Raw genomic sequence first — 59,208 nt, 5'->3', positions numbered from 1 at the left:
TGGAGTCACAGGTGGATAGGGTGGTGAAGAAGGCATTCAGCATGCTTGGTTTCATTGGTCAGAACATTGAATGCAGGAGTTGGGATGTCTTGTTGAAGTTGTACAGGGCATTGGTGAGGCCACACTTGGAGTACTGTGTACAGTTCTGGTCACCCTATTATAGAAAGGATATTATTAAACTAGAAAGAGTGCAGAAAAGATTTACTAGGATGCTACCGGGACTTGATGGTTTGACTTACAGGGAGAGGTTAGACAGACTGGGACTTTATTCCCTGGAGAGTAGGAGGTTAAGGGGTGATCTTATAGAAGTCTATAAAATAATGAGGGGCATAGATAAGGTCGATAGTCAAAATCTTTTCCCAAAGGTAGGGGAGTCTATAACGAGGGGGCACAGATTTAAGGTGAGAGGGGAGAGATACAAAAGGATCCAGAGGGGCAATTTTTTCACTCAAAGGGTGGTGAGTGTCTGGAACGAGCTGCCAGAGGCAGTAGTAGAGGCGGGTACAATTTTGTCTTTTAAAAAGCATTTGGACAGTTACATGGGGAAGATGGGTATCGAGGGATATGGGCCAAGTGCAGGCAATTGGGACTAGCTTAGTGGTATAAACTGGGCGACATGGACATGTTGGGCCGAAGGGCCTGTTTCCATGTTGTAACTTCTATGATTCTATAATTCAATTATTTCTCTATTGATGTCTTTAAAAGATAATAGATATTAGTGCGTGCATCGATATGCATATACATAAGAGGGAATACTCATGGTAGTTAGATTCCAATAGACACAAACATTATTCGGTGGTGTTATAGTTAAGACTTTTGCCCAAGGCTTTTAAATTATTTTTACAGTGAAAAGGCGATGAGCAAGGGCTCTCACATTGCCTGATTTCTGACTTAATGCCTTGACCTTTTAAATAGCATCTACAATGTTCCGATCAATCAGTTTGGCCTGATCCAGTAGATGATCCATCTCCAGGTCTTCATTCAGAAATTGTCTAAGGAAAGATAGCACAATTTTAACTCTAGCCAATTCAAAACTGTATGAAATAAAATACAGAAGTTTATTTTGTCCCAGGTGGATCCCTATTAGTAGTAGCAAAAGCCCAGGTCTGGTCAAGCATACATACTCTGTGATAGTAATTCTCTTTATGGAAATGACATGCACTGTGAGTGTGGTGCATTATATCTCCTCGTCCTTCTTAACCTTTCTGTAGCCTTTGACACGGTCGACCACACCATACTCCTCCAACGCTTCTTCTCCGGACTGCCATCATTTGGTTCCACTCGTACCTATTCAATCATGGCCAGAGCATCTCCAACAATGGCTTCTTTTCCTGCCCCTGCACCGTTACCTCTGGAGTCCCACAAGTATTTAACCTTGGCCCCCTCCTCGTCATCTACATGCTACCCCTTAGCGACATCATCTGAAGACATGTTAGGTCAGGTTCTGCATGCATACTGTTGACCTCCACCTCTCCACCACCTCCTTTGACCCCTCCAATGCCTTTGTGTTGTCAACCTGCTTGTTCGACGTCCAGTTCTGGATGAGCCGCAATTTCCTCCAGTTAAACTGGAGGAAATTGCGGCTCATTGGGAAGACCACAGCCATCTTCTTTGGCCCCCGTCACAACTCCGTATCCTCACCAGCAATTCCATCCCCTTCCCCAGCTACTGTCTCAGACAATTTGCAACCTCAACTTCCTATTTGACCCCAAGCTAAGCTTCTGACCTCATGCCCTCTCCAACATAAAGACCACCTACTTCCACCGCTGTAACATCGCCTGTCTCCACTCCTGCCTCAGCCCCTCTGCTGCTGAAATCCTTATACATGCCTATATTTCCTCCATACATGACTATTCCAGTGCTCTCTTGGCCAGCCTCCTGTCCTCCAGACTCCATAAACTTGAGCTCATCCAAAACTCTTCTGCCTGTATCCTAACTTGCACTAAGTCCTGCTCACCCATCACCCCCTGTGCTCGCTGACCTGCATTGACTCCCTGTGTTTAAATTCCTTCATGGCCTTGCCCCTTCCTATCTCTGTAACCTTCTCCAGTCCTACAACCCTCTGAGAATTCTGCATTCCTCAATTCCGGCTTCTTGTGCATCCCGCACTCCCAACATTGGCGGCCCTGCCTTCAGCCGTCAAGTTCCTAAGATTTGGAATTCCTTCTCTAAACCTCTCCGCCTCTCCACCTCCCTCACTTACTTTAAGACCCTCTTTAAAACCACTTCTTTGACCCAGCTTTTAGACACCCCTCCTAATATCTCCTTCTTTGGCTTGGCATCCATTTTTGACTGATTACATTTCTGAGAAGCACCTTGGGATGTTTTATACATTAAAGATGCTACATAAATGCAAGCTGTTGTTGCAGTGTGGCGAGCACTGTATGCAGCCTCGTAAATACATAATCTGCTCTCTTAATGTAAATGTTTTGTTTGTATTGCTAATATTTCACTATAGTCAGAATTTCACACTGGAAAATGCATGTATAAAAATATATAATTTGCCAAGTATGGGATCCACAAACACCTTCAACTTGTAATATTAGACGATTTATTATTGTAGCTTTGTTTAATTTCAGTACAATCTACATAAGTCAATGGGAGCTAAACCAAAGTATACACAGCTCCATTTTGTATGATGCAGTACTAACCTAATTCAGGAATTATTCATAAGGTGCTTTAAAATGCTAGAAAGTTGATATAAAATAAGTATAATCAATTATTTTATGTGAGATGATTTTGGAGCTTAATTAAAATGCACTAATGTTTATGTCACAGAAATACTATTGCATTAATAATGTTATTATCCCTTAGACTGCCAATAGTTCCATGGGATTCCAGACTTCCTGTACTAGGTTTTTTAAAGCATTCTGTTTACACTGCCATGATGAAATATTCACTAATATCACAGAAATAAAGCTAAACATAGCAACATAACAATTGCTAGACGAAGAAAGACCAAGGTCTACCTAGTTTGCCTTCGACCATCCTGGAAGTCACATGATACAATTAGAATGTAGTTGTTGACTAATCGTAGCAATCAATCTCTATCAATTAGCCCACAACTGACCCCAAAATGACACAAGGAAAACCCCAGTGGTGGAGAGCTTTGGGAAGCATAGGCCCAAAGTTACCGTTTTCATCCCAAGCATGCTACACTTACCACATGCCATGTCTCAAATTATTCATATACTGTATCCCAAAATGTTATTTTCTGAAAGAAATCTATCTACTTTGCTTTTGATTGAATCACTATTAACTGCTTCCATCATCTCCCTAGAGAATTAAAGGATTTAATTTGTTCCATTGATTGACCACTCACAAACTGAAATATTGTTTTCGCAGATTAATTTTGCTTTATTTCCAATATATCATATTCTGTTTTTTATACTTTTTTATGTTTACGGATCATACTTAATTGCTTTCTGTTTTCTTTTGCCTCTGAATTCTCCTGTTCTTTCAGGAGGGAAGAACACATGTATTGGCTTCAGAGTGGCTCAACGCTACATTCAAAGGCTGATTTTCCAGCCTATCAGGGTTTGAAAAGATTGGGGACACAACCAGTTCAGTTTTTAACTCTGTTTTGATTAAATAAATTGAAAGTCCTACCACTCAGCAAGTTATGTCATTAGCTGACCTGACAACACAATCACACCCCAGTGGGGTTAGAGGAATAAGGGACACAGCAGGTTAGCACATTGTTCTTTCACCTCTTGGATGTGATTTTGGTTGACATCCAGACTCAGGGAGTGAAATTATCCTTCCTCTCCTCCTCAGATGTTTCAAGAATGCTATTTGAAATCATGCTTGTTATTGCACAGAGGTCTGTGCTGCTGTTTTTCTCCACTTAAGCCTCCTATTCTAATACCAGAATCCCAATTTTTCCGCATATCCTTTAATATTTCTCTTTTTCTATTTAATTCCCTTTTAGAGGAATGGATGGATTCTGCTTCAACAACAGTTTTTAGCAGAGCATTCCATTCGAACCATCCTCTGCATAAAAAAAACCTACCCTTTAATTCTTTTAATAATTATCATTGGCCAGTGGAAACAATCTATCACTAATCATCTTATTATAACCCTTTATAATCTTCAAAACCTCTGTCAGGTCACCCTTTAACCTTCTCAGCTCTTGTGAAATAACCTTCTCAAATCTCTCTTCATAATTTTAACCCTAGTAATATGCTAGTGAATCTACGATACATCTTTTTCATTGCTTTTATATCCTTCCTATAAAGGGGTGCCCAAAACTGTACACAATAGTCCACCTGCAAACTAACAACGGTTTTGTACAAGTTCAATATTACTTCCATATTTTTGTATTCTAAGCATCCAGGCACAAAAACCAAGGATTGCGTTGTCTTTTTTATGGTTTTATCTACTTCTGTTGTCACCTTTAATGAGATGTGTATATGCACACCAAGGTCTCTCTGCTCCTACTCCTATTTAAAATTTTACACATAAAGGTTGATTTCCTTCCCCTAATCTTACTTCCAAAATGTATTATTTCATATTTTTCTAATTTGAACTGCATCTGCCACTGTCTTGCATTTTTTCAAAATCCTTGTCACAGTTTGCTAATTTGGTGTCATCAGCAAATTTTGATATTGTTTCCTCAATTCTTAAATCCAAATTATTTATATGTATCTAATAAATAAGAGCGGTCGCAACAAAGATCTGTCGAACACCATTCACCACATATTTCCTGTCTGAGAAAATTTCTTTTACTCCTACGCTTTGCTTTTCAACTTCCAACCACCTCTATACCCGTGTGACATAATCCCCTAATTCCATGAGCCATTATTTATGTAATAAGGATCTTGTGGTATCTTATCAAATGTTTTTTTGAAAATCCACAGTCACTGCATTTCCTTTATCTATTCTCTATTGTTATTTATTCAAAGAATTCTATAAGTTTGGTCAAACGTAGCTTGCCATTTAGAAATCTATGCTGTCCCTGACTAACTCATGTTTCTTCAGGTACTTAATAATTTCATCCCATAATATTGACCCTAAGGGAGTGGGTTTCTAACTTTACATCCTGCTCCCACGCCGACATTGGGTGACCGCGAACAAAAGTGTTCTTTTCTCCAACATTGGAAAAAAAAACCTTCAAACATCTAATAAAGTGAACAAATGAAAATTACAATATCTATTCTTTTCAACGGCATTAAGCATCTACTTCATGCAGCCTAATAGATATCCCTCAACCCTCGGCGCAGACAAAATGTGGGGATGTTGCTGCGTCTGGACGTATTCAGTCCACCTACGTTGATGTGTTCGTCAGAAGAGTTCTATTGGTTTGTGTGAGCAGTGGGAGGTTGTTCGCCCACAAGACTCAATATATGAAGTAGAAGCAGGTTTCGGACCTCGGTCACAAAGAAAGGCGGAGAGGCGTGGAGTAAACCTGCGGTGAATGTTGCTGTTTTGTGGTTGCTGATCGGATAGGAAACCAACCTGTTAAAAAAAAGAGATTTCCCCTTAACTTTCACCTTCGGTTAGTCGGATCGGCGCTACCCGAAATTCCATCGAGTCGGTTTCATCCTGTAAAGGACCGATGCGTCTTCATAATATGTCGAGTAACTTACTGTTAGTCCCGATACCGGAGTCATACGATAATGTAATGAACAGAGACATCAAGATCGCAGTTTTAGGATCAAGCACTGTTGGGAAAACAGGTAAAGCACGTTTCTGCTTGGGGAAAATCGACACCTTTACAAAAGAGTCGATTGAATCGATAAACAGTTTGCCTTTTGTAGGGATCAGTATTATCAGTCGCGTAAAAAGTAATTGATTTGGGATTTTCTCCCAGGAAGTTGCATTTTACTGTTTTAACTAAACTGTGCAATCTCACGAGATGGACGTAAAGACAAATATTTGTCGCTCCTGACGGTTTTGGTTTACGATTGAAACGATTTGCTTTCGAGTATCAAGCAACCTGGCGGCATCCACAAATTGAATTCCTAGTTTGTGCATTTCTATTTAACCTTAAGTATCTTCTTACGTAGTTTGTGAATTTATATTGATTTTAAATTCACTTATTGCTAGGGCACTATGTCTTTTATGCTGGGGTCGGTGAGCCACAATCCTTTCACTGAAATTTGGGATTAAATCCAGCCCAAATAGATGGGATGGAATTCTCTCTGTTGCCCCAATAAAAGCCTTTTAAATTGTGGGTAAGTGCAGTCTCGGTCCTGGGAGTGCATTGCCAAAACTGCCTCCCTGTGTTGCTGTCCTGCTTTTACATTTGAAGCGTGCCACTCGTCTCCTGAAGGTTGGTTGGATCTATGGAAAAGGTCGTTCTGAGGACGGATCCAGAGATTCACTGCCATAAGAGGATAGGGTGGGTATTTACACTGGGAAGTATCATCGACTGTGCAAAAACCGTGTGTTGGGAGTCGGTGGCACCCAACATCATCTTGGATTTATATAGCGCCTTTAAAGTAGCCAAAACGTAGTTTAACGTCCCGAAGTGCTTCACAGGAGCCTATTCAGACAAAATTTGACACCAAGCCACATAAGGAGCTCTTAAGACAGGTGCCCAAAAGCTTGGTCAAAGAGAAAGAAAAAAATTGCATTTATATAGTGCTTTTCACACCACAGGACATTCCAAAGCTCTCCACAGCCAGTTAAGTACTTTTGAAGTGACGTCACTGTTGTAATGGAGGGAAATGCTGCAGCCAATTTGCACACAGCAAGGTCCCACAAACAGCAATCAGATCAGATTATCTGTTTTTAGTAATGCTGGTTGAGGGATAAATATTGGCCAGAACACCGGGGAGAACTTCCCACAGTAATTTAAAAGTGCCTTTAATGTGGTAAGCACATCCTGATTTGGAAGAAATTGCGCTGAGTCCCGACATGAGGAGATCTAGATGCCTCTGAAACCCTCTTACAAGTGGTTTTCAGAACCAGTGAGTGGGCCTCACTTGGCCCTTTCCTAGCTGGCTTTTGTTCTGTGTTTTTTTTTAATCACTTAATTCGCCCACTGGGCATGAACCAATTTTTTTTTTAAAGTGCAAGCACAATGAATTTGTGTACACAAATGTACAATGTGCACATTCTGTTTTTTTAAAACTAAGGATTGTTCTGGTCTGCATGCAAAGGTCAAGGTAAGTTAAGAGGATGTGGAAACCACTGTGGAAGGGGAACAGGCCAACTATGGGAAGGGAGGAACAAATGGGGAAACTTGTGGCCACTTTACTGCACATATGGATTTTGGGATTTGAGGCCATGCATCCAGTTGGTACACATGCATTTATGAGTTGGTTTAGATTTCAGCCAAATTATAGTCCAACTGGAGTTCAACATTTTAAAATATTTCCAATGGATTTTCATTTTGTCACAACTGGTATGCAAATTCAATCCCCCATTTGCTGTATTAAACAAAATGACCTAAAGGTTGAATAGAGGACTTGTATGGAAAGCGTTTGGACAGTCTATCTATCCAGTTCTTAGTGGATAGAGTCAACAACACAAGACTGCCTGTGATATCAGTATTAATTGGGAGCTTCACTTTCAAAGGCAGCAGGGACACTGTGGGAAATGGAAACATCTGCTGGAGTAGTAGTATAAGGGTGCTTTTCTCAAGCTGTGGTTGAGGTACATGGCAAGAGTAATGTAGAGGGAACTCTTAATGCCAAATTGCACCTTATGTATTTTTAGCGACTTGGCAATGTTCATGCTGTTAGTGGGTATAAATGAAATGGAGGGAAACATTCCCATCTCCAGCAAGGTCATTGCTCACTTTGATGTACTCCCAAATAGATAAAAGACACTTTCAAAAAGTTTGCCAAGAATTTGTAAAAATGCCCAAGAATAATGATCTAAATAGTAGCCAATTTCAATAAATACATCTATTGTGTTTATTCACTGCAAGTAGAAATCTCTTTATTAATGTTCTGGCAAAGTTAAGAAAATCATTGAGCTCTGTATAATGGTGGCAGGAGCAGATTTGACAAAAATGCAAAGTACACCTTGGCCAATGAATGTGTGCACACAAATGTGCACTGTGTATGTATAAGACAAGACAATGCATATGTTTGCTAACTCTTAAATTCTCTTTTAATGTTAGTCACTTGTGGCTTTTTTTTGCCCTGGCTTTAAAATACACATGCAGTTAGCAGAAGCTGAATGTTTGCTATTAGTGTTGTACTGGATTCACCAATTAAGAGACATTTTTTATTAAAAAACTGTACATTTCTTTAGTTTTGCAAAACTGCACATATATTTGTTTTCTGTTTGGTGATATAATTTCTGCAGTCTTGCTACAGAAAATTACCCTGTATTATAATGGATGGTGGCTCATGATTTTTATGTTGTGTTTTTCCCTTCTTGCCAGTTTGCAGACAGGATAGGAACAATGTAGGATGTGCAGGGGAAGAAGAAATCATTGTGGTCCATCTGGCCAATCTCAAAGATAAACATTGCCCATGCTAATGGTCAGGAACAATCAGCAAATACTGAGATTTGATAAGTCCCTTTGATATCCCTGTGACTTCTTTTAATAGCCAGAAGCAATCCTCTTTTCACTGAGAAATACATTGCAGTGTTTTTTATTCTTCAGCTAAAAGTGACATTTCTTTAGACTTCAGAACTGACTATTGACATAGCAGAGCTATGTTCATTTAACAGCAACTTCTTATTTAGACAGAAATCACTTGCAGTGAAGTGTGATGAAATCATTGACAGAGATCAAATGAACTACATCAATGATTTTCAACTTTGAAATGACAAGTCAGGGCTGAACTCTTCACACAACCTGATCTGATCATAATTGCATTTCTACATTAAAGGAGCTATATAAATGCAAGTTAGTTTTATTTATAAACAGCTATGTGTAACTTTTACATTTTAAAAAGTTTCTCCTTTACTACAGTGATTCTGGTATCAATCTGCCTTAAAGAATTTAAGGTGTACTGTAAATAAGATAGTTCTTTCCAGAGCTGGATTCTAACATTCGGGGGCCCTCATCAACCCTGCATAACCATCCCCAAATCATTAAAACACAAACATGTAGAAAAAAGCATAAAGAAAAGGCCCATAGAATGTTTAGCCGCTGCATTAATAATAAACCAACTCATATCACAATATGCTACACTTCACTGATCCAGTGGCTGTATGCAGTTTTTTTGCGTTATGGCAAGTTTTACCAGAGGCCCCATATTTGGCTGGGGCCCTTGGGCATGGTCCCTGTAGACTTGGCCTCTGGTTATTCCTCTTCATCCTAGCAGCTGATTCTTATAAAGTTGTTGATGTTAGTTTTGAGCTGTAGTAGCACTGCCGGCTTTCAATAGTGAAAAGTTCCAGGTGTTCACAGCGGCCAGCCTTCGTGAATCCAACACGTTTCCTTTAGAATTGCCAGCAACTGGAACTGGCAGCGCTTGTGTATCAGTAAATCAATATAGAGTCAGTTTTTTGTTTCTGTTTTAAAGGAGAGAATAGATACAGGGCTGCTGCATTAACCTCTTCATTTGAGATACTTGACTGGACACAAAAGCAGCTGTGTGTCTCTGATGCTTACAATGAACATTGTAATTTCTCAAATGTATATGAAGGAATGACTTCAATTGTAGTTGCAAAGCAATATAAACATTTTATTTTGTTTCCTTCTAGCCTTGATTGTTCGGTTCTTAACAAAGAGGTTTATTGGGGATTATGAATCAAATACAGGTGTGTATTTGTTAAGCCATTCAACCAAAATTGAACAATAAAGCTGAATATTTAAATCACGGAATAAATAATCTATCACAAACTATTGTTTTAATCTCATAGGAAATCTTTATTCAAGACTAGTTCATATTGAAGGAGAACAGCTTTCGCTGCAAGTGCAAGACACACCTTATATCCAGGTATGGTATCAATGGCACTATTACATATTAGAGGGGTGTGGGGTAGGAATTTGAGGGAATTAGAGGAAAGATGTATTAATTGATGTCAATAATGGGTAAGCATTTCCGAGACCATTATTACTGTTTAGTTTTTGCAGTTTATTTGGATAATAACTAGCAAGGACTGATTAGAAGACTAACTTAATCAAAAACTTCAGATTAGATTTGAAGCTTATCTAAACACCAGTATAATAAAATAAAGCCAATTATTTATAACCAGTAATGATAATTTTTCTTTGCCATTAAATTTGCCAGTCTAACAAATTTCCTTGTGGCCTTGTATCTGGAAGCTTTGGACCATGTCCTATTGGCTGTTAGTAACTGTTTTAGCATTTTACAGTTTACTGGTTACCCCTCTTAATTCCCCTCCGAACAGTAACAGTGAGAAGTGTTGACAGATGCTAGGCATTATTTTTCTCATTTCCTAAAAATGGTGACTGTTGCTGATGTATAGTTCCACAGATGCTAGCAGCCCTCTGATACCTTGCCTAAGTAACCATTCTTCAAGAATGGGCCTAGACTGTGAGTGGTGGGACAGCACAGCCAAGCCTGAACCTTTCCCCACACCTAGTTCACACATGGAACTGGCCAAATAGATTGCACTGTTCTTTTCTGGTCCTGTGCATTCCTATGTGGACTTGCCAGGAGTGAATTACAGGATAGGAATCAGAAGTGGGTACTCTGGTCTCTTTCTTTCTACCTTGAACACTGAGGCCAGTTTTAGCATATGCATTGCCTCCATGAATGCAGTTGGCTAACTCAGCACAAGAGTAACTTATTTCTGATTCTATTTTTTTGATCCAATGTAAGTTTGTGAAGTAAATTGGTGAAAGGAGGTGTCCTATGAAAAACACAAAGATGCTTCTATGTTTTGGGCTGTTTTCTGACAAATTTATTTTATTTTTAGGTTCAAGGAGAATGTGCACGTTTTCCTGACCTTGTCTCCAGGTGTATTCACTGGGCAGAGGGCTTCATCTTGGTGTATTCGATAACAGACTACAACAGCTACAAACTGATTCGTCCCCTGTACCAGCATATCCGCAAAATGCACCCTGACACAAAGGTCCCTGTGATCATTGTTGCCAACAAGAGCGATCTGCTACATGCCAGACAAGTCCAGACCAATGATGGAATCCAATTAGCAAATGAACTTGGTACAACATTCTTAGAAATCTCCACCAGAGAGAACTATGAGGACGTGTATGATGTTTTTCAGCATGTTTACAGAGAGGTTAGCAAACTGCACATGAACAATAATGGAGAAAAACGACGAGGATCAATAATTCCTCGACCAAAGTCACCAAACATGCAAGATTTAAAACGACGCTTCAAACAGGCTCTTTCTTCCAAAGTGAAATCGGGTGCCACTTTAGGAAATTGATATCTAAATTATGAAACCCTGTAGATAACAAACAGAATTGCACTGTATATGTTTGACTTTTGTAAATGGTGCCTTTTACCTCCAACAAGATTATAAAAGTATCTTTAAAAGATGGTAGAGTAATATAGATTTGTGCAGTGGTTGTTTATGGGGCTGGGGTTACTTGAGGAAAGGTGAATTACTCCTTAATTCCCAAACCTCATATAATTCCTGCCAGTGACAATCTAGCTATTCATTGCTTGTGAATGACTTATGTTGAAAATGACAAGAATAGCATTTCTGATATCAATAATGGCTCTCTTTAGAAGGTGTAATGGAAAGCTTTCATTGTACAGTTCTGCTTTTTTGAGTCTTGTAGCAAATTGTGAAGAAAGCAGTCATTTCTACTGAAAATGCTGGTATGGGCTTGGGAGAATGGCAGAGTTAGGATTTGGACAAGTCGCAAGAAGATTAAAAGTAGCTAAAGACTGCAGGAGCGTGGAGTGTAATTAGGGCAGATTATACAGGGTTCAGAGACCCCGATAGGTTGCAAGAGGTCACAACAGTCTCTGTGCTGCCATAATGAAGTTGCAGTTAGCCACTGGAATCTTATGATTATTTAAAAGATAATTTGTGGGTTCTGTTGAAAAAATGTGATTTTTGTAAATTCCAGTTTGAAGATTCTGATGAGAAATATTCAAACCATTGCAGTCAATCTGGCATGTGTAATGGATTTGTAAGTACCTTGTATTATACTGATTGCACCACAGCACAATGCTTACTGGAGATAATACTTTTTGCTGTATTTTATACAAAGAGTGATTAGTTATTCTTGTGACCAAATAGAAAATTTGTTCTTTTCTACATTGGTATAAAGTTGTTTGTATTAAGTTCTCTATAGTTATTCTTATACTAATTAATGAGTATATTGGCAGTTCAGTAATTCACAGGAGCTACTGTTTTATTTGTCTGAAGCGGATAAAGTTTCCATTTTAAAAATGATTTAATTACAAAACCAAAGCAATTTACTTATTGAATTGCTGTGCATTTCAAGTATTGGTCAATAGCACTGGTCAGGCTTCAAGTGATATGATCATCCCTTGATGTGCTTGACATTAGGCCATTAGTGTGTGAAGAAGTGTTAATTGGGTGGAGAGACTGCGCAGGAGAAATTACTGCAGGAACCTCAGCATGTGGTATAAAATATACACTCTCAAGCCAGATGCATCTGCTTCACTTCTTAACTGATAAAATTAATAATCCAGAAAAAGTTTTTTTTCAAAATTCGTCTCATTGAGTACCATGGAAAATAAGAAACTGAAACAGAAGTAAATATAAAAATTATACTTGGTATGCTCAGTACCACGAAAATAGCCTTTTGAATAGAACCTGGTAACTTGTCAAGTGACCAGTTATTCTTAAAAAATTACTTTTAACAAGGTATTTTTGGCAAATCAGAGGAGCATTTAGCTTCTCTGGAATTAAACCTCAGAATTGTATGTTTAAAATGTTGATTGCTGTAAAATCAGCCATTCAATTGCTTTGAAAAGTTTATAAAGATAAAGGTTGGTCCCATAGATGTAAAACAGGCATGAAGAATAAATCAATTAAAGTATCATTATATTATGCAGTGTTCTCGATATAGAAATTCTCTGTAATTACCTGCAAATAATTTCTCCCAATACCTGCTGTAATGATGTGAGAAATAAATTTGGTATTCTTCTGCAAAGGTCGGACTGCACTATATTCGGCTGTCAATATTAACTCACAAGCCCAGAGCACAGACTAAGAAGGCCATGCCCTACCCAAAAAGTGATTTAAAAAATATCAACTTAATGACATATCACTGTGTCCAATGTATTAGGAAATTTTCAGCTTGTGATTTTCAGCCCATTAAAGTTTATGGTTGGGAAATCAGAGTCTAGGGAGTGCATTTTCCCAGTAGGTAATCCCAGTATGCTCCAGGATCGCTGAAGCAGAAAATCCTGTCCAATTTCAAGGCAGTAAACTAATCTTGTGGTTTATGATGTTAGATGAACCCCATGTCCAGATTACAGCCTTCTAATTCGACTTCCACTATTTGACGTAATCCTCCTATTGACTGTTACATGGTCAATTGAATAAATAAATTCACTAATGTTTTCCATAAGTGACATGTAAACATTCTAAAGTAGTTCATGTTAGCTCAAGAGGCACATAAATCACTGGTGATGAACTATTGCTGGAACAATTCACGTGGTATAAATATAAGTACTTTAATATGATATTTTTAATCCTGTCACAATTTATTGGTTTGATATTCAAATTTTAGTCATTGATACTCAAAATGCAAAATGATAAATTTACAAGAATGTTTCTACAATTTTGAAGACATAAATTAGTATTTTAGATAAAAGTAAAGAGATGTGCGATGTTAAAGTATCCTATAAAACAAATGTTGATTTATTTACAAAAGTAATACCTTTAGGAGCTCAGACGTGATATGTTTACACTGACTGAGAGACCATAGAAGTTTGTGAATAATAAGCCATCTAGATGAATAATAACATATTGGCATTTACAAAGTCAAGGATTAGGGTATTAATCTGCTTTTATAGCAGAAAACGTCTATTGAAAAAAAAGAAAACAACGGATGCATTTATATAACACCTTCCACATTATCAAAATCTCTCAAACAACTTCATACAATGATTTACTGTTTTTTGGAGTCAAGTGATTGTTAGGTAGATCAAGAGTATCCAACTTTTCAGAGCAGTGGCTGGATCCCTGTGTCATAACTAACGAGTGGGCTGTACATGATGAACTCACTTTTGAACCAAGGTGAAACACGATCATGATGACTGAATACCTCACTTTTGTTATCTGTTTGTTTACTTATTATTGGTTTATTTAGTTATGCTTTTCTTCAATTGGGAGCTGCTCAGCAGGCTATTTGAATTATGATGCAGGTTGGATTTGTTTCATAGGCGGAAGTTTGGGCAAACGCAGCAGCCATTCAATACCGGCAACATCCCACAAACAGATAGACGGTCGGTTAATCTGTTCTGTATTATCTGAGGACACCAGGGAACTCTAGATATAAATGAAGATATTTTTGATATCTACATTACTGTAAAAATATCTCTGGATTCTGACATGCCTTTTATGTCATAAGTGGCATAGAATGCTACCAACCACAGGAAGAACTGCCCAGATTTTATGAAACTTCATTGGTCACATGGAGCTTCACTAGCAGTGAGTAATGGTCACAAATTTGAGTATGCAGATCCACATATCCACTGCCATGGTGAGGAAAATTGCCAGTTTTTGTAATCCTCCACCGTTGATCTTTTCACTGCACAGTTAGTTTAATGTACATTTTTCTTTGTGCATTAATTTCTCTTGCTGGGGAAGGAAGATTTTTTTGCACTGCAAGATTTTATGATACCTTACCCTTCCCTATAGCAGTCTTGTTTTCAGTTGCAATTTTATTTGCAGCTAACAAAGTTCTCAGGAACGAAATTCCTTTGGCGTTCAAGCAGCATCCACATTTTGAATGAGGAAGATGAATACATGAGAGAATAAGAATGGCAGGTGCAATTACACCTCAAGGGCCGCATTCATAGATGCAGACAATTCTATCTCGGCATCTCAGAGCAGACCTGTCTTTGGCACCTCCATTTAACAAGGAAGCAGTCACAGAACTATGCCATCTCTTCCAGGCCGACCTGCAGACAACTTCCACAACAAGCACAGTTCTTCCTGCAGTTGTTAAAGTCACCACCGCATTAAGCTTTTATGCAATTACCCTGCACTTTTGGATTAAGTTTTTTGGGTGGGGGTAACTTCAAAACTAATCTGTGAAAACATTATTTCAGTGAGCAGTTAATCTATGGAACAGGCTCCCTAGGAAGATGGTGGAAGCAGAAAGTATCAATTCATTCCAATGCAAATTAGATAGATTTCTTTCAGAAAATAATATTTTGGGATATAGTATATGAGTAATTTAAGTCATGACATATGGTAAGCGTTCCATTCTCGGGAAGAATGTGTAACTTTGGACCTATGGTTTCCTAAGCTTAACACCACGAGGGTTTTCCTCGCCTCATGTCTGGATCCATTGTAGATTAATTGACAGAGATTGATTGCTATGATTAGTCAATAACTCCATTATTGTATCATGCGACTACCAGGATGGTAGAAGGCGAACTAGATGGACCGTGGGGTTTTTTTTTGTCTAGTGATGCCTACGTTCCTATTGCAGGGTTTGTGGCATTAAGAGGCCATTCAAGCTCCATGGCCTATATGAACAGAAAGGGTTTCTATTCCATTAATGTGCATGTTGTGCAGAACTACAGAAACATCACCATACAAGCTAATGCCCAATATCCTAGAAGCAGACACGATGCCTTTATATTGCTTCAGCCTGGAATATTTAAAAGCACAGAGATAGAATAACACTGTTACCCTTTTCAGCTCTGATTGATCACTCCCCACCATTGCCCCACTCCACCCCCACCCATCCAACCCCAACTGTTTGGAAATACGACAAAGCACTTCAAGCAGAATCAGCGTTGAGCACATCATAGGGTTGCTCACACAATGATCCCACTGCTTGGACCATTGGGTCCTGATGTATGCCTCAGCAATGTGTCCAAAATAACCACCGTCCATTGCATGCTACACAACTTATCTGTTCAAAGAGCAGTAAGCATGCAACAGGACAAAGACAACATCATTGACAGAGGGGGACGAGTGTAGTATTGCTGTCCCAAAACTGGCACAACAACACAGAGGTGCCTCTGATCTCAGCAGAAGTACTATAAACTGACCTCAGCTAGGAAGTGGCAAATCAGCTCTTGATTTATCTGATTTACCCCTGTGGGAAAATGTTTATCTGTGGATGTCGGATAAGGACAAGATTGGGCTTGGCTTTGATGCCTGTCAAATTTCATACGTGCAAAATCGTCACTTGAGATCACACGGCATACGTGAAATCAGTGCCTTGGGGTAGGGCAAAAATTGGGGATAAAATGAAATCTGAATAAAACAAACAACAGTTTTCGTATTCATATATATTTTTACACGGCATCCCACGCACATAAAAAGAACACTAACGATATCACATATCAATTTGCTTATTTCATGCAGCGGCATCAAAAATAGACACTGTGACCATGAAGAAACCACCGTAATATTCCAGTCTCGTTTTCAGTAATCTATAATGGTTGTAATTACTGACACTGGAAAACAAACCCAAAGGGTTTTTCTTCAGATCAGTTTACTGGTCACTTCAAGATTATTATTTGTTTAAATGAGTATTTTCCCTGTGCCCTCAGTTAGCTTCCCCTCCCCTTACATCCATGTTATCCTCTTGGTTGGGACCATTCCACTTACAGACTTCTCTACAGATGCTATCAGTGCTGCTTCCTGATCACATTCTCAGGGCTTTGTTTGAATGGTGCAAGGAGAGAGTTCCTGTAGCCATAGTTACCCACTAGCCAGGACAAGTGAACTTTGTTGTCTCATGTAGGCCTGAATATGTTGTCACCTAAGACTAAGATTCAAACTTAGAATATGATCTGCACTGAAACTTTTTTACTGTGTTTTTCATTGAAGAATTTGTTTCAGTAGGGTAACAAAAGCTCTAAGAAAAAAATTCAAATTGAATAGAAATCTCTTAATCTTTTCCATTTGGAAATATTTTATCAGCTGCAATAGTTCAGAGATAAAAGGAAGCCAGGAGAAAGAGATAAATCTTAAAATAACTTTCCTTTGTATGAATAGTATTTTGGATTGAGCACACAGAGGCTGAGTGCTGTAAGTACACTTGTAACAGCATACCTGAAATAATGAAGAGATTTATTATTTGTCAGTACTGTTCAAATGCACCTGGAGCTGACGTATTTGCAAGGGCCATTGTGCTTAGTAGATTGATACTAGCAAAAATGCAGGAATGCTTCCCTGAAGCACGGCCAGCCAATCGGGCTACTCTCTCCACACCTGATTTAGAAGCAATTCAGCTCCATGCCAAGCAAAGCTAATCTGCTGTAAGGGAACATTCAACAATAAGGTTGTTTGTGCAGAAACCTGTGGAAAGTATGCCAGAAAAAAGCCTACTGTGCAAAGCCAATGAAGTGTTATTTAAAATATGGGGGCCTAGAAATTGGTTCGCGCTGGCACAAACCAGGCGCAGAGAACGATCCCTGCGCCGGAATGGGTAGCTCAGGGGCACACCTGATATTGGGCCTCAGCTCTCATTTCCATGAGACTGGCAAGCTGCAGACACCAGCTGGGTGTCCTCAGGTGGCCCTCATGAAGGCACTAGGAGAGGGGGAGGGGAAGCAATCGGGAGGGAAGTGGGCAATCAGGAAGGGGCAATCGGGAGGGAGGGGGACAAATATTGTTTCAGCATTTATAAAGCTTTAAAATGAATTTAAAATATTTGTCAGCCTTTGCCAGAGCTTGGAGGAGGGGGGAGGGGCCAGACAAAAATGAAGTGAAAAGAAACCCAATGCAGAGGCATGAGTTAGTTTTTAAGGGGCAGTAAAGTGGATATGCTGCTGCATGAGGTGGGTGTGAAGAGAGTTGCCCTGTTTGGCTTAATGCTGTGTACTCCGCCTGCAGGACTTGGGAACAGATGCAAAAGAAATGCACACTTTAAAGGGACTGGCACAGTGGCACTACCCAACAGTAGCATGTACTGAATAGATGGCCCAAGATTCCATGCCACAGAGTGTTATCTGTCATCCTATTCCACATTTGCTGCTTACCCATTAGTAAACCCTCGCACAAACTTACAGCTCTTTCATTGCACCTTATGCATACCCATACCTCAGTAGACTATCCTTTCAAAATGCAACACACGATTGAAAGTCTTTCCAAACTCACGTCTTCGAAGGGCATCACACCCTAGCTGCATGAAGCACTGGGAGTGACTTACTGACAGCCAGGTTGGCCTGTAGGTTGCACATGTCTATCAATGTGCATGTGCTCTTTCAACTTCCAGCATCTCAAGACTACTTATCTGTTTGGTTAACAAGATGGCACATCAAGGGCATACTCTAAGCTGCAGAAAGCCCTCCCTAGTAAAGCACAGGTGGAAAAGGCACATCTACTCTGACACGCCAAAGTAGCTTTGGCAGAGTCTATGGACCTGCATGCTTCAGTAGCGCCGACTTTGAGGAAACTGCCTCAGAAGTAGATAGATCTGCCTCTGTGCATTCCTGTGGAACTTCTCTACAGCTACCTGAGGGCAAGAGGAATTCCCAGGGCAATGTCCATCTTTCAAGTTTCAGAGCTGAAGTAGAGAGTTAAACTCCCAGCAATGTTAGGAGGGGAAAAAGAGAAGACACAAGAAATATAAAATAATAGTCAAGACTGAAAAAAAAATGTTCAGCTAACTATATGCAAGTCAGAGAGCCAAAGAACAAAAACATTCTATCACTCCCAAAACACCTTTAAGAAAGCTCTGTGTAGGTCTAGAAAGTATGGTTCAAAATGCACCTGCTTTTAACTTGCCTAAAGCTAAGACACTGCTTCTCTAGGGTAAACCACGCCAAATGAGGAGGAGTAAAGTCTAGCATTCATTTACAATGGTCAATGGGAGCCTTGAGCAACGGCAGCGCAGTTCCACTGTATAAACCTGGCCTGTGCAATCTTGCTGCTGAGTAGACACAAGCAACATAAGGCATACTCCCACGATTTCCAGACCCCCCACCACCCCCTCCCCATACAGTCACACGCTCGTGCAACTGACGCACAAAATCTCCGCCAACATGTTTACTGTACCAGATAATAAAGCAAACAATATATGTGCCCTTTTAGAAGTACTATTCACTCGGTCATTAAGACATTAAAACTGCAGTCTGACACAGTATAAGCTGCAAAGCTGTCAAGATGGTGAGGTGCACTGGACATCAGTGACTGTGCTAATCAAAGATTATTGGAGACATTCTGGGTTAGTGTTGTAATGTTTCAAGAATGTTAGGTATGCACTCTATTTCCTCAAATAGAAATTGGATTGTATTTTTGAACCAATTTTATGCCTTTCAGGGTAAAAAGGAAATGAACTTTACCAGAGCAGTGAATTAAAATCTCAGCTATGTATTTTTAGCTTTCATGTGTCATGCTTAATTTAAATTTGGGACTAAATGGAGCCAGGCCAGATCCAGATTCTGATTTGTTATTTTGAAATCCGAATTCAAATTTTAATGATTTTGGTGGAGGCAGCTTTGGGTCTTATTTGCCATGGCCCCCATCACTGCACTTACCTGATTGGCAAAGGATAGGGAGCAGATTTTTCTGTTCAGGTGAATCAGTTTGCCTGGTCAAAATGCGTAGCGTTAAATCAGGCAAAGTATCGTTTGCCCACAAGGGAGCCCACCTAATTTTCCATTCACTTAAATTAATTGACAGAAGATCGGGCGAGTGACCCTCTCCATTGATTTTCCTCTATGCGCTGCGCAAGGTAATGAAATACAGGAACAGGAAAATTTGTCTCTTTCTGGAGAGTGACTCCAACTCCGGGAATTTCCTTGAGGATTCTCCCGATCAGCTTCCATAACTTCAGCAGAAGATTGGCGGAAACCCCGGATAAATCGCGTAAATCTTCTGCCAAAGTTCCGGCAGCCAATCACAAGAGCCTCCGAGGAAATTCCCAGTGCAGGTTTGCACCTGTTTCCCTTCAAACAGTATTATGTTTTGTGTGTAAAATTAATGAAAAATTATTTTATTAAACTGGGGAGATCTATAATGGCATCCAAGCAAAATAATTTTGTCCACATAGAGCAAAATATACCCCCACAAACTTGCCAACGCGTTGGACTATTCTAGACAGTATGCCAGTACTCGCAGTTTCCTGACATTCCTACATAACCTTATTTTCCTTTATTTCCCCTTTGGGCACTTTCTCAGTCCATAGATGAAGTGTTAAAATATAACATAATAAAAATTTCAAAGCTGCTGCCTTGTGCAGCACAATCAATCACTCTGCAATCAATTGCACTAGGCAATGTGTCTTTTAAAGTTTAAATTACCCCTGCTACTCCTGGGGGTAGATTTTGATTTTGTGCGATGGTGTAAATCAGGCGATAGTGAATCTGCAGCCCGTTTTACACTATCGTAAAAAGTCAAAATCTACCCCCAGGAGTGCAACACAACTAGTCCCCACCCAATTTCCTTCCTCTACTCTCTCTGGTTACATCAGGAAGCTAGTGTAACTGCAGAGTAAAATCTGTCTCAGCAATTTAATGATAGAACAAATATTTAGGAAACAATAAAGATTAAATCAATCCACAAGAATTTTTAAATATCCTTTTACAATGTATTTCTTACACAGTGCAATGATCTGAAAGACGTTTGGAGGAAACGTTCTTTTGCAGACTTCTTAGGACTGATTATTCTCTCCTGGTGATGCTGGGTACCCAACAGACACAGTGGGCTCGATTCTGGGATCGTGTTTCCGGCGGGTTCCCAGCGGGGCGGCCCCGAAAATCCCGATATCCGGTCACGTGACCGGATCGCGACGAAATCCCGCCCACTTCCGGGTACCGCGCTGACGTGCGGGGCTGCGCGCGCAAGCCCCGCTGGTGGGAATCCCGCAGGCAATTAAAGCCAGCGGGGTTCCACTTGAGAGCACTTACCTTGCTCGTTGTGGTCAGTTAATGAGCTGAAGCAGCTGTCAAAAGAGGAAGTGTGGGATTTTAGGTTCAAGGCAGTGAGTTTCACACACTGGGGGAAATAGTCCCTCTCCAACCAGGCGTGTTGCAGCCAGCAGCCTGTGGCAGGTGGCAAGGTGCGCTCCACGGGGGAGAGCCCTCACCCACGCAGGAGGCCACCGCGTCACATAGGGCAACCCCTGCCCTCCACCACCCCCCGCCAAGCCAGAGGACAGACCGACACGAAACCGCAGCCCCAGTCCGAGGAACCACCCACCTACCCTGCACAACCCCTCAGACCAACACCTGCCAGATGGGTGGTGCGTTGACATCGTCGGAGGACGAACAGGATGAACAGCCCCAGCAGCCTCGCAGTCCACGCCGTCCGCCTCGGAGACGTGGGGCCCCCCAACACGGTGCTGCGGCACACCCACCTGCACAGCAGGAGGGAGGGCAACCGCAGAGAGAGATGCGTCGCAGGAGGCACTACCCTCCGCACAGGGTGTACAGAGCGAGGCTCAGCTTCATGGACCTCTCCGAGGAGCAGTGCATACGTCGGCTCAGAGTCAATCGCCAGGTAGTCGCCGACATCTGCAGCCTCCTTAACGACAAGCTGCTCCCTGATGGACCAAGCAGCATCTTCCTACCTGTCGCCGTCAAAGTCACCATTGCCCTCAACTTCTTCGCATCCGGTTCCTTCCAGGGTGCCACCGGGGACATCACCGGGGTCTGTCAGTCCTCTGCACACAAGTGCATAAGGCAGGTCACCGATGGGTTGTTCCGCAGGGCCTCGCACTACATCAACTTCGCCATGGACGAGCGCAGCCAGATGGAGAGGGCGGTTGGATTCCATGCCATGGCTGGCTTCCCACGGGTGCAGGGTGTAATCGACTGCACCCACATCGCAATATGGGCACCTCCGCATGAGCCAGGGCTGTTCATCAACAGGAAGGGGTATCACTCCATGAACGCCCAGCTCATCTGTGACCACCGCCAGAGATTCCTACACGTGTGCGCCAGATACCCTGGCAGCTGCCACGATGCCTTCGTCCTCAGGGAGTCCGCCGTCCCGCCCATCCTGCAGGCACCCAACGCCGGCAACGGCTGGCTCCTCGGCGACAAGGGGTATCCCCTACACACGTGGCTCATGACACCTCTGAGGAACCCCATCACCGAGCCGGAGCGTCGGTACAATGACAGCCACACTGCTACCAGGTCTACAATTGAGCAGACCATAGGGCTTCTCAAGATGCGCTTCAGGTGCCTTGATCGTTCTGGGGGAGCGCTCCAATACACACCATTCAGAGTGGGACGAATCATAGTTGTCTGCTGTGCCCTGCACAACATGGCCCAACAGAGAGGGGTGCCGCTGGAGGAGGCCCCATCCACACCCGCCACCCACATTGAGGAAGGCGAGGGCGAGGAGGAGGAGGAGGAGGAGGAGGCGGAGGAGGAGGACGCGCCAGAGGATGTTGGACGACCCATGCGCCGAACCGCGACTCACCGGGATGGTCGCCAGGCCAGGGAGGCACTCATACGTCAACGGTTCTCCTAGAGTCAGACACTGCGAGGCGCTCGCATCTCCTCACCTGCACATGCGAGCGGCCATACCAGCCCCCTCCACTGAAGAGTGCTGCCAGTAATCCTGCACCCACAGCAGTGTGCCCAATGGGTGGCAGCAGGTGTTCGCCGTCATGATGGCCTCCACGGAACGCACCTATTGCACAAGCCGCGGAAGAATGGACGAGAGGTGGCAGGAGTGGTGAGAATAGAGTATTTAATATCTCCAATGTGACATTATATAAAAAAAAAAGTACAAATTAATAAACACCCTGGTGTATTCCCTTTGTGATTATAAGGCCTTTGCAATTCTTTTCCGGGTACCCCTACGTGGTGCTACCCCTGTGGCTCCAGCAGAGGTAGTGGCAGGTTGCTCGTGTTCTTGCCTTGACCGGGTAGATGCTTTTGGCGGACGGCCCCTGGGTTTCGGTGCCCGTGACGGCACCTCCACAGACTGCTCCTCCTGCACCGGGGCAGGGGCAGACTCGGCCACCTGGAGAGGAGGCACCATTGCGGGTACTGGTTGAGAGGTGGGCGACGGGTGGGACGTGGGGGCGCCTTGAGAAGCGTCCCCGCTTCCATGTCCCCGGTCACCATCATCCCTCTCTTGGCCTCGGCCCACATCACCCCTTCCACCCTGCTGGACGGCAGTTTGGATGGCATGTGTGAGGCCTTGCAAGGCCACCCCTAGTGTATCCGTCAGCCTGTTGATGGCGTCGGAATGTTGCTCACCCTGAATCCGTACAGACGTTGTCAGGGCCTGCAAGGACTCGATCTGGAGCTGTGCATGACGCTCGAGGGAGGCCAGCCTGTCCTCCACCGCAGACAGTCCCGCACCTACCCGCGACACTGTGTCGCCGGTACCCTCCTGTGCCTGCGCCACCAATGCCCACATGCAGGAGGTGGACTCCTCCATCGCCTGCGCTATTGTGGACAATGCGCGCGGCACCTCTCCCAGTACCTCAGCAATTAGCTGGTGCCCCTCGACGACTCTCCTTTTCACTGGTGGCCCCCTGGGTTCAGCATCTGGGTCCGGCTGAGCAGAGCCTGGAGATGAGTGCTCCCTCCGTCGCGGACCCTCCGCGGCTGCCCTTGCCACCAGGGTCTGCTCATGCTCAATCGTGCGCGTTGACTCACCAAGTGCTACCCCAACTAGTTGGCGAGGGGGACCCACCGAGGTGCGTGTCTCTGCGCTGGTGGATGGTTGGCTCTGATGTGACGATGCACCCTCAGAGACCGCCATGTCCTCTGAGGAATCGCCCTCCACGATCGCTTCACACAAAGACGGACCTGCAAGAGAACAGAGGGCACTTTGAGGCATGTGGACCAACTTGACAGTGCGCCTGATGGGAGGTGATGATACGGTAACTCGCGATCATGGGTGTTGAGTGTCAGCTTTCCCTTACCGGCCGTTTCGGCAGCGACACACTCGCCATCGGCCACCGACAGGCAATGTCGTGTGCGGGCGAGGTCGAGCGCCTCCACCTCGGCGTCGGTGAGCTCCACCACTTGCGGCGGCCCACCTCCGGTGCGTGCCCTTTCCCTATTGTTCTTGCTTCTCTTCTCCTGTGAAGGCAAAACACAGATGTGTGAGTGGGTGCGTCTTGCATCGTGAGACGCATCGAGCATCGGTGTGGTTGGGTTGAGCGTGGCGCGGATGGATGGGAGGATGCGTGGGCCACGTGCCCATCCCATTGCATGGGGATTGGGGTGTGTGGTAGTGTTCGGGTGGGGTCAGGGACGGTGGGTACTTGCGTGCACGGCGAGGATGGTGAATGAGTGGCTGTGAGGATTGCTGATGGAGCGCAGTGGTGGCTGTGCAGGAGGGGTTGTGATCTGTTTGGCGTGATGGTGGGGACGGGATGTGGGAGGGTGCGTTGGTGTACTCACCTTGCCAGACCTAGTCAGGTCATTGAAGCGCTTGCGGCACTGCTCCCAAGTCCTTGGGGTGTTGCCCCTGCTGCTCACCTCCGCCGCCACCTCTGCCCATGCCTTCCTGGTGGCGGCGGCAGGGACCTTGCGTCCATCTTCTGGGAAGAGCGTTTCCCTCCTCCTCCTCACGCCCTCCAGCATCAGCTGCAGTGCCAGGTCTGAAAAACGGGGCGCAGCCTTTCCCCTTTGCTGAGCCATCGTCTCAACCCTCTTGCTTGCAGCAGGAGGGGCTTTGGGAGACTGCCCCTTTAAGTGGAGCTCCTACATCGCGTCGACGGTACTGCGCATGCGCAGCCGGCCGGCACGCAGCTGGGGAGCGGAGAACCCGGAAGCAGGGCTTAATCAGGTCAATTATCCCGCGATCGCGTGGGGGACGCACACGATTAGCCGTCCGCGTTTTCCACGCTCCCGGAGGACCACCCGCTGGGAACCCGCAGGCCTGCTAAATTCGAGCCCAGTGTATCGGGAGTGCACTGCTCTGGCATGGGGATAATTACCATAATTTTCCAGGCACACTCCGTCCATGGGTCTGGATAGCAGCAGCCAGATGGCCCTGTGGCCCAGAAATACTCATTAACCTTTTGATTCGAGAAATCCTTTCATTGTCTTGGGACCCTCCCTCCCCCAGACCTCTGGCCTGTGGAGGATCTCAGTGCAAGCTCCACTGCCAGATTGCTTGGGGAGCCCCTCCACTTGGATGACTCTTGGGTGGTCAGAGGAAAATGAGGCAGGAGGCTGAGACTAGCCCCTCCCGCTTCATTTGTATTGTTATTGCTGGGTCTGCGCCTACTCCAGGCACAGGTCCAGTTACATTAAATTGGAGGAGCCCTAGAAATCCTGAGACAATGTTATGGGAGCAGAGACCTGATACGATGGACCACCACCCCATTTCCTTTTCACTGCACTTGGAAACTGAGCATTACCCAAATGCAACAAAGAGGGAACTCTTGCTTTCTAAATGTCAACTTGGTTCATTTGGTATCACTCTTGTCTCAGTCAGAAAATTCAGGGTTCAATTTTCATTCCAGGATTTAGTTATATAATGTAGACTGATATTTTAGTGCAATAGCGAGGGAGAGTTGTAATGTTGGCAGTGCCTTTTTTCAGATGAGACATTAAATTGAGGCCCTTTCTACCTGTTCAGATGGATGTAAAAGATTCTATGGTACTATTCAAAGAAGACCTGGCAGTTCTCCTGGCCACCATTCCTTCCTCAACCAACACCACCAATAAGAAATAGATTAACTGGCCATTCCACTCAACTGGTGTTTGCACAAATTAGCCGTCGTGTTCACCTAAATAACAGCAATGACTACACTTCAAGCTGTGAAGTGCTTTGGGTCTTCCTCATAATGTGATAAGATGCTACTCCTTTCTTCTTCTTTCCCGATGTAAGACTTGAGGTGATATCCCTGACCATTGCATGGAGTCCAGCTGTTAATTTAGAATCAAATGATCCCAAAATAAAGATTGAGGAGAAATTCCCAGCTCTTACACAATTTTTGTGTTTTCAAAGACGGGCTCCACCACCCAAGATCAAAAATTCTGTAGGGTAGGTTTTCCTGTCGGTGGGCTCGATCCCACCATCGTGGAGCATGTGAGCAGGGGTTGGGAAATTGAGCCCTTTCCGGGATCACCACTTGATTAGTGCAGTGCATAATCTTCTGGCTCATCTTTTAGGCCAGCACAAACTTTTTTGCATGAAATGTGCAAGTGCTTATATTAAATATATAAATTCATTTAAATGTATTAAAATAAATCAGAGCACAAATTCCTGTCTGTTTAGGGTAAGACTGTGCTGTGCACTCTGCTTGCTCTGGAGTGGGCAAAAAGAGAAGTCTCATGTGCGATGGAGGTCTTAAAGAGGCAGATGGGTTTTGTGTAAATTTTTTAATTTTAACTTTTCCCATACTTTTTAGTGCTGGTTTTTGTTCTTTTTAAAAAAAAATCTCCATTTTTTATTCTCAGTTTCTTTTTAATGTGTTTTTATTTTGGTCTTTTTTTCAGAAAATGTTAGGAATATTTATTTTGAAACAAAAAGAGTCAAATGTCTTGCAAAACGTCAGAAAGCTGACTGCAACTGAAGCATTTATAAGACTTCAGCAGGCCAGGAAGAGCTTAAAAAATCAGAACATATAAAAGGGTCTTATAATGCAAAGTGAGGGGGATAGGTTTTAAAGTGCTCCAAATACAGCATTTCTCAATTGAAGCGATATAAAATGAAAAAAGGCATGCAGGGAGGTCAACAGGGACCAGAGCAGGACTGTATGCACCTGCCACTATGTCATCAACCATACCTGCAGGTCCTGGAATATCTACCTTGCCAAAGATGAAGGACAACTGCCTCTGCAGGCTTCAGGTCAGCTGGGAGCCAATTGCACAGCTGTGCCATCCACTATAAGAAGATTTATAGCCAGCCTGCACCACAGGGATGGCACTGTCAGTGGCAATCAAGTTCACCACTGCCCTCATGTTTTCTGCCTCTGCTTCCTTCCAGGGTAGCATGGGGATCATCTGCAGTATCAGTCAAAGTACTGCCCACTGGTGTATCAAACAGGTGATTGATACTTTGGTCAGTATGGCTAGCACATTCATAGCTTTTCCCACTGAATTGCAACAGGAACAAGACACTGCTCCCCAGATGCATTTCCCAAAGTCCTCCAGGCCAAAATCATCATAAATTGGCCCTTGCCATAAATCCTGTACCATTGCCATTGAGTCCATTCCCCTCCCAGGACAGGTGTTCCTTTGTTCCTATGTACCATCAAATGGATTGCCATTGGCACAAAAAACAAGTGGCTAATGATGCAGAGACTAGAGCATAATTTAAAAGCAAATTAGATAAGTACTTGAAAAGCAAGAATGTATTTAAAAAATGAAGAAAACAGGATTAGAGAAGATAACTTTGGTTAAAGAGTTATTACCAGCACAAGCTTGATGGGCCAAATGACCTCCTTTTGTGCTGTAACTTTAATTTGATGAGAGGGATACAGAGAGCTGTATATAATGAATGAGGGAAAAAAAGGAAAGACATACAGACAAAGAGAGCTATGTGAAAAACACACAGAAGAGAGATTTACACAAAGGGACAGACAAAGAGACAGTCAGAGACAAATCCAATTTTAATCAGCAATATGTTTTAACACATCCCTGTTTTACCTCTCAGCTTGCCTAGCTTTGAAGGAGGCTTTCAGCTGGTTAAAAAATTCTATACCCTTGCTTCTGACTCCCACCCCCTCCCAGGGACTCATTCAGGTTGAACCAGATAGTGCACACCCTCAGTATTCTGATAAATATACAGTTGAGCTTAGTGCCCTATATCCTATTCATCACTAAGACTGAGAGAATCCTGGAATCAAGGTGGCTCTCAACCTTTGTGAGCATGGCCCTCAAATGAGCCTGTTTCAGGCTGCTGCTTTTCCCCTGGTGCAGAAGTTGCCCAGCACAACCTGTTTTCCTGTTTATACTTTTTATTCTCCTCCCCCATAGAGGACTATCATCATTATATCTTCAGCCAATAAAGCCTGGTCAGCAGACTTCCACCCCACACCCACAGCCCCATTAATGCTGCCTTGTGATGGACCAGTAGGAAATGTAATAAAGTAGGGTGAGATGAGCATTCCTTGACCAGCCATATGGAACCAATCACTTGACATTTCTTACTTTCCTATAATTCGGCTGCACAAAGAATTGCTTTGTCGTACACTGGAAGTTGGTTGTTCTGTGCAAAACTACACAGCTCCAGATTTTCAGCGAATCAACACAAAACATTAACTACAAATGCAGGGAAAATTCCAAATTAAATGCTTTACATAGTACAAAAATAACTTCACATTTAACACTATTGCTCAATAGAAGCATGAAAGAAAGAAAAATCATGTTCATAACTGAGACAATTCTTATTAATAGTTTTCTGAGGTGAAGACCCTGTCAATGCACAAACTCAAACTGGCTGCTGTGTAATGCTGTGATTGGCTATTAGAATGCTGTACAACGCATGGTGTGCTCACTGATAACATTCATTTTAATTCCACATGCCTCACATTCTTGTTACTTGTGTAATTAGCTGTCATTGTAAATCATATTACTTTATTTAAAAGTGATAAAAACAAAATATTATTAAGTCTGGTGACCCATTTACAATAATGGTCTATTTGTGACCAAGTTTATAAACCATTCCAATGATCATTTTTGCCTGTGACTACTTCCACCTGTTAATTGTATCCATGTGATTTATATCAATTAGTGTTAATTGTATTCAGGGGGTACATATCAATTGAGAACTCTCTTGAATCCATTTATAAGAGAGCTGACCTAGGGTGTGGTGTGGATATAAATGTGGAGCTCTGTGAATAAAGGCTTGGAAGCAACTGAAGACTATGCTCTATTATTCTATCCTTCACCACCTGGCTATCCAGTTTATAACACCATCCTCTCCCATAATGGCATGGTTTTTTTTTCATTATTACCTACCAGAATTAATAGTATGTGATTTGTACACTGTTAGCATCTATTAGCATCTTTCAACACAGAGAGTCCTACTCGCCATGTAGACTAGCTCAATTCTAAATCATAATCTCATTTTGGCTTTTAGACACTGACATTGTTACTTTCCCTTCATTACAACAGTGACAACACTTCAAAAGTACATCATTGGCTGTGAAATGCTTTGGGACCTCCTGAGATGTGATAAGTGTTATATAAATGCAAGTTCGTTCGTTCGTTCGTTCGTTTGTGCTTAACCTTGGACTTATATTTCAGGTGTTGTAATACATTTCCACAGCATCTGTGAAGAATTTCAGGTGTTACCCTTGCATTATCAGTGGGTCAGACCTTTTTCTGTGTTGCAATGTCGGTGTGACCTGCTGTGCTAAGTACCTGTCACAGACACTTGTTTGTGGTTCCTAACAAATGGTGAGCCTTTCACCACAGTATTGTGTGGAAATGCTGAGTGGGGTGTTCCAGGGATTGGGACCCCACTACTGTTTCAAATGTACAGAAATGCCTTGGATTTGGAAACTCAACAACAACAATAACAACTTACATTTACCGAGCGCCTTTAACATAGTAAAACGTCCCAAGGCATTTTACAGGAGCGTTATCAAACAAAATTTGACACCGAACCGCATAAGGAGATATTAGGACAGATGACCAAAAGCTTGGTCAAAGAGGTAGGTTTTAAGGTGCGTCTTAAAGGAGGAGAGAGACGCAGAGAGCTCAGGGCCTAGGCAGCTGAAGGCACGGCCACCAATGGCGAAGCGATTAAAATTGGGGATACGCAAGAGGCAAGAATTAGAGGAGCACAGAGATCTCGGAGGGTTGTAGGGCTGGAGGAGGTTACAGAGATAGGGATGGGCAAAGCTATGGAGGGATTTGAAAACAAGGATGAGAATGTTAAAATCCAAAGTGGTCAAATTTGCAGATGATACCAAACTAGGAGGGGCAGTCAATTCGGCAGATGAATTTTAATGCAGACAAATATAAAGAACAGCACATGGGAAAAAAAATAAATGACATGCATACTCCAGGAACAGTGCTGAGATAGCCAAGGATGAAGTTGAAGGAGACCCATGAGTCTCAGTAAGCTTGTTGCTCAATGTCAAACCGATACAGAGCACAATCAACAATGTCGAACTACATGGCCAGAGCAGAAGAATACGAAACAGAGGTAGTTGTAACCAAACTGTACAGCATTTTGGTCAAACCACATCTTTAGTACTTTGTCCAGTTCTGGTTACCAAGCACAGGGTGACATTCAAGTTGTCGAGGCAGTGCAAACAAGAGCAATGAGACTGATCCCTAATGTCAAAGGGCTGAACTATGAGGAAAGACTGGAGGGACAGGCCTCTCAACCTGAAAAAGAGGCATTTGAGAGGTGATCTCAGATAGTTTATTGAATTGGAAGTGGTAAATCTGAAATATTACTTTAAATTAAATTCTGATAGAAGGACAAGAAGTCACAGATTTAAGCTAGTAAAAGATAAATTTAGGACTGCTGTCAAAAATTCTTATTCACTCAAAGTTTGGTCAAAGATGGAATAGACTTCCAGATAGAGTAAGAGAGATAAAAATCCTGGAATCATTTAAGAGACAATTAATGTTACCATTAGGGGAATTCTAGGATCTATTTGGATAGATGAATGATAGATGGGCCAAATGACTTTACTCAACCATTGTCATCTTGTGACCATATGTTCAAATCTCCATGCAAATCAATGAATGGCCACAAAGCTGACTACCTTCACTTTTCTAGTCAAAACTTTGTCATATATTCCCAGACTATGAGCAGCTCATCTACTGGAGGTTCAGGAAAATGTGTTCTGTTTAGTTTTCTGTAATATTATGCCGTACTATTCTTGTCTGCAGTATTCAGATTCTTTTCTTTATGCTATGTCTTATGAGTTATGTATTTTCACCTTTCTGGATAACCCTTTATTTTTAACCATCTGTTGTAGTTTAAATTTACATCAAGGTGTATACTTAGGTAGGGCGCAGCTGTTTGTTTTTGGGGTTTTTACAGTTGGAATACAAGTTCTATCAGCTGTAGGCTGGCTTCACTGTAAGTCAGCATTAATTGATGACAAAGCAGAACAAAATGTGCTCAGATCAGACTACTGCCTAACAACAACACCTGGTATATGTTATGCCCTCAGGAGCCACACTTTAAGGAAAGGAGAATTGCATGGTTTTCTGAAGGGTGCTATTGTCATGGTAACAATCTGAGTATTGAGCAGGTAATGCAAACACCTAATACAACTAGTAGGATGGCACTGCAACTGTCACTGTACATGTTTTCATCCAAGGCTAAGCTGCGATAGGAACAAAGACAGATTTCCTAAACAGTGAGACAGACATTGCTATGACGTTGCTGTATCCTTTCTATTCCCTTAGCACATTGTGTAGTCTTATGAAGAATTGTATACCAACTCACAATACATGACTCACCTATTAACAGGGAAAGTATAAAACCTAAACATGTACACCGTGTTACTCATGCAGATCAAGTTAACCCTGAAATGTTATCAATGTATTGTACAGAGTCAAAGCAATGGGTTCTACATAAAAATCAGCAGTTACATTCTTTACTTAAAGCTATTGTAAATGACATATAATTGTACCAGGAATTGTTTTAAACAGTTATCTAACTTAAATTATGTACACAGTTTTTAACAAAAGCCTGAAAATTGCTTTAGCAGATTCATACTGAAAAATCAGGTGTTCAGAACAGAGGGATTGTATAATTCAGTTGAGCTTTTGGATTTTATTTTTAGACAAACTGAAGGAGAACCGACCTTGACATTCCATTCATGCTTTCCTTTGGCACTTTTGTTTTCTGAAGAACAATACTGTTAGAAGCTACATTGTACATTCACTGTAGCTTTATTTGATGCTGTTCTAGTTTCTTACATTGAATGTAGAAATAAACCCCCGAATCAAAAATGGTTCTTTTTAACGCAAATGCATGTGGAGCAGACAAGTGTTTAGTTAGAACAAATTAAACAGTGTCAAAAACGGAGCATGCTGGAGACACTCAGCAGGTCAGGCAGAATCTGTCAAGAAAACACAAATCTGTTAACGTTACAGGTATAAACCCTTCCTCAGAATTGAAAGACATTACAGAAGAACAGCATTTAAAAAGGGAGGGGGAAAATACAGCAACCACACACACAGGAAAAGATATAGAATGACCTGTGAAGTGCTAAGGTGGATATCAGGAAATGATCAAGCCCAAGAGCCATCTTGAGTAAATTTCAAAATGGTTCTTGGACTCGCAGCTCCTTACTGAGCTCCTCTCCTCTAGCTCCATTCTTGGTCATCCATTGCCATCCTTTGCCCTTTCTCCCCCAATTTCCCCTCTTCCACTGCTTAAGATCCCCTGGGTGTAATAGTGGGTGCATTTTAGGCCAAACTACAAGTTCAAGTTGCAAGTTAAAGCTACCTGTGCAGACCCCACCGCCCATCCCAGAGCTTGCTTGTTCTTTGTTTGCACTGGCTAAACCTCTGCTCAAATTTAACTTCCAGGACGGTCGATTCTTCACGTCTCCTCATCTCTCAGGTACTTTGCCCCCCAAATCCCAATTCCAACCCTTCCCTATTCCTCTACCTTCCTATTCTCCTGCTGCTGTCCCAGGCTTGACTCCCTCCTTGATAAGCCCACAGCTTGCACCCGTGCCTCTCTCGGCATTCTCCGAAGGACCTATTGAGGCAGTTGTCACTGCTTCCTTATGAGCGACACCCCCACTGCCCCAACATTCTCTCTTGCCGACCTTACCACCCAGAGTGCCCACTGGAGGCTAACCTTCCTAATTTCCTTCCTGTCCCACTCATCCCAACCATCGCTGACCCTGTGGACTCTGCCAGCAGATCAACAATCATCGCCCTTTCCACATCTCTCTCCAGAATATCCATTCACTTGCAAACAAGGCCCTTGCCATCATGAGCTTACTGTGTATGATTACATTGACATCTTGGACTTGACGGAAACTTGACTCATAGGTGATAACACCTTCACCATTACTGAAGCCTCCCCACCTGGCTATACTTTCCACCACTGCCCAAACCACCGCAGTGATGGTATTATCACCAAATCTCACCTTGGTCAGTCCCCGTACTCCTCTGGCACCTTCTCATCCTTCAAGCACCTCACCTTTTTTCTCGCCTCTCCTTTAAAATCCTCTTTTTCTACTGCCCACCCAAACACCACCCCAATTTTCTCACTATGATATCCCCACTCCTTCCTCCCTCAGCTTCTGCATCGTGACTTCTCATCTTCGATGATTTCAATCTCCATCTCAACTCATCTTGCCCTCGCTCCTCTATGTTCACAGCCCTCCTGTCCTCCATTAACCTCTCCCTCCATATAACCTCTCTTACCCATATTCACAGGAATCTCCTTGATCTTGCTATCCCATCTGGCCTCTCTATTCTCATCGTCTCAATCACAGACAGAGCCATCTTTGGTTCCCACCTTATAACCCTCACCACTCACATCCCCCTTCCCACTTCCAAGTTCACTTCCTTCTGCATCTGCCCCTGGAAAAAACTCTCTTCCAAGTCATTTACAACAGCACTTTCAAACTCCCTACAGTCCACCCTTTGGCTCTACGTTTGCCAGGATACTTCTGCAGCTACCGATCTGCTCAATCATACACTCACCTCCGCCTTTGATGCCCTTGTCCCCAGCAAAACCCTTACTCTCTTCCACCCTGGTTGTTCCCCCTGGCACCACCCCCATTTTCGCTCCATTAAGTCACAGGGGCAGAGACTTGAATGTATATAGTGCACAACTGGTTTAGCCATTCAGCGCCAGACCTGGCTGGACTGCAACAAGCATGGTTGGGCCCTGCTCACTGCCAAAACTGCTCACTACTCCAGGATCATCCAGGAATGCAAAGATAATCCCCTACTTTTTCCAATACTAACCGTCTCCTTAAACCCCTCTTCCCTGTCTCCTCACCTCCAATAACAAGTGCAAGGAGCTCATGGACTTCTTCGTCGCTAAGATTGAGATCATCCATTCAGCTGCCTCTGCCGCATCCCTCCCTACCTCTAGCTCACCAAGCCAAGGTCCCCCCGCCCTAGCCCTGACCCTGCATCCTTCTCTAGTTTCTCTCATCGCTCCCCTCATGCCCTCTCCAAGCTCATCTTGATTATTAAATCCATCTCCTGCTTTTATGACCCTATTCTCCCTGAACTCCTGACCACCCAACTTCACTTCCTGATGTTAGCTGATTTTGTAAACAGTTCCCTCTCCTCAGGTTCTGTCTCCCTCCCTTTCAAATCTGCCATCATCACTCATCCTCAAACCCCGCCCCCCCCCACCCCGACCTCTCTGTCCCATCTCCAATCTCCTTTTCTTCTTCAAAGACCTTGAACGTGTTGTCGCCTCCCAAATCCATGCCCAACTTTCCCGCAGGTTTGGATATCTCCAATCAGGTTTCTGCCCCTGTCACAGCACTGAAATGGCCCAAATCAAAGTCACAAATGACATTCTCTGTAACTGTCACCCTGGGTGCATTATCCCTCCTCATCCTTCTGGAACCATCTGCAGCCTTTGACACAGTTGACCACACCATCCTCCTCCAATGCTTCATCCGTTGTTCGGCTGAGTGGGACTGCCCTCGCCTGGTTCCACTTTTACCTATCCAGTCATAGCCAGAGAATCTCCTGCAATGGCTTCTCTTCTCAATCCCGCATCGTTACATCTGGAGTCTTGCATGGATTTATCCTTGGTCCCCTCCTATTCCTCATCTACATGCTGCCTTTTGACTACATCACCTGAAGACGTAATGTCAGGTTCCATATATACACTGAAGACACACAGCTTTACCTCACCACCACCTCTCTCGACCCCTCCACTATCTCTGTGTTAGACTGCTTGTCCGATATCCAGTCCTGGATGAGCCGCAATTTCCTCCTATTAAACACCGGGAAGACCGAAGTCACTGTCTTTGGCCTCCGAAACAAACTCTGTTCCCTAGCCACAGATTCCATCCCCCTCCCAGGCCACTGTCTCAGGCTGAACCAGACTGTTCCCAACTTCAGCGTCCTATTTGACCCTGAGCTGAGCTTCCAACCTCATATCTTCTCCATCACAAAGACCACCTACTTCCACCTCCGTAACACCACCTGTCCCCCCTCCTGCCTCAGCTTTTCTGCTGCTGAAACCCTCAGCCATGCTTTTTTTACCTCCAAACTCAAGTATTGCAAGGCTTACCCTCCCTAAATTTCAGCTCATCCAAAACTTTGCTGCCTGTATTCTAACCTGCACCAAGCCCCCCTCACCCATTACTCCTGTGCTCGCTGACCTGCTGCCTGTATTCTAACCTGCACCAAGCCCCCCTCACCCATTACTCCTGTGCTCACTGACCTGCTGCCCGTATTCTAACCTGCACCAAGCCCCCCTCACCCATTACTCCTGTGCTCGCTGACCTGCTGCCTGTATTCTAACCTGCACCAAGCCCCCCTCACCCATTACTCCTATGCTCGCTGACCTACATCAGCTCCCTGTCCTGGAACGCCTCGATTTTAGTATTCTCATCCTCGTGTTCAAATCGCTCCTTGACCTCCTCCCTCTCTATCTCTGTAATCTCCTCCAGACCTACAACCCTCTGAGAACTCTGCGTTCCTCCAATTCTGGATTCTTGTGCATCCCCCACTTCCTTCACCCCCCTATTGGTGGCTGTGCATTCAGCCATCTAGGACTAAGCTCTGGAATTCCATCCCTAAACCTGTCCGCCTCTCCACCTCTCTCTCCTCCTATAAGACCTTCTTTAAAACTTACCACTTTGACAAAGTTCTTAGCCACCTGTCCTAATATCTCCTTCTTTGGCTCAATGTCAATTTCTGTCTTATTATGCTCCTGTGAAGAGTCTTGGGATGTTTTCCTATATTAAAGGCGCTGTATAAATACAAGTTGTTGTTGTTGGTTAAACTGCAGGAGTCTTATACATAGGAGACAAAAGGAGGCGAAATCAGAGAAATCAGAGAAATAAAAGACATATATGAGACGTTGTGAGAAGAGATAAAGGTAAGTAGAATGGGAAGTATGAAGAATGGACAAGGTGGAGGTAGCTCCAGTGGCTCAGGTCTGATGGAACAAAAAGGTAGGTTGACACCAACGGTGCAGATCACTCCACCAGCACAGTATTCTGACAGGGGGTCTCCCCAGGACCAAGCCCCTTGCCTCCCCCACCCCTGGAAACACTGGCACACCCACCCCACATTGCCAGCACTTACTGGTAGAGAGAAAATGGGAACTATAGTTAAGGTCTGAAGATTTTCAGCATCTGTAGTATTTTGCTTTTTGTTCAATTAAACACTGTGTTGTAAGTCTAAAATTTGTTTCATAAGTCAGTGTGCTGCTCAGCTTAAAATAAAACAACTTGAATTGAGGTCAAAAAGGAAAAGGAGGGTTAATTGGATAATGAATAGTCTGAACTGTTGAACATTCCTGCACTTCTGTGCACTTTCAATGTTTAAAATGTCTGAAAGTGAAAGACTTTGCTGTTAATCTCTCCTATTCCCTAATAATTGGCTAAATCAGTCATTTCTGTTTCCATAAGCATTTGCTGCATGCTAAACTTGGGTCGGAAAATGTGAAATTGTGGTAATATAGCTGAAAATGCCGTTACCACCTAAAGTGCCATTTTCGACATGATAATAACTGTAAAGTAAATCTGAATGCAGGATCATAGTTCCTTAGATTGTCAAAATACTTTACATCAATGCTGCTGGTGTCCCAATTGTACATCATGTAGAGCATAAAATCTGCCTATAGTTAGATAAAATGTCAAACTTAAACACTACTTAGTGATTCTTCATCTACAGAGCAAAACACGCCTGTGTAATTTAATTCATCACCCAACCATACAAAGAGTTGCACTGTGACCTTCAGCACTGCGGCTGCATGATGCCTAATTACTATTTAACCTTTGGCAACTCATGCTTTTGACCAGCATGCATGCCAAACATATTTTAACTAGTTATCTTAATTAGATAAACTGATAATCCGTTCAACTCTTAAGTCTTTATCAGTTTCTGGCAATCTTGGTACTATGGGGGACCAGTACACTAGATAACTCCAATGGAGCCTTTGCTAGTCACAAATACTTTCATTAAATGTTTCCTCTTATTTTCAGATCCAAAGGACTGATAAAGCAGGAAGGAATGTAGCAAATGAAATTATTTTTCACAACAAGCACGTTGTAGCCCTGCTATTTATATGTTATCTCTGTTATAAACAATAGAGGAAGGATTGCTCTGTTCATCATGTGTAACAACATCTTAAATGTCTTCATGTAGATCTCCCCTAGGGTCAGAATTTGCAGCGAAGTTGTAAACATGTTGGGGCCGATTTCCATCCGCTGTCCACCCCACTTCCTGGTGAGAACGGGGTGGCTGTGGCATGAAAATCGGTGAGACTCGCATCCCATAAAGATCTGGCGAAAGGTAGGCCTGATGCAATCTTCAGGCGAGCCTCGAAATAGGCATCTAGCACTCCTGCCTGAAAGCGATGGAAGCCTTATATCAATATGCAAATAGGGGTCCTGCACAAGCCATTTTCATCTGCAGGAGCGTCGCTGACACTATTTCATGAACACAGCCACAATCCATAGGTGTTGCCAGTTGGAAGGGTGCCATTCTGAGCGATATTTGAAGAAATCCTCCTGATGTAAGGTAAATCATTGGAAAGTCATTTGCTTGCTGTTTCCTAGTGGGAGATAGTGGAGGTGAAATTCAACTTCGGCGGAGGCGCAAAATGGGCGGTAGTGAATTGGCCGCCCGTTAGACACTCAGCCCAATTTTCCTTTCCATTGAAGCTGATGTAAATGAAAATCGGGTGGGCTGTATAATGGCCGGCTGATTTGCTACCGGCCATTTTGCTTCTCCAATGACGATGAATGTCACCCCCAGTGTTTTAGATTCTGCACCTGTTACTACTGCTGGGACTGCCTCTACAGTCTGATGCACTGAGAAAGGGCTTCTTCCTGCACTCAGATCATGGGAGTGGTGGTTGAGCTACCTCTGTGCCTGGAGGAGGAGAAGGAATTGACAGCAGCAGGAAGGGCCACACAGAGCTGCAGCTGCAACTGGAGGTAGGAATGGCAGGAGGACGAGAGCTAGAAAGTCTCCCTACTCATCCTGAGTCTTCAGACACTGCACCTCCATTCCCCCATTATTTGACCCCATTTTTCTATATCCTCCACAAACATGCTTTCACATAAAGTGTTCTAAATCTTTTAGACAACTCACTGATATCACATTACTGTCACCTGATTAAACATGCTTGCAAACCTTTGCAAGACTACCATCTGGTGTGCGATCTATGTGCTCTTAAATCTAGACTGGTGCTTTGTCCAGGCGCTATCTTCGTGGCAGAAGTACGTGAGATAGCTGGTTACTGTGTGTGACTCAGCTGCAAGCTCCGACACTTTTGCAACTGTATAAGTAGTCTGGCCTTGTATTTTTTTCGTTAATATGTGCAGCTATCAGAGTGGGGCTGGTGGAAGAATTCAGATGTGCTGCTGTTCTGAGACAGCACCATTATCTATGCCCATTCCATCAATGCCTTTGCTGCTGGGCGCTGCTGGGCACTGCCCCACCATGGCCAATGATTAAGGTGACAGCAGACATCTTAATGCCAAATTTTGTGTCTGCATTCATCAACATGAATGTTTCATGTTGGCCAATTTAGATTTTCCAACACTAAGTGTAGGAGGCTTGTTGAAAGTAAGTAACAAATTACATATTCTTGCAAATGTAGATCAGCTTAAGACCCTTGAGCCTCCCAGCCATATGTTGCCCGGAATATCAAATGCACTGGAGGCCCCTGTTGTGCCATACTTAGATATCACCATATCCTTTCCATTTGCATTTTAATTGAGTCAATCCGTTTCCAGGATACCAGTGAAAATGCTTAATCTCCATCTTTTAACACTCAGAATGTATCACAGCCCCAGTGTTGCAATTTACACTTCACTCTTCCAGTCAAGCATATAATTTCTGAATATTTAGTTCACATTCTTGTTTTAAAAGGCAAATTTGGGGTAATTATGACTCTGTGCAATAGTTTAAAACAAGTGAGAGCGAATCAGCAGCCTGTTTTACATCTCTCCTGATTTTTATTTCCATTGAGGTCAATCGGGAGAGATGTAAAACGGGCTGCTTATTCGTTATCACCTGTTTTAGACTAACGCACAAAGTTAAAATCACCCCGATTGCCTTCAAGACAAATTTCAGAACGATTTTAACTCCAGGCTAGTTTTCAGGGAGTAAGTAGCATTGTGAGTTAGGCGGATAAGGTTAAAATCACTCCCGTTACAGGTGGAAAGGGAGAAGAGGCAGAGTAGTTAATTATTTTGATCACAATAACGTTATATGTAAGTGATACAGTTATGCATTTCAACCTGACTTATGTTATCATTTGTCTGTTTTTTAAATAAATAGAAAAATGTTTGCACAGCACTATTTCATAAATATGTGCCTCTTGAAATCTCATTCACATTCCATGTTCATCTGTGTCAAAAAGAAGCAGGGGATCAATTAATTCCACCATCTGTGATCACTTTATTTAAAAAAAACTAGAACATAGTAAACAACAATGTACAATAAATATTTTATGTAGTATTATGATAATTTGATGAAGTAAATGGGCCCGAACATCTGCAGACCATTGATCCTAGGCTAAGTGCTGGGATACATCTGTTAGGAACCTCGATCGCTGACCCCACCAGATTATGCGAAGTTCCTTGTTTAAAATATTCCTGGAGGGTGTCCACACCACTATGAGCTCATCTCAGGCACCCGCCACAACAGGGGCTACGGGTATTGCAACAGAGGCCCGCTGCTCAAAAATGCCCTAGCATCTCTAGGCCCAACATCCTTTCGGTTAGGGCACACTGGCCCCCTGGTAAAGGGGTCCGATTCCTGAGATTTTGCTTTTGCCTATGATGGTTTAGGCCAAAACGCATGTCCTGGAGCTCCAGGTGGCTCCACTTCCACTGGTCAGAAAGCCGATACTCCTCCTTTTACCCAGCATGCCAATAGCCCAGCAGATACCAGCTTGTGTTTTCAGTGGTCCGAGGTTCCATGGGGAGGGACTCAGCAGATCCAGATTTCGGCTTAATTTGTAAGCAAATCTCCAAGACCCGATGGTTTCCACCCAGGGTATATAAAGAAGTAGGTGTGGAAATTGTTGATGTGTTAGTCATGATCTTCCAAAACTCTCTCGATTCAGGAATTGTCCCCTTGGATTGAAAAACTGCCAACGTCACGCCATTATTTAAGAAGGGTAGGAGAGATAAGCTAAATAATTATAGACCTATTAGACAACATCAGTTGTGGGGAAGTTCCTAGAATCTGTTATTAGGGACAGAGTGACTTAGCATTTGGACAAATATGAGCTGCTCAGAGAGAGTGAGCATGGATTTGTAAAGGGTAAGTCATGTCTAACGAACCTTGTTGAATTTTTTGAGGAGGTAACAGAGGTGGTAGATGAGCAGAGAGATTTGGGGGTCCAAGTACAGAAATCACTAAAAGATAAAGGACTGTCGATGGATGTTATTTATATGGAGTTCCAGAAGGCATTCGACAAGGTTCCACATAAGAGACTGTTAACAAAAATAAGAGCACATAGAATTGGAGGCAATTTATTGGCTTGGATAGGGAATTGGTTAGGAGGTAGGAGACAGAGAGTAGGGATAATGAGCATGTTCTCAAATTGGCAGGTTGTGACTAGTGGTGTCCCCCAGGGATCTGTACTGGGGTCTCAGCTTTTCACTATCTATATAAATGATTTGGATGAAGGAATAGAGAGCCGTATTTCTAAGCTTGCTGATGACGCTAAGTTAGATGGCACAGTAAATAGTGTAAATGGGAACAGAAAGTTGCAAAGGAACATTGATAGATTAAGTGAGTGGACAAATGGTGGCTGATGGAGTTCAATGTAGGAAAGTGTGAGGTCATCCACTTTGGACCTAAGAAAGATAGATCGGAAAATGGCGAGAAGCTAGGATCTTCCCACAAAGAATAGTGGAAATCTGGAACTCTATCCCCTAAAAAGAACAGAATGAAGGAAAAGCTGTTTTTTGCACGTTGAAAATACAGGAGACGAATTTCCACTGGGTTCTCCCCCTCACCCGCTGTAACTTTGGTAGAAGAGCCATGGAGAAACGGTGCCATTTTTTCCACCACTCTCCTGCCAAAGTTACGGCAGACAAGTGGGAGAATCCCTGTGGAAAATCATTCCATCATATTTTCAGGAGAAAGGCTATCATATCTCGCCCTTGAAAACAAAGAAACCAATTGAATGGTACATTTATGGAAAAAATGTATTCGGTGCTGAAAGCCTGCAGGGCTGATATCCAGGCAGAAATGCAGGATGTGCTCATCTGCGACCTTTGACACTGACCCAGCCAATGTTCCCAAAAGCAGGGGAAGAGCCCTTAATTTCAATAATCTGGGCAAGCAGCCACGTCACTATGGGTACCTCGTAGGCACCTGCCCACCCAGGTAGACCGTGAATCTAGGCAGAATAAACCAGGTCCAGGAAGCATGCTGGGGGCACCGCTTCCCCCCACCTCCCCCCACCCACCCCCTGGAAAAAAAGCAGAAGTGCCCTTTTGGCCCCCTTTGAAAAACAGCCAAGCTGCACTTTGAAAAAAAATCTTTGGGTCTCCAGGACACAATCCAAGCCTGGACCTCCACCATTCAGCAAGCCTGATCTCACTCAGCGCATTGACTGCCAATGCTTTCCCTGACGTATTATGGCCTGGGAGTTTCTGACCCCGGCCATGCCCCCGCTTATGATGGAAGCTCCCCGGAAACTCTGGGGGTAGACCACAACTCAGTGGGGGTTAAATTGGTTATCCCCCAAAAACGGGTGCTGGGTTCGCAGTGCGCGATTAACCTGCGCCCAGTCATTGAGATGCAGGCAGCACATAACATTCATGAGAGTGATGTACTTAAGTCCAAAACTAGGGTCTTAAATTTAAACAAAGCCAATTACGTAGGTATGAGGGGCAAGTTGGCTAAGGCAGATTGGGAAATTAGATTAAAAGATATGACAGTAGATACGAAATGGTGAATGATTAAAGAAATAATTCATAATTCTCAACGAATATACGCTCCCTCGAGGAATAAAAACTCCACGGGAAAGTGATCCAACTGTGGCTAACTAGAGAAGTTAAGGATAGTATTAGAGTAAAAGAAGGGGCTTACAATGTTGCCAGAAAGAGTAGTAAGTCTAAGGATTGCGAGGGTTTTAGAAATCAGCAAAGGATGATCAAGAAATTGATAAAGAGGGAGAAAATTGAATATGAGAGTAAACTAGCAAGAAATATAAAAACGATTGTAAGAGCTTCTATAAGTATGTAAAAAGGAAGAGAGTAGCAAAAGTAAAAGTGGGTCCCTTAGAGGTTGAGACAGAAGAAATTATAATGGGGAATAAGGAAATGCAGAGACGTTAAACAAATATTTTGTATCTGTCTTCACAGTAGAAGACACGAGAAAATACCAGAAATAATTGAGAACCAAGGGTCTAATGAGAGTGAGGAACTTAAAGTAATTAAGATTAATAAAGAAAAAGTACTGGAGAAATTAATGGGACTAAAAGCTGACAAAACCCCTGGACCTGATAGCCTACATCCTAGGGTTTTCAAAGAGGTGACTGCAGAGATAATGGAGGCATTGGTTTTGATCTTCCAGAATTCCCTGGATTCCAAAACAGTTCCCGTGGATTGGAAGGTAGCAAATGTAACCCCCACCTATTCAAGAAAGGAGGGAGAGAGAAAAGAGGGAACTATAGGCCAGTTAGTCTGACTTCAGTAGCAGGAAAAATGCTAGAATCTATTATTAAGGACATAGTAACAGGGCACTTAGAAAATCATAGCATGATTAGGCAGAGTCAACATGATTTTATGAAAGGGAAATCGTGTTTGACAAATCTATTAGAGTTTTTTGAGGATATAACTAGCAGGCAGGGTAAGGGGGAACCAGTGGATGTAGTATATTTGAATTTTCAAAAGGCATTCGATAAGATGCCACACAAGAGGTTGTTACACAAGATTAGGGTTCATGGGATTGGGAGTAATATATTAGCATGGATGGAGGATTGCTTAATGGACAGAAAACAGAGAGTAGAAATAAAAGGGTAATTTTTGGGTTGGCAGGCTGTAACTAATGGGATGCCGCAAGGATTAGTGCTTGGGTCTTAGTTGTTTAGAATGTATATCAATGACTTAGATAAAGGGACCGATTGTAATGTATCCAAGTTTTCTGACGATACAAAGCTGGATGGGAAAGTAAGCTGCGAGGAAGTCACATAGAGGCTGCAAAGGGATACAGATAGGTTAAGTGAGTGGGCGAGAAGGTGGCAGATGGAGTATAATGTGGGGAAATGTGAAATTACCCACTTTTGGTAGGAAGAATAGAAAAGCGGAATTTTTTTTAAAAGGTGAGAGACTAAGAAATGTTGGTATTCAGAGGGATTTGGGTGTCCTTGTACACAAATCACAGAAAGTTAACATGCAGGTACAGCAAGCAATTAGGGAGGCAAATGGTATGTTAGTCTTTATTGCAAGGGAGTTGGAGTATAAGAGTAAGGAAGTCTTGCTGCAATTATATAGGGCTCTGGTGGGACCACACCTGGAGTATTGTGTACAATTTTGGTCTCCTTATCTAAGGAAGGATATACTTACCTTAGAGGGGGTGCAACGAAGGTTCACTAGATTGATTCCCGGGATGAGAGGGTTGTCCTATGAGGAGATATTGTGTAGAATGGGCCTATACTCTCTGGAGTTTAGAAGAATGAGAGGTGATCTCACTGAAACGTATAAAATTCTTAGACGGCTTAACAGGATAGATGCTGAGAGGCTGTTTCCCCTGGATGGAGAGTCTAGAACTAGGGGGCATAGTCTCAAGATAAGGGGTCGGCCATTTAGGACTGAGAAGAGGAAAAAATTCTTCATAGAATCATAGAATCATAGAATCATAGAAGTTACAACATGGAAACAGGCCCTTCAGCCCAACATGTCCATGTCGCCCAGTTTATACCACTAAGCTAGTCCCAATTGCCTGCACTTGGCCCATATCCCTCTATACCCATCTTACCCATGTAACTGTCCAAATGCTTTTTAAAAGACAAAATTGTACCCGCCTCTACTACTGCCTCTGGCAGCTCGTTCCAGACACTCACCACCCTTTGAGTGAAAAAATTGCCCCTCTGGACCCTTTTGTATCTCTCCCCTCTCACCTTAAATCTATGCCCCCTCGTTATAGACTCCCCTACCTTTGGGAAAAGATTTTGACTATCTACCATCTACCTTATCTATGCCCCTCATTATTTTATAGACTTCTATAAGATCACCCCTTAACCTCCTACTCTTCAGGGAAAAAAGTCCCAGTCTGTCTAACCTCTCCCTATAAGTCAAACCATCAAGTCCCGGTAGCATCCTAGTAAATCTTTTCTGCACTCTTTCTAGTTTAATAATATCCTTTCTATAATAGGGTGACCAGAACTGTACACAGTATTCCAAGTGTGGCCTCACCAATGCCCTGTACAACTTCAACAAGACATCCCAACTCCTGCATTCAATGTTCTGACCAATGAAACCAAGCATGCCGAATGCCTTCTTCACCACCCTATCCACCTGTGACTCCACTTTCAAGGAGCTATGAACCTGTACTCCTAGATCTCTTTGTTCTATAACTCTCCCCAACGCCCTACCATTAACGGAGTAGGTCCTGGCCCGATTCGATCTACCAAAATGCATCACCTCACATTTATCTAAATTAAACTCCATCTGCCATTCATCGGCCCACTGGCCCAATTTATCAAGATCCCGTTGCAATCCTAGATAACCTTCTTCACTGTCCACAATGCCACCAATCTTGGTGTCATCTGCAAACTTACTAACCATGCCTCCTAAATTCTCATCCAAATCATTAATATAAATAACAAATAACAGCGGACCCAGCACCGATCCCTGAGGCACACCGCTGGACACAGGCATCCAGTTTGAAAAACAACCCTCTACAACCACCCTCTGTCTTCTGTCGTCAAGCCAATTTTGTATCCAATTGGCTACCTCACCTTGGATCCCATGAGATTTAACCTTATGTAACAACCTACCATGCGGTACCTTGTCAAAGGCTTTGCTGAAGTCCATGTAGACCACGTCTACTGCACAGCCCTCATCTATCTTCTTGGTTACCCTTTCAAAAAAAACTCAGATGGTTGTGAATCTTTGGAATTCTGTACCCCAGAGGGCTGTGGATGCTGACTCGTTGAGTATATTCACGGCTGAGATAGATAGATTATTGGACACTAAGGGAATCAAGGGATTTGGGGATAGGGCAGGAAAGTGGAGTTGTGGTAGAAGATCAGCCATGATCTGATTGAATGGCGGAGCAGGCTCGAGGGGATGTACGGCCTACTCCTGCTCCTATTTCTTATGTTCTATGTTCTTAAAAACAGGTACAAATGCATCAGGAGCCAGAAGCAATAATCCAACAACTAACCTGTAACTCCTGCATGATCCTTTTAAATAGCGCTGGTGGGGGTCCTCATGCCGTTTAAGACCTGTTCAGCTAGGCGAGATTAAGACAGTGTGTTGTCTGGAGCGTGGAGTTCCAATATAGCAGCGGTCCCTTTAAATCAGCGTTGCACACTGATGTACGGCATAATCTCCCTACTTTACATGCTGCCGACGTTCGTTAGGTGCGCACGTAAACCACCTTTACCAAGATGGCGTTCTGCGCACGTCAAGCTGGAAATGTGTGCGCGTATCACGGAGACGCCATTTTCGGGTCTTAGGAGTCCACACCAACACAACGGGCGCTATGCGGCCCAATTTAGCCACCAAGATGTAATTTTGGCCTAAGCCCATCATTTGCATTGCTACACCTTAGCTGGGGAGGGCACATCTTACACCTTCTCTCACTTCCTTTGGAACTAAATAGGGTTTAAAACTGTTGTACCCTCTCAGAATCCAAAAACTCTGATGCCCCCGAATGGAGCCACTAGATTTATGTCTTATCAAGCCATCAGAATGTCAAGGTAACACTTTCTGTTTTCCCTTCAGAAATCTAAGTTGCAGCCTTTCTGTGTTTTCAGTTTGTTCCCTTTTTTCATCTTTATCCTTGAGTGTGCCTCACATTGCCTTAGCCAGTCATACATAAGAACATAAGAAAATAAGAAATAGGAGCAGGAGCAGGAGTAGGCCATACGACCCCTCGAGCCTGCTCCACCATTCAATAAGATCATGGCTGACCTTTGACCTCAATTCCACTTTCCCGCCCAATCCCCATATCCCTCGATTCCCCCAGAGTCCAACAATCTATCGATCTCAGTTGAATATACTCAACGAATGAGCATCCACAGCCCTTTGGGGTAGAGAATTCCAGAGATTCACAACCCTCTGAGTGAAGAAATTTCTCCACGCTCTTCGTATCTTTAATGTCTTGATTTTGTTAATGATTCTCTCTATTGTCTGACTGAAATAATCTTTTACTGCATTTAACAAGTGCCTGCTTTTCTTCTAAGCAAATTACAGGTCATTCAACTGATGCTTTGGGCTCAATTTTAAAATGAAAGTCCGGGTGCGTTGGGGACAGGGGGGCAACGATCATGATTTTTTGGAGCAGGCAGGATTCCCGGCTCCAACCCACTGAAGAACATGCACGACCCAGAGTCATCTGGATGTGCACGCCGTTCCCAAACTCGGAAGTCCTGCCGGCTTTGATATTTAAAGCAGAAAATGCACCTCATTGAGGTACTGAAGGTAGTTTATTTTTTGGACAATTAAAAAGATTTTGTCCGTACCTGGGTGTCTTTCCCACGGCTTCCAATTCACGCCTGATGATCAGTGGCCAGATCGGTGAAAAATCAACTAAATAAATTAAATAAAATTACATTTCACATTGTTAAAAAAAAACATACTTTACAAACGATGTCTCCTGCACCCCCACACCTCCGATGTCCGATGTCTCCTGCATCCCACCCCCAATGTCCGATGTCTCCTGCATCCCACCCCCGATGTCTGATGTCTCCTGCATCCCCCCCGATGTCTGATGTCTCCTGCATTCCCCCCCCCCGATGTCTGATGTCTCCTGCATTCCCCCCCCGATGTCTGATGTCTCCTGCATCCCCCCCCCGATGTCCGATGTCTCCTGCATCCCCCCTCCCCCGATGTCCGATGTCTCCTGCATTCCCCCCCCCTGATGTCCAATGTCTCATGCACCTTCCCCTCTGATGTCCGATGTCCCTGCATTCCCCCCTCCCGATGTCTGATATCGCCTACACCCCCCCCCCCCCCCCCGCCGATGTCCGATGTCCCTGCAGCCCCCTTCCGATTTTTGTCTCACCCCCCATCTGATCTTTGTCTCCCCCCCTCCCAACAATCTCTCTCCCAATGGCCGATGAGGTCTCTCTCTTTCTCTTTCTCGACAGGCTGGCTGCCGGGCGTGAAACCCGGAAGAGGCGTTAATTGGCCTCATTAGGATTGAGATCCCGGCTACTTCCCTTCCGGGTTTGGCGCCCACAAATCACCCCCCACCCGGGACTCTTCCAGCCCTTTCTCTCCGTGCTTGGAATAACTATTGGTCTGTTTGTCTGTTTCCCTCTCCTCCTCTCCTTTTCTTTTCATCCTATTAAAATGTTTGGTAATCTTTCATTTTTCATTTGTGAAGAAGGCCCTGACCTGAAATGTTGACTTGTATGTTCTCTCTACAGATGTTGACTGACCTTCTATGTATTTCCAGCATTTTCTGGTTCAGTTTTAAATAAAGTAGGTTTGTGATATTCCAAACCTGAAATTATAGTATTAATAACATGTGATTAGGTAATGATAAAAGAAACATAAAATGTAATCCAAATAAGAAGGAAATCACATTTTTAATGGAAATGTTTAGGTTTTCCATTAAAGGAAGTGAATGTGTGACTTGCTACAGAGAGAAAACTTGCATTTAAAAGGTGTCTGCTCAAAGACAGAGTTGCACAGCTTCTCCTATAGTCTGTAAAAAGGTAACTTCCATCATCTGAGAGCTCTCCTCTTGCAATGACTCTGTTGAATGGAGTGAATAGCCAAGATAATGGTATTAGGAGAATGCTTACCAGTGGCTCCTGGCATGTTTCGCCAGCTATTTTTCCAGAATGTTGAGTCAAGAAAGTCACTGACCCTTGATATGGATAGCACGTGTTCATTAAAATCTGCAGACAGAAAACTTCATCGAAGCCCACACTGTCACATCAGACACCACACTACACTATACCACACACATTCTTTTGTCAAAGACGACAAGGCACTTGGCACAGAAAAGAATGCACCCAACTTCTCACAAAGTGTCCTTCTGGATGGTGTGAGTTAGTCTGCATTATCTGTGATGACAGATTCCCCTTGGACATCTGTGTCTATACAGCTTTAACAAGTCTTGCAGTGCTCTTTGACTGACCACAACAATGTAACAATGTCATCTCGTACCGAATACCTTTCAGTATCTGCATATTAGAGGAATAAGTTTTATATTAATTTCCTTCCCAATTACGGTTAATCCCTTTAATCAAAGTTTGGCTTCCTATGACATGAATATATTACTCAGTGAGTGACATTCCTATTCCCGGTTCAATGAAGAATTGTTTTTTGTTCTTGATATTTTGGATAATTTGATGCTGAAGTACCAGAACCATGATTACTAGCTGTGAATAAAGTGTTTCTCCTGTATCCGTTCCTTGTTGTTCCCCCGGCCGTCTTGCGTGTGCATGTTCCTTATTTTGAGTAAATTTTGTTTGAAAATTGCTACTTCTTTCAAATAAACTTGATCATTTCAGGATATTGAATTACTAGAGGAATAATCCTGGAAACTCCAAGAGAGTTTTTCACACCCTTCCCCAATTTTTTACCCTTCTCTAGACCACTCTAGGAGCAGCAGAATGCACACACGCTCATGATCACAGCTGCACTTCCCTGCTGTCAAAGAATCAGCCCTTAAGTGTCAACAAGTTATTGTGGAGGGGTGGGGGGGGGGGGTACAGGACATTGCAGCTGAGCCCAAACCTGCCCCTGCTGAGATCATCTAACTCAGCACAGACCAGGGATTGAAGCTGGCAACTTCCACACTAGGCTGAATGCTTATTAACCACTGGGAGCTACTAGACACTGTGTATGAAATGGTGTGTGCTTGCCCCTCTTCCTCAGAGACAAAGGGCTGGCTTTTCCTTTGGGGTGGTTTTGCCACGAGAGGTGTGTCGGTCAGGACTTCTACCCTCTGCTCTGACCCCACTGTGACCCCAGTTAATTTTCCTGCTCAGGGGTCATTAGAGATGCAGGGTGGGCTCCTGGTGGAATCTCCATCACACAAAGGAGCCTCCTACAGCCAGCAAGAAAAACTTAGCGGTGTACAGTGGGACACCAAAAAGAGGTGGAGGAATCGGGGGGTGGTGGGGGGCAGAAACACCCAAAAATTTGTTTTAAAATTTTGAACAAAGGCTTTGCCTAAGCTGTTCGAACTCTTGCTGCAGGAATAGGGGCAGAAGAGAGGGAGAGCTTGGAACTACCGAGTCTTCTCCCTTCAGCAGGCCATCAGTAGGATTCCCACTGACAAGTATTGTCATCCAACCTCTGCAGATACCTGGGATTGGCAGTACTACGGTTAGCAGGCAGGGAAATCGACCATTTTCTCTACTTATTTAAATGTGGCAGGGTGATCAAGGGTCAGGTAACCAATTTCCCTACTGAGGAGGGGGAATTTAAAAAAAATTATCAGCGTCTTTCTCAGGGGCTGGCAACCCTGCAGTGAACAGTTAAAATGGTGGCCAGTGGGATTTCAGTAAGAACTGGGCAGTAAGGCTGAACACTCCATTTTAAAGGCCCCCTTTGTTTACTCTTTCAAATTAAGCCTGAGCCAGCCATGACTCCCCTGGAACCTAGTTAGCAGGACAGGAGTAAGAGGTGATAGTTGTCACTCTCTTGACAATTCATTGGGACTTAGCACGACAGTCTATCCTCCCCATTTTTCCTGTTGAATCAATAATTTAAAGAATAATATTGTAGTGAATTTGTTGTCTTTTTAATTGCTGCCAGTTAAGAATTTGGATCACTTCATTACTCAATTACTTGGGGATGACAAACATCCTCAGATAATCCTCAGTTGTCTATAATTCCCCACAGGGGAAGCAGCTCAATCTTCAACTGCTTCTATTATTTTTGGCAGCTCAGATCCACTTTATTTTAGAATGGAGACATTCCTCGGAGGGCCATGTTTGGGTTAGGATAGAGAATGCTGCTTACAAATAACTACGGCAAAACTTGCATATCTAGCCAGTGATTTCCCCCTACAGTTAAATCTCACCAAATTGTGTAGGCAGATGTGGTTATACTCTTCACATTTCATTTTACATGGATTGCAAAAGAAGTGAAATTATTTGGTACTTATATTATTATGCAAAGCGAAGGCATGTAACTAATATGTACTGTTCAAAGCAAAACTGACATAAACTAAACTCATCAAACATCGGTGAATGCTTTACCTTTTGTGTACTCATGCACTGCTTCCTAGTTCTATGCTAAAAAGTCAGACCCACATCTGGCTACTTAGGCACATTTAAGGAACCAGGTGTTACACTTTTTTTAATTTTGTGATGAAACAGCTATACAAATTGGAACTATATAACAGCACTAACCACGATTCTGCGTTCAAGATTTGTAGCCTGTCTAAAGGCTAGAGGGTGGTCTGATAAGCCTTTTAATGAGAGGTAGTGTGGAAGAGGTCCTAATGGCAATATTCTAGATTAGCAAATTGTTCAGAATCAATTTGATGCCGTAGACCATTCTAAAAGACACTGGTCTGAAATTCGCTGCAATGGCGATATTGGTGAGGAACGCTATAAGTTAGACCATTCTGGTTCCTGATCCTCCAGCAGCGAATTCAAGCCACAATTTGCTGGACAATTAGAATATGCCGCAGCGAGCATAGCGGCGGATTGTGAGCAGTGCGGCCAATATCTGAAAAATATCCAAGGTACTGGGGCTTGACACAGAACGGAACAACAGGGTATTTAACAGGGACACGTTTAGGAACAATGGCTCTGATCTGATAACGTGGGGATGGGTCGCAGTGTGTATGGACAGAATGTCCAGGTCAGGTTTAATTTGATTAATATGTTTGTTCTGAGACAGTGTAAATATATAAATCACCATTAAGCAGGGACCCATATACATTGGGTTGTCTCCCGGACTATGTGTGATTCCTAGCCATATTCATTACCAGTTGCAATCCAAGCTTAGCGCACAAGCTCAATAAATATTAATATAAAAATAATATTAGTCGGGGGGAAAATCAGAACATGCCTTGCTGTCAAAATTCTTATTTTATTACTTAATTGAAGTTTAAGATTTCAATGAGGTTCCTACAGCAAGTCAGTAAAATGTTACCCGCAGGCAACCTGCTGAGCGATTGAATGAATACTTTACTGATTCTGAGCCCTCCAGAGCCATTCTGTAATGCTGTAAGTGGCTGTGGTGATCACAGAAATGTTAATTTAGCAAACTCGATCTCACCACTGATTTTAATGGGGGTGGAGCTATGATAATTTGCTCTTCAACTTGTTCGGCGAGAGTCTCTGTGGTGCAGTACAAAGGTCCCAGCCAATTATGGCGTGATGTACATAACAGCATAAGTCACTCATGCCATATGTTCCTGGAAGTTCTGCACCATAATAATGGCGTCTGCTGTAGAATCACCATTACTATGGTGCAAGTTTTGAACAAATTTGACTTCAAATGCTGATTCACGGTATACAGTACTTCAAAATGCTGGATAAAGCAGCAAAAAAGTTTTTAAAATCAACACTTCCTGGGTGAGCATGCCTCCAGATTCGCCCTCCCCATGAAATAAATGTTGCACCATCAGAGCGCACATCCCCCACTGAATTCACCACTGCAGTGCAGTTTTGTTTCCCCTACCAATGGATCTCCCATGGCTTTGCCACTCCTTCAGTGTGATTTAGTGATGCTATAGCGACAGATAAGGTGATCTGGAACTTCCACAGCATATAAAGCTCCATCTGGTGGTGTAAGTGTGTAGCTGCAGGAGTAGCTGACCAAATTATGAGTAAAAGCAAAATACTGCCAATGCTGGAAATCAGAAATAAAAACAGAAAATTCTGGTAATACTCAGCAGGCCAGGCAGCACCTATGGAGAGAGAAACAGAGTTAACGTTTCAGGTCGATGACCTTTCGTCAGGTCAAATTATGAGTGCCTGGCATACACAGCAAATTTACTCTATTACAGACTTAGCTGCAGCTTACGTTATGACCAGTTCATGTTCCACTGTGCTCCCATTGTAACATCTTTTTACATGTTATATGATGCCGGTAGAACTTGGTAAATTGGATACACTGTCATGCTCAGACTGCACAATTTGCATTCAGCTAACAAGAGTCACATCTCTCGGCAAAAATGTCAAATCCTAGCCCAGTGTTTTGGGAGAAGCTGAGGCCATCCAGTAAAAACTTTAATTAAAGTGTTCAAAGACAAGAAAGACAATTCAATGGATAAATGTAATCACATTTTTGTGAAATATGTGGCTTTTTCACTTTTTCATTTTGTTTAAAATCTTATTTTGGCCATTAGGAATTTTGTTTACTCAGAAAACAAATGGGGGAATGAATTTATTTTCAGGGAGCATTTTGAGTGATTTGTGTGGGAAAGGTAATACAGCACCACATGGTGGTCATCTTGGAAATCTCAGGGCAGAAAAGCAGCAGATTTTCCTCGGGTTATACCAACTCAGCATAACTCCAGCAGGCAGAGCAGGAAAATTGGGTGGCGAGTTGCTCCACCAGACCCCCTTCACCTGCTGCCACTTTCAGGATCTCCTGCTGGGAGCAATGGTGGGAATCTAATATGTCTGCCTGCATGACATATTTTCCACCATTCGTGCATTGTAATCCCGAATGCTAGGAATGCCATGTGATCCTGGTGTACAGCTTTGCTGTGGCATAGGAAGGGGAGATTTAAATTTTAAAGGCCCAAGTGAGTGTGGTTGATCGCTGGCAGTCGATTATATTCCCTATAGATCAATTTTTTATTATTTAAAAATGTTGTCAACTGCCCTAGAGGGTGCCAGCCATGCTACACAGCAGCAGCCTCCTGAGGCCTACAGCAGTGATTTCCCTTCCTCCCCCAAGGCAGGCTCACTGACAGGAATTCTTTGAGATGAAGCTGCTGACACCCTCGTCTAGACCATTTCAGCACCAGTCCCAACAATGAACCCTGTGGGATCCTACCCATAACACCCCTCCACCCACAATCCTTACTATTTACCTAAACCCTCTGTTTCCTATTGTCCAGCCACAATTTGATCCATCTTAGCATGCTGCTGCTGATACCGTGCTTACTAACTTTGTCAACTAGTTTTCCACGAGACACTTTATCAAAAGCTTTACTAAAATCCTGCTGTATCATTCTGTGGTAACAGGAGGTTAGTCTGACTCAGTGCTGCTACAATTGAAGCAAGCCACGAATATATTGAATGAACGGGAACACTTAAGCCCTGATTTTAACCCCCCCCCCCCCCCGCCCATCCCTGCCCGATGAGAAAGGGGCATATGGGAGTTAAAATGCTTCCAGCGACCTACTCACCTGATCCCCGCTGGCCTTGCAACGTGCGCCATTTTAACAGGCGTGTTCTGGCCAGCCAGTGGGACCCTCATTGAAAACTGGGCATGCAAGGGCCTCATTGAAATTCATAAGTTGGGGTTTGATGATGTCATTCGCACCCTGACTACATTTTAACCGCTGACAGTCGCGTTCGGCACACAGTGCCGGCCTAGCCAGGAGCACCGGCTGTGTAGGAGCAGCAGGCCCAGAAGAGAGCTGAAAAGGTAAGTTAAATTTATTTTTTAACTGTTTCCTTGTGGATCAGGAAGAAGCAGGAGTGCTCCGCCAGGCCCCACATGGAAATTTAGGGCCCTGTAATAACCCAGAAGATTGCATTTATTTGCCCTACTACCTTCCTTTATGATGCTAGCACTCCAGCTTTCACAGAAGGGTTGGGCTTCTACTCTAAATAGAACCATCTTCCTTTGCTGCAGTAAAACCCCGAGGCATTGTCAGTGAATGGAAGAGTTTTGCCCACATTTCTCGCTACAGCCACCTTCTTTCCATCAGTAAAGGACTGTCTTAGCCACCAAACATATTGGCTCCCCTTTAAGATCAGCAGCAGCCCTTAAAGAGCTTTTTTATGAGATAATTCTGGGTCTAAATGAGTTAAAACGGCCTGGGCCTCCCATTAGTGAGCTGGGATAAGCCACGCCGACCCCACGCTGACCCTTTACAATTTACAGTTATCAAATACTTTTGGAAACCTGTGGACGTATCAGGAATTCTTAAAGGGGCTTGACACAAGGAACATGCATCCTAAAGTTCTAGCATGCAGTATGTTCTTGAAACTGTCCAGCTGTGTCTCACCAACACTGCTCTACGTGCTTTCAATATCCCTGTTTGGCAGCCATGCCTTCAGCTGCCTAGGCCCTAAGCTCTGCAATTTCCTCCATAAACCTCTCCGCCTCTCTATCTCTCTCTCCTCCTTTAAGTCACTCCTTAAAACCTACCTCTTTGACCAGGCTTTTGGTTGCCTGTCCTAATATCTTCTTATGTGGCTCGGTGTCAAATTGTGTTTGAAAATCGCTCCTGTTAAGCGCCTTGGCACGTTTTACTACGTTAATGGCGCTATGTAAATGCAAGTTGTTGTTGTTTTTGTACTATTCTTCTGACTGCAGGTTAGGATGCTGTATAATCGGTGGAAGAAGACTCACACTGGTTGTGGTCCAAAATATTTCAAGCCTCTGACCCCTTTTGAGGAGGCAACTCTGGAAATCATAGGCATCCTTGATCTAATGGCTAGTACCATAAAGTTTGTGCCATGTAATGTACCACTCAGAGACTGTAACACAGGCATAGACCATACAACTTTACCATTACTACCTCTGCTGCAGTGCCTAAGGATTCCTATTTTACACAGGCTTTCCTATTGAAAAGCTGTACTATAAAGTAGTTCCCCTATTATCTGCTTCTGCTGCAACATCCGATGTACATGGACGTTAGGAACACATCACATGGTCAATGCTAGAGCTTTTCAGTATGGTGCACTTTCTCCTTTATTACCTATAATCCTGGCAATAACAAGCTCATCAAGTTTAACTCATATCTTCAGCATTGAAGTTGCTTCCCCCTCACAGTAATCTCCTGGCATGTGATAAACTGTATGTTACTTCACACACCCAGCATTACTCGTTATTACTGCATTTATAACATGCTCACAGAAATTCCCAGGCTTAGGTCACAAAGATAAAATACAGTATAACTCAACAAAACGCGGGCAATTCTATTTCCTTATATGACTGAGATGGGAGTCACACATTTACAATTGCTTGAAACACTGGCAGATGGATGATGTTCCACAACTGCCAGAACACTTGTGGGCAATAACAAAATGACTCTGTATAGCCTTAACTCAGTTCCCAGTTGATATGAGTTCACAGTGCAAAACAGTCTTCCACTTTCAGCATTAACTAACAATCATTCAGCAATGTCACGCGTGAAAACCACAATGGAAAGCTTGCATTGAGACCACTGGGTGGCGCTTTTTCCCATTGGGGCACTTGCTCAACAGCAATGCCAATGATATGATTCATTGCTTTTGACCTGTAACACACTTAAGCTGGGAATGCTTGATGCTATCAGCATGTGAAAAGTGAAGAACAGTGCATTGTCACCATCTGTGACCCTTCAGTTTGATAATAATACCTCCATATAATTGAACGTATAGCATACATTGCTGTCTTGAGTCTTAAAAAGGCTTAATGAAACATGATCTAAAAATGTGGTGACTGATCACCCCAATACAGTCATTTAGCACCGTGACTGAGGGGTTTAAAAGGGGCTGCACTGTACAGAATTGTTGATGTGTAGATGACAAAAATAAAAATTAAGTGGCCAAAATGACTTGCTGCACTAGAGTTACTGCACACACAGAGTGAGTGTTAAGCTGAGTCATTTTTCATGTTTGAGCTAATGCAGCGATTTGTACATCATAGAAAATTACTCCCTGACATAACCACTCTATTTGTACATTATGTGCTAAAGTCAGGTTTAGGTTAAGTCCTTGTTATAACTAACTACGACTATCTCCTACAACTTTATGCAAATCACCCCAATAGGGGAGTTATGAAGTCAAATGAAGCCAAGTGCTGGTGTCACAGGAAGTGTAGTATGATATAGAAAGCTACCTGAGGGGGAAATAAACTGCACAAGGAGGCCTCGTTTTCTCTATTTAGCAATGTGGGTACAACATAGAGTGCCATTGTGAAAGAATTGTAAACAATTTTACAACACCAAGTTATAGTCCAGCAATTTTATTTTAAATTCACAAGCTTTCGGAGATTTCCTCTTTCCTCAGGCAAATTGTGAAAGAAGACTGGGACAAGAAGTAAAGAAAGGGAATTGAGGAGAAGTTGGAGGCACAACCACAGGATGTGTCCACACCCCCTGCAGCTGGTGTACCACCCAGGACAGTAGCGAGGCTATCACTAAGATATATGAGCTCATTGGCTCATGCCTGGAGTTGCAGTCCTGTGAAAGTCTCCACAGTGTTGAAGTTTTTCACCACACAGTCATTTTCAGATATGTACAGGAGACCTGTTCAGGTTCACTCAGTTTGCAGTGAACTGCTCCATCAAACAGGTGTCAGATACCATGTTTCAGGACACTGGGACACATATTCATTTCAATATGGAACAGGAACAGCAGGTGGAGCAGCAGGTGCATTTCTTCTAAAATGATAGTCGCCCTGAGGTACAGGGCTGAATCGACTGCATCCGTGTTGCAATTTGATCACCTGCACATAATGCACTGCCCTACATGAACAGGGACACCTGTACCTCCATCAGTGCCCAAATGGTCTGTGATGAAATTGGAATGAAAATCATGCAAACAATGCACATTTTCTCAACAGCACGAATGTCTCAACCCTTCTAAGGGAAAGGAAGATTGTAAGTTGGCTGCTCAGAGATTGTATGTGCTGGAACTGTGGCTTTTCGTATCTTTTCAACAACCCCATACACCAGCAAAGCACAGCTACAATGAGACACATGGGTGTGCCAGACCAATCATCAAACAGACATTAGTGTGTTCAACCAAAGCTTCTGACATTTGGACGATACACCATGCCCTGATAGGGTCTCTTAAATGATTATGGTGAACTGCATACTCCAAGACATTTCAATGGACAGAGATTTCCCAAAGGAAAAAGTGAGGAGCAGCACAAATCTGAGGAAGATGAGGCGTCACATCGAGGTAGATAGAGTCTACAGCACAGAAACAGGCCATTCGGCCCAACTGGTCCAAGCTTGCATTTATGCTCCATACGAGCCTCCTCTCACCCCTCTTCATCTAACCCTATCACCATATCCTTCTATTCCTTTCTCCCTCATGTGTTTATCCAGCTTCATCTTAAATGCATCTATGTTATTTGCCTCAACTATTCCTTGTGTAGCACGTTCCACATTCTTACCATGCCTGGAGTAATGTGCACAGTTTTGGTCTCCTTATCTAAGGAAGGATATACTTGCCTTATAGGTGGTCCAATGAAGGTTCACTAGATTAATTCCTGGGATGAAAGGGTTGTCGTATGATGAGATATTTATTAAAATGGGCCTTTATTCTCTGGAGTTTAGTAGAATAAGAGGTGATCTTATTGAAACATATAAGATTCTGAGGAGGCTCGACAGGGTAGATGCTGAGAGGTTATTTCTCCTGGCTGGAGAGCCTAGAACTAAGGGGCATAGTCTCAGGATAAGAGGTCGGCCATTTAAGACTGAGATGAGGAAGAATTTCTTCACCCAGAGGGTTGTGAATCTTTTGAATTCTCTATCCCTGAGGGCTGTGGATGCTGAGTCATTGAGTATATTCAAGGCTGAGATAGATAGATTTTTGGACTCTAAGGGAATCAAGGGATATGGGGATCGGGCTGGAAAGTGGAGTTGAGGTTGAAGATCAGCCATGATCTTATTGAATAACTCGAGGGGCCCTATGGCCTACTTCTGCTCCTAATTCTTACGTTCTTATGTTCTTACCACTCTTTGGGTAAAGAAATTTCTCCTGAATGCCCTATTAGATTTATTAATGACTATCTTATATAAATGACCTCTAGTTTTGGACTCCCCCACAAGTGGAAACATTTTCTCTATGTCTACCCTATTAAACCTTTCAATATCTTAAAGACCTCTATCAGGTCACCCCTCAGCCTTCTCTTTTTTAGAGAAAAGAGCCCCAGCCTGTTCAGCCTTTCCTGATAAGTATATCCTCTCAGTTCTGGTATCATCCTTGTGAATCTTTCTTGCACCTTCTCCAATGCCTTTACATCCTTTTTATAATATGTAGACCAGAACTGTTCACAGTACTCCAGGTGTGGTCTAACCAAGGTTCTATACAGGTTTAACATAACTTCCCTGCTTTTCAATTCTATCCCTCTAGAAATGAACCCCAGTGTTTCCTTTGCTTTTTTTTATGGCCTTATTAACCTGTGTTGCTACTTTTAGTGTTTAGTGAATATGTACCCCTAGATCCCTTTGTTCTTCTACCCCATTTAGACTCTTATTATCCAAGCAGTATGTGCTCTCCTTATTCTTCCTACCAAAATGTACCACCTCACACTTATCTATGTTGAAATTCATTTGCCAATTACACATCCATTCTCCAAGTTTATTAATGTCTTCCTGTATTTTGTCGCATTCTTCCTTTGTGTTAACTACACCCCCCAATTTGAAGTCGTCCGCAAATTTTGAAATTGTACTTCCAATTCCCACGTCCAAATCGTTAATGGAAATTGTGAACAACAGTGGTCCCAGCACGATCCTTGTGGAACACCACTTCCCACCTTTTGCCAGTCTGAGTAACTACCCTTAACCCCTACTCTGTTTTCTGTTTTGTAGCCAGCTTGCTATCCATTCTGCTACCTGTCCCCTGACTCAACATGCTCTGACCTTAGTCATGAGTCTATTATGTGGTATCTTATCAAATGCTTTTTGAAAAGCCAAATATATTACATCTACTACATTACCCTTGTCGACTCTTTTTGTTACTTCTTCAAAAAATTGAATAAGGTTGGTCAAACATGACCTTCCCTTTTGAAATCCATGCTGACTGCTCTTTATTATATGTTTGGTTTCCATATGTTTTTCAATTACATCTTTGAGTAAAGATTCCATTATCTTTCCTATCATCAATGTTAAGCTAACTGGTCTATAGTTCCCTGGACTTGTTCTAT

At 43.1% G+C, this 59,208-nt stretch overlaps 1 protein-coding gene and 1 long non-coding RNA gene across 2 annotated transcripts; one reads left to right on the top strand and one right to left on the bottom strand.

The window, feature by feature from the left end:
- Window positions 1-5,342: 5,342 nt before the first annotated feature.
- On the top strand, window positions 5,343-12,966 carry LOC137322487 (ras-like protein family member 11A). The gene is made up of 4 exons (XM_067985406.1): window positions 5,343-5,678; window positions 9,616-9,672; window positions 9,775-9,851; window positions 10,798-12,966. Exons 1-4 carry the CDS (start codon window positions 5,558-5,560, stop codon window positions 11,269-11,271), a joined length of 729 nt encoding a protein of 242 aa, XP_067841507.1. The 5' UTR covers window positions 5,343-5,557; the 3' UTR covers window positions 11,272-12,966.
- Window positions 12,967-31,883: 18,917 nt separating this feature from the next.
- Window positions 31,884-47,612, bottom strand: LOC137322486 (uncharacterized). The gene is made up of 3 exons (XR_010963138.1): window positions 47,582-47,612; window positions 46,705-46,771; window positions 31,884-31,930 (listed from the first exon to the last, which is right to left on the bottom strand). It is a non-coding gene; the product is annotated as an uncharacterized lncRNA (long non-coding RNA).
- Between the last annotated feature and the right edge of the window lie 11,596 nt (window positions 47,613-59,208).

Source organism: Heptranchias perlo, chromosome 6 (genome assembly GCF_035084215.1).
Source record: "Heptranchias perlo isolate sHepPer1 chromosome 6, sHepPer1.hap1, whole genome shotgun sequence".
Lineage (NCBI taxonomy): Eukaryota > Metazoa > Chordata > Chondrichthyes > Hexanchiformes > Hexanchidae > Heptranchias > Heptranchias perlo.
Note: the sequence above shows the minus strand (reverse complement) of the source record. Positions and strands in the feature narration are given on the sequence as shown.

What these genes read in the sequence shown, in the direction of transcription:
- LOC137322487 (XM_067985406.1), top strand. Translation starts at nt 5,558, where the DNA reads ATGCGTCTTCATAATATGTCGAGTAACTTACTGTTAGTCCCGATACCG. An exon ending in AAGCACTGTTGGGAAAACAG is followed by an intron (nt 5,679 to 9,615) that starts GTAAAGCACGTT and finishes GTTTCCTTCTAG; the next exon opens with CCTTGATTGTTCGGTTCTTA. An exon ending in GGATTATGAATCAAATACAG is followed by an intron (nt 9,673 to 9,774) that starts GTGTGTATTTGT and finishes TTAATCTCATAG; the next exon opens with GAAATCTTTATTCAAGACTA.